The sequence below is a fragment of the Mus musculus genome, chromosome X (genome assembly GCF_000001635.26).
Source record: "Mus musculus strain C57BL/6J chromosome X, GRCm38.p6 C57BL/6J".
NCBI lineage: Eukaryota > Metazoa > Chordata > Mammalia > Rodentia > Muridae > Mus > Mus musculus.
The window spans coordinates 23,941,411-24,013,499 of NC_000086.7; the positions used below are offsets into that span (position 1 = coordinate 23,941,411).

Below are 72,089 nucleotides of genomic sequence, written 5' to 3' on the forward strand. Positions count from 1 at the left end.
TGGTCAAAATGAAGACATATGGGCCAAACAATAGTGTCATGGATTCATAATCAATGAAGAACACAAGTAACTGTTGTTGGTGTAAAATAATTCCTATTCATATGATTTTGTAAACATTCGATTGATGCTTATGTGAAAGTTTCCTTTTTTTTCCCTTGATCAAATACCATCTCTTCTTGATCAAATACCTACTACTGATCAAAGTAGCTTCTCTTGCCTTATGATGCCCTCCTCTGTATTATGATGCAGCATGAAGGCTCTCTTCGGATGCTGAGCAGATGTTTTGTGCTAGATTTTTCAAACATTCTGAACTATGAAAAATAAGTCTTTGTTCCTTTTAATTTATATAGTCTCAAATGGTCTGTTGGCAAACCAAAAAGTACTAAGGTAGCATGCATTAGCATGCACTTTAACAATTTAAATACAATTAAATACAAGTACTGTATATATACAGATGAGATGTTCATGCAGTATATGTGCTGATAAGAGAACAAGGGAAAGTAAAAATAACAGAAAATTTATAAAAATAAACATCAGATTTGTATAATATTTGCTGCCAATTCTGTTACTGATAGTTTGTGTTAAAATTTCAAAATAACAATTTAAAATAGAAAAATAATGACTTCATACTTTAGAGTATAATAAGCTTGTTACATTTTAAGCATTGTCTGAATACACATATTGAGAAATGCTCTGTTGTGTTTGGTTAATTGATATAAGTATCTAGACTCACATCTGTATGAGCTACCATGAGATCTGGGAACCTTTAAACAGAAAGTCAAGAAAACACGCTGAAGCACAGTCACAGTTTTTCACAGTAAAAAAAAAAAAATCTGTTTCTGTGAAAAAGACAGTACATTCTGAAATTCAATCTGTTTTCCAACTCAGTGTTATAACAGCCTCATTTGTTGGAAAAGGAGGTACACTGGGAAATAAGGTTGTATATATAATTTGAAAATAATAACCCAACCAAATAAAATATATGGTAATAGAAAATGTAAACTGGAAACTTTCAGGGCAAAGATAGACCACATATACACATGATTTTGCCCATACTTGACTTTAGATACTGATTAAAGGAACACAGGGAAGTCTATGATTGGTTGTAGAAGATTTTTTCTATGTTGACCAAAAAGATACATGTACTTATACACATATGCATATACATGTGTGTGCATGCATGTGATTAAATTTCATTGGATTGAATAGAAGTATACGGTATGAAAGGATGCTTGCAAAGTTTGTATTCTATAAATTAGAATACAACTTTTAAATGTTATCAGTAGCAATATGCTGGCTTTAAGATATTATGATTATTCAAAATGTTAATATTCAGGGAAATTTCTGTATGCCAGTTCATAACATTCTATGTAAGTACAATTATTAAAATATATATGAAGTTAAATTTCATGTTCTAGGAAAACAATAATTGAAGTAGAATTTATTAATTAACTGTAGCTTCCTGACCATTTAATATTTTTATATGTGCATCAAAAGATCCTATCAAAGCTGTGCAATGAAAATCAATCTATTGTTCTTCAGTGTATTAAATAATTCTCTTGTTGCTATAACAGAATTATTTACAAAAATATTTAAAGGAAGTATTTATTTTGACTCATAGATTAATGAGGGCTATAGTTAATAATGGCAGGGAAGCCGTGGCAGAAGAAGGTTAAGACAGTAACATTGGATCTGTAAAAAGGATGAAGAGAGAAATAAATATTGGTGTTTAGTTCCCTCATTTTGTTCACCACAGGACTCTGGTCCATGGAATATTACCACTATAATTAGAATGGCTCTTCTCTTCTCAATTAACCTTATCAAGATAATCCCTCACAGATATGCCCATAGATTTATTTACATGTTAATTTAAAATCTTACTAATTTAATAATAATGTTTAACATTTACAAGGGGTCTTTTGCTTCTATTGGATGCTCAAGAATTGAATAATTTAGCAGAAAAATAAAATAAAAATACATAAATCAACTTTTAAACTTAAACATCACTGGACTGGGAAACAATTGTTCATATGTTTATTTGCACAATCTATTTCCCCACTAAAGACTAGATAATAGCCATCTCAAACTCAAAAATAAAAGATTTAAAGATCATATGGAGATATAAATTTTAAAAAACCTAATATAATTCAACCAGCCAACTGATTATTGGTTTTACTGCTCCAGGAATATACAAAGGAAATTCTTTAGTGCTCTTTAGTATTTCTGGTACTGTCTCATTAAAAGCACATAGCAGTGAGGTCTACATGGGATTTTGTTCTTCTTTTTAATCTAATATTTTTAATTTCTTACCTTTCAAATAAATTGCATGGAATCAAGAATAGTTCTTTCAATTTAGAATAAAAGGGATTATATCTTTTTTTGTATGATTTATTTGTGTGCATGGGTATATTTGTGTGTCCTAGATAGCATCTGGAGGTGAGAATACAAACTATAGAAGTTGGTTCTTTATTTCCAACATGTGAGTTCTAGCAATCAATTCAGAATCTCAAACTTGGCAGCAGGCATCTCTACCCAATGAGCCACATTGTCACCTGTAAGAAAATAATAGAATATAGAATAGAAGTGTTCTTCATCAAAGGATGTCTTAAATGTGAGGACAAAGGGGTTTTCAGACCCCAAAATTTATATTTGTTAATTAGATCCAGAAAATAACTCACCAGATATTTACTAATTTCATTTACCAGGAAGAAACAAATATGGCACATTACAGATTATATTTTGAAAGTAAATTAATGTATTAAAAATATTTATTTATAAACTATGATGTAGCAGGCCTTATTTGAGAGCAATGACAAAAATTCAAACAACAAAAGAGACAATAACTACTCCTATTCTGCTTCTTTCATTTTCATGCATATGTGTCTAAAAAGATGATAGTTAATAAGCAAATAGGTAAAGTATAGGGCATATTAAGCCATGATAAATTTTTCTAAAACTTTTTGAATTTTGAAGGGATATCAGATTTATATAATGCATGGTTTTCATATCTAAATTATATACAGTTAAGTGATTGGATGAATCATAGAAGAGACTTTGAAAGTTGGACTTTAACATTGTTGAGACTACTATAGACTATGCAGACTTTGGAAGTTGGGCTAAATGTACTTTTTATTATGCTATGGCTAGGTATGGCCCCCATAGACTCATCTGTTTGAACAAGTCAATGGAGGTCAGGGAGTGGAATGTGATGGTTTGAATATGCTTGGCCCAGAGAGTGACACTACTAGGAGGTATGGCCTTGTTGGAATTGGTGTGGTCTTATTAGAGTAGATGTGTCACTGTGAGCATTAAGACTTTTGTCCTAGCTGCTTGGGAGCCAGCCCTCTCCTAGCTGCCTTGTGATGAAGAGGTAGAACTCTTAGTATCTCCTGTACCATGCCTGCATGGACACTGTCATTCTCCCACATTGATGATATCAGACTGAACCTCTGAACCTGTAACCCAGCCCCAACTAAATGTCCTTATAAGAGTTTCCTTGGTCATAGTGTATGTTCATAGCAGTAAAACCCTAAGATGGTTGGCCATCTGAGAGATATTCAAACTGTATGTTTTGATTGGAAGCAGAACTTTCAGTTAGCATATATTGTTCTGAAGGAAGGCAAGACAACAAAATATTGCTGGATTTCTATAAGTCTGTGTCTCAACATCAGAAAAGGGCATAGTAGCTTTCAGTTTGTGGAAGTTTTCTTGTCCCAAACAGTTCTCTGTTGTTGAACATATTTTAAGCAACCTCCAGCAACTGTTTTTACTAATATCCAAAGATGACCAAAAAACAAAGGGAATCTTTTTAGTAGCCATTTTTAATCCTTTAAAAAAAAAGTACCTAATAAAACTGTGCAAAGACTCCTTGTTCAGTGTTGGACAAAATGGAAAATACTGTCCAGGCTGTGTTGTCTGATACTGATTCCCCTACCAACCTAAGGATATTTTTTCTAATTCTTTTTCAGATATTGGTGGGTATTGAGTTTTTCAATTATATTGTTGATTGACTGAAGAGGACACATATATCAGGAATATCAGGAAAGAGAAGAGTGGAACTTTCTTTTTTCCTTCAGGCTGAGCCCAGGGAACTCTCCTCCCCTTTCCCACTTATATCAGGGTTGCTTAAATAGGGTGCAGAATAAAGGGAATGTTCACCTGGGAGAATTATTTCCCCTTACTCTGTGCATTCTGCTTAGATGACAGGGGGCTCTGAAAGAGACGCCCAGCCCTGCCCCATTTCCACATAGAGTTTCAATCCTGGCTGAAAGCAGGAGTCAAGCGATAAAATACACAAATGTTTTCCACTCCTGCAGTGGGACAGATAGGTGGAAATTTGGGGGTCTTCCAGTACAGCTTCCTGTACAGCTGGCACATATAGAATATACTAGACATACATATACACATGCAAACACACACATGCATGCATAAAATATATACAGACACACAAAAATGTACACAGGAACACACACAGAAACCCCATCCCCATGCCAATCATGACTATAGAGAAAGATTCTCAGAAACAAACTTACAGACTTGGATACCAGATCTTGAGTGCTGTCCACTCAGAGCCCAACCAGAATATTCTTATATGGGCCTGCCCAGAAGTCTAGGAGAGGTCTACTTGACTCTTTACACCAGGGTAAACAGTAGAGCTTCTAATGCTTTGATGGATGGGCAAATATTTGGAATTCAGATCACAAGAATGCTCTTAAATCGGGGAACAGCCTGAGACAAGATTCTTCCATTTTTTTTTCTGTGCCTGGAGCTGATCCTGTGCCACACTGCTGGGAGCTGATCCTGTACCATAGCGCTCCATACCCAAACACCATCTGGAGAAAGCAGGTCTCCGAGGAGTGCCTACAAGCCTGTGAGCACATGTAAGACCACCACTTATGCTCCAAGGGACGTGCCAGGAGACATCAGGACACAGAAAGAAAGGAACAGCCTGGTACAGGATTCTTCGAGATTCTGTCTGTACCCAGAGCTGATCCTGTGCCATAGTGCTCCATACCCAAATATTGTCAGGAGAGAGCAGGTCCCACAGGAGCGCCTACACACCAGTGAGAACAGGTAAGACCAACACTTCTACTCAAATTCCCAAGAGGAACCCACCCAGAGCCATCAGAACACAGGAACCAAGGAGTAGCCTGGGACAGGATCCTTTTGGTTTCTGTCTGTACCATGGAGCTGACCCTGTGCCACAGCTCTCCACATACAAATTCCTCCCAGAGAGAACTGGTCTCCCAGGAGTACTGACATGCAGGCTTGAAGAAGGAACAAACCACAGTCCGAGAAGGCAAAACCAGCTAATACCGAAGATAAACACAAGGGCAAGAACATAAGCAACAGAAACCAACTCTGCTTGGCATCAGCAGAACCAAGTTTTCCCACAACTGTGATCACTAGATACTCCAACAAATCTGGAAAACAAGACTCTGATTTAAAATAGCATCTTGTGATGATGCTAGGGGACTTTATGAAGGACATAAGTAACTCCCTTAAAGAAATACAGGAGAACACAGGAAAACAGCTAGAAGACTTTAAAGAGGAAACATAAAAATACTTTTAAAAAATATGGGAAAACACAACCAAACAGGTGAAGCAATTGAACAAAACCACCCAGGATCTATAAATGGATATAGAAATAATAAAGAAATCACAAAGGGGGACAACCTTGGAGATAGAAAAACTACGAAGGAGATCAGGAGTATCTGAGTATATGCAAGTATCACCAACAGAATCCAAGACATAGAAGAGAGAATCTCAGGTGCAGAAGATAACATAGAAAACAGTGACAGAAGAGTCAAAGAACAAGCAAAAAGCAAAAAAAAAAAAAAGAACTCCTAACCCAAAACATCCAGGAAATCCACGACACAATGAGAAGACCAAACCTACAGATAATAGGTATAGTAGAGAGAGAAGATTCACAATTAAAGGGCCAGAAAATATCTTCAACAAGATTATAGAAGAAAACGTCTCTAACTTAAAGACAGAGATGCCCACAAACATACAAGAGTCCTATAGAACTCTAAATAGATTGGAACAGAAAAGAAATTCCACCCATCACATAATAGTCAAAACATCAAATGCACAAAACAAAGAAAGAATATTAAAAGCAGTAAGGGAAAAAGGTCAAGTAACATATAAAGACAGACCTATTAGAATTACACCAGTTCTCACTAGAGCATATGAAAGACAGATGATCCAGGGCATATGTCATACAGACCCTAAGAGAACACAAAAGCCAGCCCAAGCTACTATACCCAGCAAAAGTCTCAATTATAACATAGATGGAGAAACCAAGATCTTCCACGACAAAAACAAATTTATACAATACCTTTCCATGAATCCAGCCCGTCAAAGGATAATAAATGGAAAACTCCAACACAAGGAGGGAAACTACACTCTGGAAAAAGCAAGAAAATAATCTTAATTTAACAAACCGAAAAGAAGATATCCACATAAACATAATTCCAATTCAAACAACAAAAATAACAGGAAGCAACAATTAGTTTTCCTTAATATCTCTTAATATCAATGGACTCAATTCCCCAATAAAAAGATAGACTAACAGACTGGATAGTTAAACAGGACCCAAAATTTTGCTGCATACAGGAAGCCTACCTCAGTGACAAAGACAGTAATTACCTCAGAGTAAAAGGCTAAAAAACAATTTTCGAAGTAAATGGTTCCAAGAAACAAGCCAGAGTCGACATTCTACTATCGAATTAAATCAAATCTCAACCTAAAGTTATCAAGAAACGATAAGAAAAGACTCTTCATACTCATCAAAGGAAAAAATCTACCATGAAGAATTCACAGTTCTGAACATCTATGCCCCAAATGCAAGAGCATCCACATTCATAAAAGAAATTTTATTAAACCTCAAAGTACACAATGCAACTCCCCCAATAATAGTGGGAGACTTCAACGCCCCACTCTCATCAGTGGACAGACTCTGGAAACAGAAACTAAGCAGAGATACAGTGAAACTAACAGAAGTTATGAAACAAATGGATTTAACAGATATCTATAGAATATTTTATCCTAAAACAAAAGAATATACCTTCTCTAAGAACCTCATGGTGCCTTCTCCAAAATTGACTATATAATCAGTCACAAAACAGGCCTCAACAGCTACAAGAAGATTGAAATAATCTCATGGATCCTATCAGATCATCAAGGACTAAGACTGATCCTCAATAGCAACAAAAACAATAGAAATTCCACATACACATGGAAGCTGAACAACAGTCTACTCGATGATAACTTGGTCAAGGAAGAAATATAGAAAAAAATTAAAGACTTTACAATTCAATGAAAATGAAGCCACAACATACCCAAATTTATAGGACACAATGAAAGCAGTGCTAAGAGGAAGATTCATAGCTCTGAGTGCCTCCAAAAATGAACTGGAGAGCGCATATACTAGCAGCTTGACAGCACACCCAAAAGATCTAGAAAAAAAAAAAAAAAGAAGCAAATTCACTCAAGAGGAGTAGACAGCAGGAAATAATCAAACTCAGGGCTGAAATCAATCAAATAGAAACAAAAAACTGTACAAAGAATCAACAAATCTAGGAGCAAGTTCTTTGAGAAAATCAAAAATGTAGATGAACCCTTAGCCAGACTAACCAGAGAACACAGGGACAGTATCCAAATTAACAAAATCAGAAATGAAAAGGGAGATATAACGACAGAAACTGAGGAGATTTTAAAAAATCATCACATTCTACTATGTTCAACAAACCTGAAAAATGTGGATGAAATGGACAATTTTCTCGACAGATACCAAATACCTAAATTAAATCAGGATCATATAAAACATCTAAACAGTATCATAACCCCTAAAGTAATAGATGTAGTCATTAAAAGTCTCCCAACCATAAAAAGTCCAGGACCAGATTATTTTAGCACAGAATTTTTTCAGACCTCAAAGAAGAACTAATGCCAATACTCTTCAAACTATTCCTCAAAATAGAAACAGAAGGAACACTACCCAATTCCTTATATGAAGCCAGAGTTACACTGCATATTCTGACTTGGAAATGGAACGGTTTCTGTCTAATCAGGAACCTGTCACAATTTCTTTCGTAGATGAATTCATAAGGTATTTTTCCCACTTCTATCATGTTCAATATTCCAAATAAACTTTTAAAACTGGTTGAGTGCCTATTACTTTTAGTTTCAGAAGATGCCGTGTATATTCAAGAGGCATTTGACTATTATAAATTATTTTGATGACTTAAAATTTCAAGACTGATTTTTACATTTTAAAATAAATTTTATTAGTTCAATAAAAATAATGATGTAGGAAAAATAATGCTGTCGATTTAGAGATTCTTGTCCTTAAAATCTTCTCAGGAGCACCCTGTGCTGGTAGGGCAGAGGGTTGAGGGTGGCTGAGAGGTCAAGGAATAAGGGAAGATGAGCAGATGTTATAAGGAAGACCAGAAACATTAGCTGGGCCCTTGGGAGTGTAGACAGTTTTTATGTACCAGAATATGGCTTTGGGGTGGACACAGGGTTTGCCCAGGCAGCTCTGTTTAATTTTTCAAGCCTGAGCTAGAAGTATGTTGGGAGATAAAAATATGTGTCAATTTGATTCTTCTGTTAATAGACCCAGGCCTGAGTATTCAGGTACCCAGTCATTTCTGTCCTGACTGATGCTGCCTTGTGTCTTTCAACCTGATGACTACCAGGGGCAGCAGTGTTCATTCACATCCTTTAATGAAAATTCAGGAAACTCTGGTACCTGATGGTGAGAAGAGAACTTATCAAAAGGAGAAACATTCCATCTCACCTGCCCCCATGCCTGCTATTCCTGGGATTGGGCCCCCATCTGAACCATCTTCTGAACATGGCCAGGCAATTATAATGAGCTATCTTGAGATCTGTGACAATCTCTCTCTTCTCCCCAGCCCAAAGCTCCATCACACCCTACTCTAATTACTAGGGACCACTCAGGATACTTCCCTGTCTTTCTTTTCTCCAAATAAACTAAGCCACTCTCAGACTTTCTGTGTCCTCTGTGAACAGCCACATGCTCATGTTTGGGGGATAGGTACACATGCTAAGATGGAGGGTCAGAGATGGTGGTGAGGGAGAGAAAAGTGAGGAAGGAACAATAGAGTTTTATGTGGTTGATCTGTGTGCCCCAAACACCATGAAAATATTCTAGGATATCCAGCATAAATTTTGGTCCAGAGAGGACCTAAGGGTAGAATGGATTGCTGCATGTTACTATTATGTGCAAAGAGGACAGGAAGCCATCCCAGAAAATTTCATCACATCCCTCAATGTCAGATGCGTTTTCCTGGGCAGAGAGCAACTGGTTCACCTGGTGATATGTCTGTCACATGACTTTGATATATATGTATCTCCTATGTCTTGAACTCTGGAGCACTCCCTGCCTCAGGAACACTGGTCCAAACTGCCATGGGTCAACCTGAATCTTGGTTCTCCCAAAGACTCCTAAGTCTGGGGGAACTCATCTTCCTATTCTTCTGAAACCCAAGTATCTCTCTTGGGAACAAAGTAAAAAAAAAAAGGGTGGGGGGCTGGGGCCCTGGGGAAGAACGGAAGGAAATATATGCCCACTGCCACCATTCAGGCGTGGGAGGGCTACTATTTACCCTATCCACTCATCCCAGGGTAGGCATTCCTCTATCCCACTCTTCACGGGGTGTTCAAGGGGCAGCCCTGCCTGAGGACCCTCCCCCAGAGCTACTTTGCTAAAGCCACCAGGGATGTGGGAGAGAGGGAAGAGGGAAGAAGTTCCTGGCACTGACCAGAGTGCGCAGCAGAACTTGAAGGAGCAGAGCAGAGACTATGGTTTTAGAGCTTTATTATAGAAATGCAGGGGAAAGAGCGAAGGTAGAAAGGAGGAAGAGAGAGAGAAAGAGAGGGAGAGAGAGAGAGGGAGAGAGAGAGAGAGAGAGGGAGAGAGGGAGAGAGAGAGAGAGAGAGAGAGAGAGAGAGAGAGAGAGAGAGAGAGAGAGAGAGAGAGAGAGAGGAAAGAAAGAAGACAACGAGAAAGGGAAGAGGAGAGACAAGTGAGAGAAGAGAAAGGTGAGAGGACAAAGGAATAAGAGACTGAGGTGCAGGCTGAGCACCCCTTTTTATGATCTTCACTGTTGCTAGGTAACTGGGGAGGACTTTAGCCTGAAGGTCAGAAGCTTGGGCCATTGCTTATGTGACTACTGATCATGCTTCTCTTGTGGGGGTTGTGGGAGGTGGTGCCTTAGGCAGGGGCTGGAGTTCCAGGAGCATGAGGGAATGCCTACTGTGTCATGTAGGTGAATTATGACCATCAGGGTTCAGACCTCAGCTCGACTGGAGACCAGCCTGAAATTGCCATGTACCTCATTTCCCAAACCCGGGCAAGAAAACCACATGGAAATTTTTGGCACATCTATGAGAATATTCTGCTTCAGGGAAGCATCACACTGAAAAGGCCAAGATACTCTTACCTCAAGTCCACTCCAATGATGATAAATTTTTAATAGAATTTTCTTTTACCTTGTAAGACTGGACTTTTTGCTTAATCTCACAGACAGAGTTAATTATACACTTTCAGGTCACTTCAAGTTTAAGACTGATGCCTACTGTATACATCTCCTTTTTATAACCCATCTTTAAGAGACCAATGTAACAAACAACCTTATTTGCCTTGAGTTTCTCAAGTAATCAATGATTATAATCTTACCTAAAGCATAACTGTTATTTTAAAATATGCTCTTTTCAATACTCTTGACCCAGAATGTAATGAATGTGTACTGGTGGATGTGTTATGATGATCATATTCAGAAAATGGTAAATAGAATAAAAGCTGCTTCTTAAAATGAATATTCTCCATAAATATTGAGAACAACATAGAGATAGTGCATAAAAAGCAATGGTACTTGTAATATTGTTTTTTTTTTAATCTAGATCAGTTGGAGACAGTGACATATTCACTTGTACAACTCACTTAAATTATTCTTTAAGTATCGCTAATTTTTTCCATATGACACTTTCTGTGTAGGTCAATGAGAGAGAGAAAGAGAGGCAGAGAGAGAGAGAGAGAGAGAGAGAGAGAGAGAGAGAGAGAGAGAGAGAGAGAGAGAGAGAAAGATAAACACACAGAGACAAACACACAGAGAGACAGAGAGCATTTCTTAGGTACAGAGACACAGATACATACAAACATAGACCCAGAGACAGATAAAGACACATTCTCAAGTGTGTATTCATGCTGTACAGACCCAGATTCATGCAACAAAGTGACAGAAACAATAGAAGATATGGAGGGAGAGAAATAAAGAATTCAAATCTGGGATCACTGTTGGTTAAATTACACCAAGGAAAAACATTTACATTTATTTTCCATAACGTGACACTGATGGGTTTTGATGCTCTGAAGTAATTATTACATTCAACAATTGCATTTTGGTGTCCTATGTGGGGATATTTTTGTCTTTTGTCTATTACCCAATGTTGTAATAAGGTAGAACTGTTGAGCATTCCCAGGATTAGCTATTTGAAAGCCAGATGTCAGTGCTTGATTATTGAGAAGAAGGCCTTGAAAAAGCACACCTTTATCACTAGGATGTAAAGGAATAGTAATGTGATCCTGTGAATCAGTAATGGTAATATGGCAGTTTTGAGTGACTGTGGCAGGAGATAAGCCTCCAGGCTAAAAGAGCATCAAAGTAATGGGTATGGGCATTGATAGAGGGGAGGAAATGTAAACTATTTATCAGAATCTCAGGAATACAGCATATAGGAATATTCAAGATGCCAAAGTGTGGCTCTATATGATCTTTCTTAAGTTGTTCTTGGCTTAGTTGATGAGAAACTTTAAGTCTGTCCCCTTAATTGGTCACTAATGTGCTAGTGTTCTATTCAAGAGCATTGGCTAGGTGTTTTTTTCCTTGAGAAGGAATATTCCAGGACAGAGATTCCACAACTCCACTGAGATAGGAGTTTCTACCCCAAAGAGCAAAAGGTAAGGGTGAAATATAGGGTTGAAAATGGCAACTGTACTTTCAAATCTTGGATACAAATTTTCTGTTCTTTTGTGGGGGAATAACCTTTGCCATGAACCCCTTGACTGTCTAAAGTTGGATACGGTATGCCAATTAGAAACAGTATCTACTATGTCTATAATGTCTTTTTTGAGAATATGTTTGATGGAAACTCTAATTTAAGGTTTATAAAGAAAAGTCAACTGAGCCCAGTATCTGTGGAATCAGGATTTTTATTTTGGCACTTAAATCAAGGATATGTGTGAAGGCGTCACCATATTTGTTGGGAGCCTGTATCCTTTCAATTTTGTGTAGTTTTATAACTGGGGTTACAGATAAGACAGATCATGAACTTCGTTTAGTAGTAGTTATCAAATTTCTTACAATTTTTAGGGCAAGGGATGAAGTTGGGTTCCATTGCACTTTTTATACAGGTTGCAAATTCTGTTCCTTTAGCAACATGCCCTTCTGCTGAGTCAACCCTAGGGGCATAGAACTGGGAAATAAGAGACATTTTCAGAATAATGCATTGCTGCAGACTAACCCCTTTTTGGGGCCTCCTATCTGTGGTTGCAGGTGGGCAAAGGAATAGGCAAATGAATGACAAACAGAGACTACATGAGAGAGCATGTTGAATCTGAGTGTGTTTGTCAAATTGAGCATCAAACTTTTTATGCAGAAGAATAACAAGAAACCAGGCAAGACACATCCACTGAGTTACATTGACACAAAACAAAAGGAATGTATACATCAAAAGATGGTGGGGACCAGGCTGCTGTTTACCACTAAGAAGGGATCCAGGTGTAATGCTGGTCTATTGTTAAGGCCACCACCAGGGGTTCTTAGTAAATGCCTGATTATGCTGTTCCTTTGGGCCCAGTGAATAAACCTGTCTCAGGGGGATTCCCTAACTCTTTCATGGTAAACCCATCTATTTGCTAGGCCATTGTGTATTCCCTTGATTGGGTGAGACTCGGCTACTGTCCTAAGTCCTAAGTAATCACTCTGCAGACTAGCCCTAAGCTATTCTAGCTCTGTTCTTTGTAATGCCTAATTAGTTTCACTGTCTCTGCTAGAAGTAAATTTGAATGTCACTGAAAACGTAACCTTCTCACTGAATTCCTACTGAATTCCAAGCTCGTTGGCTTCAAGGATTTTCTAGGACGTTGGAACACTGGTGGAGGCTCACCTATGTTAAAATTCAGTCTTTAAAGGCACTTATAATGAAACAATACTGAAAGAGAGCATACACCATACTAATACAGGGATAGGGTTTGAGTATATGGGCTATGAGGATGCCAAGGTTCCAGGAGGCTGAGTTTCCTTGAAACTCTTTGCCTTTTGAGTGCTTCCAGGGCTCTCGGCCTGTCAAGCAGACTTCACTGGAGTGGGCGTAACAATGTATTACAACACACTACATGATCCTTCTACTGAACAAAACACCCAAACACTTTACCTTCCAGACTCAATGTTTGCTATTCCAGTATCCTGACCACATCTGGCTAGATATGAGCCTCTGAGAATGAATCAGTTTGGGAAAAGAAAGATCCCTTTAGGTCTCCATTTCCACTGTACTTTTTACTTGTGGAAAATAATTTTTGCTCAGGGGACAGACACCATATTATATAATGGAGGATAGGGTAGTGGGGGAAGAAGTTGTAAGGGTGGGACTGGGAGGAGAGGAGGGAGGAGGCCTATGATTTGCATGTAAAGTGAATAAATGAAAAAGTAAGCTTTGAATTGGGTGGTGGTGGCATACATCTTTAATCCCATATGGAACCATATCCCTTTCTGGAAGAGAGATCAGATCCCTTGGATTCAAAAGCATGGACACTGTACCCAGGGGTAAACATAGGTCCTCTTACTATGCAGTGGAAATACTACCACTTGGGCAGTATTCTCAGTTGTCAACTTGATTCCTCAAATGCAGGGTGATGCCCAGGGTGGGCAGACCTTCCCAGGATGTACTAACACTCTGGATGCATACCATACCCTAACGGATAGAGGTGATAGATCATAAAAAGGTGGACTGCTGCCATGTGGGACACAAGTACCTATATCAACTGGTTACTAAGCTCCCAAATAGATTCAAACCTAGATAAGAGAGGACTTATTTCATATTTCCTAGGAAAGGAAAAATGGTGTGGTTACATTACAACCTCAACAAAGGAAAGAATAATAGTATTTGCTAAACAATGTGTGCTCTTCCTTACAGCAGATATTGCTTCTATTCTCAGCATTCCATAATTCCCTGTAGTTTTTTGTGTATGGCTGAGACCTCATGGAGTGTCTCTGTCTGCTTTGCCGTATATCCTGCCTTTGTTCACCACATGTTTAAACAGTTATATTGGTGAGAACTGATTAGTATAGAAAGAGAAAGGAGAAATATATGGGAGGGTCTGAAGGGAGAAAAGAGAAGGGAGAAACAATATAATTATATCATAATCTCAAAAATTGAAAGAAATCCCCTTCCTCTGGTTTGACTGCTTTGTTGGGCCTCAGTTGGAGAGGATGTGCTTAGTCCTGCTGGAACTAGCTGTTCCAGATCAGGGGGAGACCCAAGGGAGCCTGCCATACTCTGAAGAGTAGGGGATAGGGTAGTGGGGGAAGAAGTTGTAAGGGTGGGACTGGGAGGAGAGGAAAGAGGAGGCCTGTGATTTGCATGTAAAGTGAATAAATTAAAAAGTAAGCTTTGAATTGGGTGGTGGTGGCCTACATCTTTAATCCCAACACCCACGTGGCAAAAACAGTAGGATCTCTGAGTTGTAGGCTAGGCTTGAATACAGAGCAAATTCCAGGACAGCCAAGGCTATACAGTCCAATGCTGTCTCAAAAACAAAAAGAAAGAAAGAAAGAAAGAAAGAAAGAAAGAAAGGAAGGAAGGAAGGAAGGAAGAAAGAAAGAAAGGAAGGAAGGAAGAAAGAAAGAAAGAAAGAAAGGAAGGAAGAAAGAAAGAAAGGAAGGAAGGAAGGAAGATAGAAAGAAAGGAAGAAAGAAAGAAAGAAAGAAAGAAATGAAAAGAAAAACAAACAAATAAAAATTTCAGGGAACAGAGGTTCTCCCTATAGCTACAGCCTGATGGTGGTATGAAGTCCTCAACATGGTTGCCTTGTCTGGGTTCAATGTTAAAGTATCTGAATTTCCTAGATGGCTTCAGATAGACTGGGTATGCTGAACATATAAAGGGGCTTATCTTACCTCAAGCAAGGCCTGAAGCTGAGATGTAACAAGGTGGAGTGGGACCGCTGATTGTTTAATTACAGCAGAGAGGAAGAACTTTACATTGTTAACTGCATAGTGACTGTCATTGAATAAGTTAAGGGGGGATTGGTACCAACAAGCAGCATCAGTATGGCCAAGAGTTCACCCAGGTGGAAGTAACTCAGCAAGGTAGAAACTTTGGTGCTCCCAAGGCACCCAAGACCTTGGTGACATAGCCATATTTAGCATATAGAATTATATATGCTAAAATATATAGTATTTTATATAAAATTATATACCCTAATTCATAGGAGGGCCAATATATTCTAAATATAGTCAAAGAGGCAGTAATGCTGATGCACCCTGGATAAAGGGCTCAGATATAAAATGCCTGTAATGGCAGTTAGCCATCACTGCCTAGGATAGAAATTTGCTTATATGGGAGTACACAAGCCAAGAAGACAGCAAGCTCAGAGATAGCAAACAAACATCTCTATAAGGTAACACTGTAAACCATGCAACAGAATTGAGTCAAAGCATAGAAGACAGGTAACATTAGCAGAAGTTATAATTCCCTTTGTACAAAAACTATACATATTCTTTGGATTTTATAAACCTAAATTAATTGGCTTCTTTTATGTTTTGAACAAAAAGAAAATCTCTAAGAGCAAAGTGCACATGTTGTTCCAGCCACATAGGTATGAAATATCCAATGCAACAGATGGACGTCACTAGATTGCAAAAGAAAATAGCAGAGATAAAGTAAATAGAGAGAGATGCAGTGAGAGAATGACATCTGCTTCAATCAGGGGATACAAAGGCTTAAGCATTGGAATACCTATTAGGTGCAATGGTGTCTGCCATATGAGCTGACATCATTTTCTTTAAATCATGCAATTAAAGCAGTCTTTTAAATTTAAGACACACAAAATTCTTAAGGTTAAAAAAAGAAAAAATATTGGACAAAATCTTCTGATTTGCAATGTAGTTTGTTTTTTCTTTTATTCAAAATTGAAATTTATCATGAAATGCAGGCCACTGTGGAGAGCTATGGCTCCATCCTGCTTGATACACTCCTCTTAGGACATCATATTCTTACACTCCACAGAACAGAAAACCATCCCTTCTATAGGAATGAACTTCTGCCCCATAAGACACTTGCTGCAACAGGAGCATAAAAAGCACTCTGTAGACTCATGCCAGGTGAAGTTATTGTAGATCACTCTCTGTTCTTCTGGGTCGATGGGATTGTGGCATCCTTGACACACAACAGCATGGTTCTTCATGTAGCAGGGCTTGCACACAGGCATGTCACTGACCATAACATATATTTCTCCTGCCAAGATGTTGTTGCACTCAAAGCAGCAGAAGTGATTCAGATGCCAATTTTGGTTTTCTGCTTGGGTGTATTCATCGCGGAATATCAGCTCATCACAGTCAGCACAGCGGGGCTTCTCACTATCACAGTAATGTCTGCCACAGTATAGCTTCTCATTCTTCCAGAAGTAAATCATGTGGACCAGGATTTCACCACAGGTGCTGCAGATAAAACAAGCTGGGTGCCAGAGTTTATCATAGCCAGCCCTTTCAGCAAAGATGGCTGCATCTCCTTCCTTCATGGATTGTTTACAGCAGTAACAGGAATATTGGGTCTTCTTGAACTCCATAGACTTGTCATTAGAACCCACTGCTTCTGGGGTGTTTCTCTCTCCATCAGGGTTGTGCACCTTGTCACCTTGAGCATTCCTCTCAGAGAGAAGCTTCACATCACCCACTCCCAGAGCCTCACTCTTATATTGCTTCACAAACTGCTCCATCTCCTTCACCTCTTTGGGAGACAATGCATGGCACTTAGAAGGATCCTGATCATGTTCAGGGAGCTGCTTCACCAGCTGTTTCTTCAGGTACTTTGCCCCCTCTGAACCTGACACTGGCTGCTTTTCCTTAGGCAGCATCTCCATGTACTTCTTGACCAATTCCTGGCTCTGGACAGGAGGAGCCCACTCATAGGTAACAGTATCGATAGAGGGGTTCTTCTTGGCATCAGTTGGATTGCTCATTATAATAACATTGTGTTTGTCTGAGAAAGCTGCACCTAATTTCAGCTTGGCAATCAGGTTGATGTACTTGGTGTCTTCAAGTAGTCTCTCCATTTTCCGTTCTTCCTCATTTCTCAGAATTATGTCATGCTCTTCTTGCCCACATTTGCAGTTACAACATATTTTCTTCCAATAGTGTAGTTCAAACCCTGAACATTTTTCTTTGCATTTTAGACATGGGGCTCCAAGTCCTTGTTTGTGACCTAAATCCATCTCTTAAGAGGGGAAGGAAACAAAAGGAAATCTGTTATGAATTTCTAGCATTTTTTTTTCGTTTTTCTAGACAGGGTTTCTCTGTATAGCCCTGGCTGTCCTGGAACTCACTTTGTAGACCAGGCTGGGCTCGAACTCAGAAATCCGCCTGCCTCTGCCTCTCTAGTGCTGGGATTAAAGGCGTGCGCCACCACACCCGGCTAATTTCTAGCATTTTTAAAACCCTCGATAGATCACACTTCTAATTCCACTTAATGCTCGTTGATGTAACTCTCAAATAAATCTCATATTAGTTTCAAATTGTTTAGCCTATTATGACACCAAGTATATAAATGGAAGCTGCAAGTACATATATAGCACACTTTATATTCTCATTGCTTTTATCATGAAAGGAAAAGAAGCAAAATACAACTTTATAGAAGACTACAAATATTGTAAGTCCCAAAGCTCATGAAAATATGACTTGAGTAGGAAATAGCCTTGAATGCCTCGGCATGGGACACAGTAAACAGAATACCTATGCCACAGACACTAAGATTGACCGTTAATAAATGGGACCCCACGAAGCTTAAAAGCTTCTGTAAGGCAAAAGGCATTGTCAATAGAATAAAAATGGCAGCCTACAGAATGGGAAAAGATTTTCTTCAAGTCTACATTCAATAGAGGGCTAATATTCCAAGTCTACATTCAATAGAGGGCTAATATTCCAAAGATATGAGAACCCAAGAAATTAGAAACAATCTAATTAAAAATGGGGTATTGATATAAACAGAGAATTCTCATTAGAATAATCTCAGATATCTGAGAAACAAAGAAATGTGCAACATCCTTAGTCATCAGGTAAACACAAATCAAGACTACTTTAATATTCCATCTTATATATGTCATACTGACTAAGGTCAATCATACAAGTGACAGTTTATGCTGGTAAGAATGTAGAGCAAGGAGAACACTCCATCATTGCTGATGGAATTGCAAAATCATAAAGCCTCTATGGAAATTCATATGGAGGCTCCTCATAACTGTAATTCTGTCTATCTCAAAATCCAGCTATATAACTCTTGCATATATTTCCAAAGGAAGCCCTATCCTACCACAAGGACACTTGCTCAGTTTTGCTCATAGCAGCTTTATTAATCATGGGTAATAACTGGGATCAATCTAGACAGAAAATATGGTATAGCTACACAATGGAGTATTCCTCAGCTTTTATTGAAATGACACCATAAAATTGCATACAAATATATGGGACTATAAGAAAATAATTGGTAATGAGGCAACCTAGACCCAAAAATAATATATGATCACTTATAAGTGGATATTAGTTGTTAAGTAAAGGATAATCACCCTACAATTCAAAATCCCACTGAAGTTGAATGAAGAGGAGAGGTCTATGGTGGACCCATGTACCTCTCTGAGAAGAGAAAATAGAATAGATTTTATGGGTGGACTATAACCAGGCGTAGATGGGAACAGGAAGGATTAGGTTTGGGAGTGAATGTGGGAGAGAAAGAGTATTGGGAGAAACACTGGCATAAATGGGTATTTAGGGGACTGTTTGAACATCTAGAGTAGTGGAATCTTTCTGAAACATATGATGGTAATGCTAGCTTAGACTCTGAATAATGGAAGATATGGATCCTGAACCAGGTATCTTCAAGGATAGGCTGCCAATGGTGGGATTGATAAACCAACCCACAAAATCTATGACTCACATTGTGTGCTGCCTTCAAATTATTTGGGAACAATGGTAGCATAGAAAATGTGGGAGTGGCCACCCAATGACTAGTCTAAATTCAAGCACAAGATACAAGAGTGAGCCCATGTCCAACACTGCCTAGATGGGCAAGAACTGGATGCATAATGTGTCAGAGACCTAGGGTAGAACATAATATGATTTTGACAAAAACAAACAAACAAAAACAAACAAACAAACAAAAAGCCAAACCAAACCAAAGCCTGCCCAAGCTGGGACTTCCACAGAGCCCAGTGTATGTGAAGCCTATCTACTTTACCTGCCAGAACCCCATTTTCCTTCAGTCTGCAACTCTGCCCAGGGCAGATTAGTGCTCCTGACCCTCTTCCACACCCCACAACCTACCTGTCTCCCAGGAGACACAGGGTCCCTGCTCTAATCTGGGCTACAGGAGGGCTTCCTAACAAGATATATCAGTGCTTGCCTCTTAGGAGGCCTGCTTTAACACAGGTCACAGAGCTCTAACTGTTTCCAAAGCAGGAAAGGCTCCAGTCCATGATGCCTAGGCCAGTTAACACCAGAGATAATCAGATGGGGAGAGGCATGTACAAGAAGATAAGCAACAGAAGCCAACATAATTTGGTACCATTAGAAGAACCCAGTTCTCCCAACACTGCAACCCTACACACCCGAATTAGCTTACACACCTGAAAATCAAGATTCTGACCTAAAATCCCATCTCATTAATATGCCAAAGATCTTTAAAGAGGATATAAAGAATAACCATAAAGATATAAAAGAAAATACAGGCAAATAGGTAGAAACCCTTAAAGAGGAAAAAATGCCATAAAGAAATACAGGGAAACACAGTCAAACAAATGAAGGAAATGAACAAAACTGCCCATGGAGATAGAAAAAAAATAAAGAAATCACAAATATTTGTAGCCCTCAAAATGGAAAACCTAGGAAAGAGATCAGAAGCTACAGATGCAAGCATCACTAACAGAATACAAAAGATGAAAGAGCAAATCTCAGGCACAGAAGATATTGAAAGAAAGAAAATACAAAGTGCACAATGCTCTTAACTCAAGACATCCAGGATATTCAAGACACAATGTAAAGATCAAACCTAAGAATGATAAGAACAGCAGAGTGAAGATTCCCAGTTCAAAGGGCCAGAAAACATCTTTAATAAACTCATAGAAGAAAACTTCCCCATCCTAAAGAAATAGATGGCCATAAATGTACAAGAAGCTAACAGAACACCAAATAGATTGGATCAGAAAAGAAAAGCCTCCCATCACATAATAATCAAAAAACACTAAGTGTACAGAACAAAGAAAGAATATTAAAAGCTGTAAAGGAAAAGGACCATGTAATATATGAAGGCAGACCTATCAGAATTACAATGGACCTCTAAACACAGACACTAAAAGCCAGAAGATCCTGGACAGATGTCTTCCAGACCCTAAGAGAACACAAATGGCAGCCCAGGCTACTATCCTTGGCAAAACTCTCAATCACAATAGATAGAGAAGAGAATCCAAGATACTCCATGACAAAACCAAATTTAAACAATATCTTTCTACTAATCCAGACCTACAGAGGATACTGGAAGGAAAACTCCTACCCAATCAGGGTAAATGCACCCAAGAAATCAGGAGAAATTAGACATCTCATAACAAAACCAAAAGAAGAAACACACACACACACACACACACACACACACACACACACACACAACACACACAACACACACACATACACACACTGCCACATCCAGCAATGAAAATAACAGGAACTGTTAATCATCTGCCTTTAATATCAATTCCACAATAAAAAGACACAGACTAACAGACAGGATACATGAGCAGGATCCACCATTTTGCTGCATATAAGAAACACATGTCAGTGACAAAGACAGTCACTACCTCAGTATAAATGGCTGGAAAAAAAATTCCAACAAATGGTCCCAAGAAACAAGCTGGAGTAGCCACTTAATCATCCAATAAAATAAACTTTTAACCAAAAGTTATCAAAGGTTGGAAGTACATTTCACATTAATCAAAGGAAAAATACATCAAGAAGAAGTCTCAATTCTCAACATGTATGCCCCAAATGCAAGGGCACCCACATTCATAAAAAGAAATTTTACTAAAATTTAAAATAAACATTGAACCTCACACAGTAATAGTGGGTGACTTCAACAACCCAATCTCACCAATGGACAGGTCATTAAACCAAAAACTAAACAGAGACACTGTGAAACTAACAGAAGTTATGAACCAAATGGATTTAACAGATATCTAGAGAACATTTCATGACAAAACAAGAGAATATAACTTCTCAGAACCTCATGGAACCTTCTTGAAAATTGACCATATAATAAGACAGAAGATAAGCCTCAACTGATACAAGAAGTTTGAAATAATCCCATGCATAATTTGAAAAAAATCAACACGATAGATTAATCCTTAGCCAAACTAACGGGTACAGAGAGAGTATCCAAATTAACATGATCAGAAATGGAACTGGAGACAGAACAGCAAAAACTGAAAATTTTCAAAAAGTCTATAGCTTACTATAAAACCCTAAACTAAACAAAATAGGAAAATCTAGATGAAATGGATAATTTTCTAGACAGAAACCATTTACCAAAGTTAAATAAAGCCTTCCTGTCCCCGCCAGCACCAGGGTAGCTTGGGTGCCGAGTCTGTGGACACCCGCAAAGTACCCACAGGACCCTCCACAGGATCTTAACACCTCTGGTGAGTGGAACATGGCTGCTGCTCCAATCCAATTATGCAAGACCTGAGACTGCATTAATTAGGGAAGCAGAAAACACGGCCTTATCAGGGGCACAAGTAAGTTCCAGTCCACGCCAGCACCGGGGTACCTTGGGCACAGAATCTGTGGACACATGCAAGGTACCCACAGGACCCTCCACGGGATTATAAGACCTCGGTGAGTGGATCACAACTTCTACCAGGAGGCAAGTTCGAACACCAGATATCTGGGCACCTTCCCTGCAAGAGGAGAGCTTGCCTGCAGAGAGTACTCTGAACACTGAAACTCAGGAGAGAGCTAGTCTCCCAGGTCTGCTAATAGAGGCTAACATAAACACCTGAGGAACAAGATCTAAGCAAGACAACTACAACAACTAACACCAGAGATTACCAGATGGCAAAAGGCAAATGTAAGAATCTTACTAACAGAAACCAAGACCACTCACCATCATCAAAACACAGCACTCCCACCCGACCCAGTCCTGGGCACCCCAAAACACCCGAAAAGATAGTCCCTGATTTAAAAGCATATCTCAGGATGATGGTAGAGGATATCAGGAAGGACTTTAATAACACACTTAAAGAAATACAGGAGAACACTGCTAAACAGGTAGAAGACCTTAAAGAGGAAGCACAAAAATCCCTTAAAGAATTGCAGGAAAACACGACCAAACAGGTGATGGAATTGAATAAAACCATCCAAGACCTAAAAAGGGAAGTAGACACAATAAAGTAAACCCAAAGTAAGGCAACGCTGGAGATAGAAAACATAGGAAAGAAATCTGGAACAATAGATGCAAGCATCAGCAACAAAGAGATGGAAGAGAGAATCTCAGGTGCAGAAGATTCCATAGAGAACATTGGCACAACAATCAAAGAAAATACAAAATGCAAAAAGATCCTAACTCAAAACATCCAGGAATTCCAGGACACAATGAGAAGACCAAACCTACAGATAATAGGAGTGGATGAGAATGAAGATTTTCAACTTAAAGGACCAGCAAATATCTTCAACAAAATTATAGAAGAAAACTTCCCAAACCTAAAGAAAGAGATGCCCATGAACATAAAAGAAGCCTACAGAACTCCAAATAGACTGGGCCAGAAAAGAAATTCCTCCTGACACATAATAATCAGAACAACAAATGCTCTAAATAAAGATAGAATATTAAAAGCAGTAAGGGAAAAAGGTCAAGTAACATATAAGGGCAGTCCTATCAGAATTACAACAGACTTTTCACCAGAGACTATGAAAGCAGAAGATCCTGGACAAATGTTATACAGACCCTAAGAGAACACAAATGCCAGCTCAGGCTACTATACCCAGCCAAAATCTCAATTACCATAAATGGAGAAACCAAAGTACTCCACGACAAAACCAAATTCACACTTTATCTTTCCACAAATCCAGCCCTTCAAAGCATAATAACAGAAAAAAAAACCAATACAAGGATGGAAATCATGCCCAAGACAAAGGAAGAAAGTAATCCCTCAACAAACCAAAAAGAAGACAGCCACAAGAACAGAATGCCAATTCTAAAAACAAAAATAAAAGGAAGCAACAATTACTTTTCCTTAATACCTCTTAATATCAATGGACTCAATTCCCCAATAAAAAGACATAGACTAACAGACTGGCTACACAAACAGGACCCAACATTCTGCTGCCTACAGGAAACCCATCTCAGGGAAAAAGGCAGACACTACCTCAGAGTGAAAGGCTGGAAAAAAATTTTCCAAGCAAATGGTCTGAAGAAACAAGATGGACTAGCCATTCTAATATTGAATAAAACCGACTTCCAACCCAAAGTTATCAAAAAAGACAAGGAGGAACACTTCATACTCATCAAAGTTAAAATCCTCCAAGAGGAACTCTCAATTCTGAATATCTATGCTCCAAATACAAGGGCAGCCACATTCATTAAAGAAATTTTAGTAAAGCTCAAAGCACATATTGCACCTTACACAATAATAGCTGGAGACTTCAACACACCACTTTCATCAATGGACAGATCGTGGAAACAGAAACTAAACAGGGATACAGTGAAACTAACAGAAGTGATGAAACAAATGGACTTAATAGATATCTAGAGAACATTTTATCCTAACACAAAAGGGTATACCTTCTTCTCAGCACCTCATGGCATCTTTTCCAAAATTGACCATATAATTGGTCAAAAAACAGGCCTCAACAGATACAAAAATATTGATATCATCCCATGCATCCTATCAGACTACCATGGACAAAGGATGATCTTCAATAACAATATAAATATTGGAAAGCCAACATTAACATGGAAACTGAAAAACACTCTTCTCAATGATACCTTGGTCAAGGAAGGAATAAAGAAAGAAATTAAAGACTTTTTAGAGTTTAATGAAAATGAAGCCACAACATACACAAACTTATGGGACACTATGAAAGCATATCTAAGAGGGAAAATCATAGCTCTGAGTGCCTCCAAAAAGAAACTAGAGAGAGTACACACTAGCAGCTTGACCACACACCTAAAAGCTTGAGAAAAAAGGAACCAATTCACCCAAGAGGAGTAGACAGCAGGAAATAATCAAACTCAGGGAGGAAATCAACCAAGTGGAAACAAGAAGAACTATTCAAAGAATCAACCAAAGAAGGAGCTGGTCCTTTGAGAAAATCAACAAGATAGATAATCCCTTATCCAGACTCACTAGAGGGTACAGGGACAGCATCCTAATTAACAAAATCAGAATTGAAAAGGGAGACATAACAACAGATCCTGAAGAAATCCAAAACACTATCAGATCCTTCTACAAAGGGCTATACTCAACAAAACTCTAAAACCTGGATGAAATGTTCAAATTTCTAGACAGATACCAGGTACCAAAGTTAAACCAGGATAAAGTTAATGATCTAAACAGTCCCATATCCTCTAAAGAAATAGAAGCAGTCATTAGTAATCTCCCAACCAAAAAAAAGGCCAGGACTAGATGGGTTTAGTGCAGAGTTCTATCAGACCTTCAAAGAAGATTTAATTCCAGTTCTTCACAAACTATTCCACAAAATAGAAGTAGAAGGTCCTCTACCCAACTCATTCTATGAAGCCACAATTACTCTGATACCTAAAGCACAGAAAGATCCAACAAAGACAGAGAACATCAGACCAATTTCCATTAGGAATATCGATGCAAAAATACTCCATAATATCCTTGCTAACCGAATCCAAGAATACAAAACAATCATCCATGCTGACTAAATAGTATTTATTCCAGGGATGCAGTGATGGTTTAATATACAGAAATGCATCAACGTATTCCATTATATAAACAAACTCAAAGACAAAAACCACGTGATAATCTCGTTAGATGCAGAGAAAGCATTTGACAAAATCAAAAACCCATTCATGGTAAAAGTCTTGGAAAGATTAGGATTTCAAGGCCCATACCTAAACATGATAAAAACAATCTGCAGCAAACCAGTAGCCAACATCAAAGTAAATGGTGAGAAGCTTGAAGCAATCCCAGTAAAATCAGGGACTAGTCAAGGCTGCCTACTTTCTCCCTACCTATTCAACATTGTACTTGAATTTCTAGCCAGAGCAATTCGACAACAAAAGGAGATCAAGGGGATACAAATTGGAAAAGAAGAAGTCAAAATATCACTTTTTGCAGATGATAAGATTGTATATATAAGTGACCCTAAAAATTCCACCAGAGAACTCCTAAACGTGATTAAGAGCTTCATTGAAGTAGCTGGATATAGAATTAATTCAAACAAGTCAATGGCCTTTCCCTACACAAAGAATAAACAGGCTGAGAGAGAAATTAGGGAAACAACACCCTTCTCAATAGTCACAAATAATATAAAATATCTTGGCGTGACTCTAACTAAGGAGGTGAAAGACCTGTATGATAAGAACTTCAAGTCTCTGAAGAAAGAAATTAAAGAAGATCTCACAAGATGGAAAGATCTCCCATGCTCATGCTTTGGCAAGATGAACATTGTAAAAATGGCTATCTTGCCAAAAGCAATCTACAGATTCAGTGCAATCCCTATCAAAATTCCAACTCAATTCTTCAACGAATTAGAAAGAGCAATCTGCAAATTCATCTGGAATAACTAAAAAAAAAAAAAAAACCTAGGATAGCAAAAACTCTTCTCAAGGGTAAAAGAACCTCCGATGGAATCACCATGCCTGACCTAAAGATTCACTATAGAGCAATTTTGTAAAAACGGCATGGTACTCTTATAGCCACTGAAAAGTAGACCAATGGAATAGAATTGAAGACTCAGAAATGAACCCACACACCTATGGTCACTTGATCTTTGCCAAGGGACCTAAAACCGTCCAGGGGAAGAAAGACAGCATTTTCAACAAATGGTGCTGGCAAAACTGGTGGTTATCATGTAGAAGAATGCGAATTGATCCATTCCTATCTCCTTGTACTAAGGTCAAATCTAAGTGGATCAAGGAGCTCCACATAAAAGCAGAGACACTGAAACTTATAGAGGAGAAAGTGGGGAAACGTCTTGAAGATATTGGCACAGGGGAAAATTTCCTGAATAGAATATCAATGGCTCGTGCTATAAGATTGAGAATTGACAAATGGGACCTCATGAAACTGCAAAGCTTCTGTAAGGCAAAAGACACCATCAATAAGACAAAAAGGCCACCAACAGATTGGGAAAGGATCTTTACCTATTCTAAATCAGATAGGGGACTAATATCCAATATATATAAAGAACTCAAGAAGGTGGACTCCAAAAAATCAAATAAATCCATTAAAAAATGGGGCTCAGAGCTAAACAAAGAATTCTCACCTGAGGAATAACTAATGGCTGAGAAACACCTGAAAAAATGTTCAGCATCCTTAACCGTCAGGGAAAAGCAAATCAAAACAACCCTGAGATTTCATCTCACACCAGTCAGAATGGCTAATATCAAAAATTCAGGTGACAACAGATGCTGGCAAGGATGTGGAGAAAGAGGAATACTCGTCCATTGTTGGTGGGATTGCAAGCTTCTACAACCACTCTGGATTAGTCTGGCGGTTCCTCAGAATATTGGACATGTTACTACTGGAGGATCCTGCAATACCTCTCCTGGGCATATATCCAGAAGTTCTTCCAACTAGTAAGAAATAAACATGCTCCACTATGTTCATAGCAGCCTTATTTATAATAGCCAGCAGCTGGAAAGAACACAGATGCCCCTCAACAGAGGAATGGATACAAAAAAATGTGGTACATTTACATAATGGAGTACTACTCAGCTACTAAAAAGAATGAATTTATGAAATTCCTAGGCAAATGGTTGGACCTGGAGGGCATTATCCTGAATGAGGTAGCCCAATCCCAAAAGAACTCAAATGATATGTACTCACTGATAAGTGGATATTAGCCCCGAAACTTAGAATACACAAGATATAAGTTACAATTTGCAAAACACATGAAACTCAAGAAGAACGAAGACCAAAGTGTGGACACTTTGCCCCTTCTTAGAATTGGAAATAAAACACCCATGGAAGGAGTTATAGAGACAAAATTTGGAGCTGAGATGAAAGGATGGACCATCTAGAGACTGCCATATCCAGGGATCCATCCCATAATCAGCCTCCAAATGCTGATACCATTGCCGACACTAACAAGATTTTGCTAAAAGGACCCTGATATATCTGTCTCTTGCAAGACTATGCCGGGGCCTAGCAAACACATAAGTGGATGCTCAAAGTCAGCTATTGGATGGATCACAGGGCCCCCAATGGAGGAGCTAGAGAAAGTACCCAAGGAACTAAAGGGATCTGCATCCCTATAGGTGGAACAACATTATGAACTAACCAGTACCCAGGAGCTGTTGACTCTAGCTGCATATGTATCAAAAGATAGCCTATTCGGCCATCACTGGAAAGAGAGGCCCATTTGACCTGCAAACTTTATATGCCCCAGTACAGGGGAATGCCAGGGCCAAAAAGTGGGAGTGTGTGGGAAGCGGAGTGGGGGGGGGGGTATGAGGGATGTTTGGGATTGCATTGGAAATGTAAATGAGGAAAATACCTAATAAAAATATTAAAAAAAGAAACAAAATAAAAAAAACCAAAAAACAAAGTTAAATAAAGATTAGGCAAACTACCTAAATAGTCCCATAACTCCTTAAGAAATAGTAGTCGTCATTAAAACATTTTGACAAGAAGAACAATGGAAAGCCAGAGCCAAAATATTTTATTGCAGAATCTTATCAGACTTTTTTTTCTTTTTTTTTCCTTTTGGTTGTTTTTTTTTGTTTGTTTGTTTTTTTTTTTTTTGTTTCCTTTTGTTTTTTTTTTGGTGGGGGAGAGAGTTGTTTTTTTGAGACAGGTTTTCTCTGTGTGTCCCTGGCTGTCCTGGGACTCACTTTGTAGACCAGGCTGGCCTCGAACTCAGAAATTCGCCTGCCTCTGCCTCCCAAGTGCTGGGATTAAATGCTTGCACCACCACGCCAGGCCTTATCAGACTTTTAAAGAAGACCCAATTTCTCCTCAAACTATTCCACAAAAGTAGAAACTGAAGTCACAGTTGCCAACTCATTCTATGAAGCCACATTTATACTCTAATCCCTATACCACAGAAAGACCCACAAAAAATAAGTTAAGAGTTGATCCTTCTGTGGGCGGAGACTTCAGAACCTTCCCATCTGAGAGAGTTTCAACCTTTCCTCTTCTGTAAAACGTGGCATACATGGTCTCCTATCAAAGAAACATCAACAGCACCAGGGTTTCTGGATCTTTCACTATCTACCCAAGAGTCTCTAGAACATTTAGCACCTTCACTAGAGAATTTGAAACCTGGACAACCAGACAAGGAGAGACACAAAATTCTGACACCTTCACAAACTGTTCTGAGGGATTCCAGGAGCTTTGTCATTTGCTTGAGGGCATACAGGACTTTCCTCATTAGGAAATGAGACACCAGAACATTCACAATATGCTGAAGGGATGTGGAATCTTCTTCCTCTGTGACTTGAACTCAAGCATTTTTGACATTTGCCTAAAAGTATTTAGAAAATTCCTTATCTGCACAAGGAATTATGGATTCATTGTCATCTTCTCAAGGATCAGAAGAACATAAGCTTTCTATACAAGGGGCTGTGAAACTTCACAGGTCTATGAAAATGAGAGTACAAAATATATCATCTCCTGAAAGTCCAGTGAAAACCCTTATTGCTTTACTGTAGAATTTAAGACTATATTAATCTAAGGTTCTCACCAACATGCAATATCTGCCTCAGAGCCTCAGGGACCTTACCAACTTAACAGAGTCATTCAAAGACCTTGGCCATCCCCTGAGATTGCAGGAAACTCAACAAGTGTACCTGGTGTCTTGCAACCTGGCCCATATATCCTACACACTCTAGATCATTTGAAAACCATTGTATGATCTGGTGAACTGTACATAACAGAACAGGGAATAGTGGATCATTCCCCATCTACTCAAGAGACACTAGGACTTTTGATATCTTCTCCAGAGGTTTTGAATCCATCAAAATATGAACACAGAAAGTTTTTGCATTTGTCAAATGTGAGAGAAGATGGAGAAATTTCTCCATCTGACATTAGGAGCCGAAGGAACTTCCTCTTCTGTTCAACGTTCATCTTTTAATTCAGAGGATTTGGTATCTTCTTCAACCTGCCATGGATTTCAAGAGTCTTTGCTGTCTGCAAGAGAAGGTGTAAAATATTCACCTTCCACACCAGCTGTACTCCATCTACTTCACAGGCCTTAGGGCACTTGCAATTGTACATGCCTTCTAAACAGTATCTGTATCATTTGCCTTTAGCAAGGACTCTTCAAATGTCACCATTGGCACAAGGGACCAAAAAACTTTTGGTATCCGATCAAGGGAAAGGGACAAAATCTCAATTAGAATAAGACAGTTTGGAATAGTCTATATCATAACAGGGCATTGTAGGACCATCAACATGTAATACAGAGTCTCTACGACCATCTTCATATACTCAAAGGAATTCAGGAATATTGCCATCTAACAAAGGGGCTGAAAAATATTGTCTGTCTCTCAGGAGGGCTATGGAGACTACCCATAGATGAAACTAGGACTCTGGATATCTTCCCAAGTGAACAAGGACCTATGAAATGTTTCAGTTCTTTTCAGAAGGCCTCTAGACATTATCTATTCAAGATACTCTGAAACATTTAGCATCTCCTAAAGAGGCTATGAGATCTTCTTCTACTCATAGGATTAAAAAAATTGTTATTACTTGGGATGAATTGGAGAATCTCAGGATACTTCTCCATCTGTCCAAGGAAGTACAAGCCCTTTTCCATTTCCCTTGGGGTCTATAGATATTCACTATATGAAAGAGGATCTCTGGAAGGAATCTTCATTGTTAGTCTTAAGCCTCTAGAATATTTGCAATCTACCTAAATTTGCATATCTGCTCAGGGAACTCAGAGCCCTTCAGCATATTCTCAACAGCCTATACAACATGCATCATCTTCCAAAAATATTCTAGGTACATCCAAGCATGCCCAGGGCATAGACTGTTATTTGTTTTCTGTCTCAGATTGTTTAGGTATGTCTTCCTGTGTGCCAAAGACTACAGAAATGCTGCCACATGCCCCAAAGCATCTTGGACTTTCCTTACCAGCACAGCAAATTCAGTCCCTTCCCCATCTTTGTGAAAATCTGTGGAAACTTGCCTGTATTAATAAGCATTTCTGGAAATGAACCCATAGGAACAAGATCCTCTATTATACTCACATCTACTAGGGTGTCTGGATAATGCTATCTTTATTCAGAAGAGACTTTGGTACAGCCCATAACTTCACAGGAAACTGAAGAACATTTGACTTCTAACTCAGGTACTCTAAATTACAAGAAAATGACCAGTAGGATCTAGGAATTTTCCCATCTGTCTAAGTTCCTCTTGTAGTTTCCTTGTTGCACAAGGAATTTTAGGATTTTTGTCATTTGAACAAGGGCTTCTGGTAATTTTCCTTTATGCTAAAGGCTCTCTGAAACTGTCTGCATCCAAACAAATAACTGTATGAACTACACCATCTGTTCAAAAATCTTTGAAATACCCAATTCCTCAGTAAGCTCTGAAATTTTCTCAGTCTGTTCAACTTACTGTATAACATTAATCATCCTCCCCAAGGACTACTGGACTTTTTCTATCTAGGCATGATACTAAGGGATCTTTTTGGTCTTCACCAGAGTGTGCAAAACATTACCCAACTGCACTAGGTGCTCAAGTATTTCCTCTATCTACTCCAGCAGCTTTAACAGCTGCCTTCTCAAGGGCCCAAGGAACATTTCCAAATCTACAAAGGGAACATTGCCTGTGCAAAGGTCTTTGTCAACCATCCAACTTTATTAAGAATGTCCAGTACATAACACAGGGGTGTTAAGAAAAAACACCCAAATTGCCTTGGGACACTTGCCATGTGAATGGTGAGATGTTAAAACTTCTCAAATTCCTCCAGGAATTAAAGAATCTTTAATATTAACACCTCTAGGTGAATATCTGGGTCTTTCTGCATCTCAACATCTCATTCTGATGAAAGGGCCATTGGACATTGCCTATCAGAAAAAGGGACTCTGAAAGTGTCAAAATCTATACAAGGGAACTTAGAATCTTTCCCATATGCTCATGGCATTGTGGGGAGGAGCTTTTCTTATCAGTAAAAGTCATACTAGGACAGTCCATGTGTCCATGTATGTGAAATGGACAGTAGGACATTTGCTATAAACACCAGGACCCCCAGGGTCTACAAAAAATACCCAGATGCTCCCATGATCTGACCAAAGGTCTATCAGAATTTGCTTCTCTACAAGACACTTGAGGGTCTTAATCATCAGAAGGGGTTTTGGGATATTAACAACCTGCAAAAGGATCTCTAAAATTGTCCATATTGTAACAATGTACTGTAGCAATAGTTTCATCTGATCAAATGACTTTGAAACATCTGGCTTTTTGTCAAGCAGCTCTGAGATTTTATCCATCTGCCCAATGTACTGTATGACCTTCACTATCTTCCTCAAAAGATAATGGACCATTCCTATCTATGCAGGAAACTCAAGGGTCATTGAGGTTTATTTCAGGGTATGCAGAATATGCTGCAGCTACAGAAAGTGCCCAGTGACATTCTTTTTATATTTTAGGAGTTCTAGGACTTCTGATATTCTTGCAAGTGCCTAAAGAATTTGCCAGGTCTTATATTGAACACTGTCTGTTTAAAATTCTTTCTTATCTAAGCAAAGGGCTTTGGAAACTTCATCATATTCTACTGCATTTAAGGAACAATACAAATATACCTAGAGTACCTTGAGGCATTTTCAATCTCTGAGGAATATTGTGGAATGTTCTCAATCTCCTCCTGGGACTATAAAAGTTCTGCCATCATCTCCAGAATATGGAAGACATTTTTCTTCTCCCCAACGTGGTGCAGCAACTTTCCCATCTGTCCAAGTCTACCTAGTACCTTTGCAATCTTCCCCAGAGGCCTCTGAAACATTCTATCTCAGTCCAGGCAATGATGCATACACCAGAATCTGCTGAGGGGTCTCTGCTTCATACAGCACCTTCCCCAGAAGTTTCAGAATCAGGAAAATTCTCTATCTGCCTGAGGGAATTCAGGCCATTCTCAATCTCCTGCAGGGCATTTGGGTATTTCTGTTTCACAATTGACTCCATCATCTTCTCCCTCTGATCAATAAGTTCTGGGACCTTCCCTATCAGGAGAAGGGACCGTAAAAATGCCCAGATCTGAACAAGAGACTCTAGGATCTTCCCTATATGCTCAGAGCCATAGAGGGTTGCATTTCATATTTAAACAGGCCGTGTCGGTACACACTATGTCTGATAAACAGACTGTAGGAAGTTTGCCTCCAATGCAGGACATCAAGATCTTCCCCAGGGACTCGAGACTCGAGCCCCGGGCTACCTTGCCAGCAGAGTCTTGCCCAACACCCGCAAGGGTCCACACGGGACTCCCCACGGGACCCTAAGACCTCTGGTGAGTGGATCACAGTGCCTGCCCCAATCCAATCGCTCGGAACTTGAGACTGCGGTACATAGGGAAGCAGGCTACCCGGGCCTGATCTGGGGCACAAGTCCCTTCCGCTCGACTCGAGACTCGAGCCCCGGGCTACCTTGCCAGCAGAGTCTTGCCCAACACCCGCAAGGGTCCACACGGGACTCCCCACGGGACCCTAAGACCTCTGGTGAGTGGACCACAGTGCCTGCCCCAATCCAATCGCGCGGAACTTGAGACTGCGGTACATAGGGAAGCAGGCTACCCGGGCCTGATCTGGGGCACAAGTCCCTTCCGCTCGACTCGAGACTCGAGCCCCGGGCTACCTTGCCAGCAGAGTCTTGCCCAACACCCGCAAGGGTCCACACGGGACTCCCCACGGGACCCTAAGACCTCTGGTGAGTGGATCACAGTGCCTGCCCCAATCCAATCGCGCGGAACTTGAGACTGCGGTACATAGGGAAGCAGGCTACCCGGGCCTGATCTGGGGCACAAGTCCCTTCCGCTCGACTCGAGACTCGAGCCCCGGGCTACCTTGACAGCAGAGTCTTGCCCAACACCCGCAAGGGCCCACACGGGACTCCCCACGGGACCCTAAGACCTCTGGTGAGTGGATCACAGTGCCTGCCCCAATCCAATCGCGCGGAACTTGAGACTGCGGTACATAGGGAAGCAGGCTACCCGGGCCTGATCTGGGGCACAAGTCCCTTCCGCTCGACTCGAGACTCGAGCCCCGGGCTACCTTGACAGCAGAGTCTTGCCCAACACCCGCAAGGGCCCACACGGGACTCCCCACGGGACCCTAAGACCTCTGGTGAGTGGAACACAGCGCCTACCCCAATCCAATCGCGTGGAACTTGAGACTGCGGTACATAGGGAAGCAGGCTACCCGGGCTTGATCTGGGGCACAAACCCCTTCCACTCCACTCGAGCCCCGGCTACCTTGCCAGCTGAGTCGCCTGACACCCGCAAGGGCCCACACAGGATTCCACACGTGATCCTAAGACCTCTAGTGAGTGGAACACAACTTCTGCCAGGAGTCTGGTTCGAACACCAGATATCTGGGTACCTGCCTTGCAAGAAGAGAGTTTGCCTGCAGAGAATACTCTGCCCACTGAAACTAAGGAGAGTGCTACCCTCCAGGTCTGCTCATAGAGGCTAACAGAGTCACCTGAAGAACAAGCTCTTAACAGTGACAACTAAAACAGCTAGCTTCAGAGATTACCAGATGGCGAAAGGCAAACGTAAGAATCCTACTAACAGAAATCAAGACCACTCACCATCATCAGAACGCAGCACTCCCACCCCACCTAGTCCTGGGCACCCCAACACAACTGAAAATCTAGACCCAGATTTAAAAACATTTCTCATGATGATGATAGAGGACATCAAGAAGGACTTTCATAAGTCACTTAAAGATTTACAGGAGAGCACTGCTAAAGAGTTACAGGCTCTTAAAGAAAAGCAGGAAAACACAGCCAAACAGGTGATGGAAATGAACAAAACCATACTAGAACTAAAAGGGGAAGTAGACACAATAAAGAAAACCCAAAGCGAGGCAACGCTGGAGATAGAAACCCTAGGAAAGAGATCTGGAACCATAGATGCGAGCATCAGCAACAGAATACAAGAAATGGAAGAGAGAATCTCAGGTGCAGAAGATTCCATAGAGAACATCGACACAACAGTCAAAGAAAATACAAAATGCAAAAGGATCCTAACTCAAAACATCCAGGTAATCCAGGACACAATGAGAAGACCAAACCTACGGATAATAGGAATTGATGAGAATGAAGATTTTCAACTTAAAGGGCCAGCTAATATCTTCAACAAAATAATAGAAGAAAACTTCCCAAACATAAAAAAAGAGATGCCCATGATCATACAAGAAGCATACAGAACTCCAAATAGACTGGACCAGAAAAGAAATTCCTCCCGACACATAATAATCAGAACAACAAATGCACTAAATAAAGATAGAATATTAAAAGCAGTAAGGGAGAAAGGTCAAGTAACATATAAAGGAAGGCCTATCAGAATTACACCAGACTTTTCACCAGAGACTATGAAAGCCAGAAGAGCCTGGACAGATGTTATACAGACACTAAGAGAACACAAATGCCAGCCCAGGCTACTATACCCGGCCAAACTCTCAATTACCATAGATGGAGAAACCAAAGTATTCCAGGACAAAACCAAGTTCACACAATATCTTTCCACGAATCCAGCCCTTCAAAGGATAATAACAGAAAAGAAGCAATACAAGGACGGAAATCACGCCCTAGAACAACCAAGAAAGTAATCATTCAACAAACCAAAAAGAAGACAGCCACAAGAACAGAATGCCAACTCTAACAACAAAAATAAAAGGGAGCAACAATTACTTTTCCTTAATATCTCTTAATATCAATGGACTCAATTCCCCAATAAAAAGACATAGACTAACAGACTGGCTACACAAACAGGACCCAACATTCTGCTGCTTACAGGAAACCCATCTCAGGGAAAAAGACAGACACTACCTCAGAGTGAAAGGCTGGAAAACAATTTTCCAAGCAAATGGACTGAAGAAACAAGCGGGAGTAGCCATTTTAATATCGGATAAAATCGACTTCCAACCCAAAGTTATCAAAAAAGACAAGGAGGGACACTTCATACTCATCAAAGGTAAAATCCTCCAAGAGGAACTCTCAATTCTGAATATCTACGCACCAAATGCAAGGGCAGCCACATTCATTAGAGACACTTTAGTAAAGCTCAAAGCATACATTGCACCTCACACAATAATAGTGGGAGACTTCAACACACCACTTTCTTCAAAGGACAGATCGTGGAAACAGAAACTAAACAGGGACACAGTGAAACTAACAGAAGTTATGAAACAAATGGACCTGACAGATATCTACAGAACATTTTATCCTAAAACAAAAGGATATACCTTCTTCTCAGCACCTCACGGGACCTTCTCCAAAATTGACCATATAATTGGTCACAAAACAGGCCTCAATAGATACAAAAATATTGAAATTGTCCCATGTATCCTATCAGACCACCATGGCCTAAGACTGATCTTCAATAACAACATAAATAATGGAAAGCCAACATTCACGTGGAAACTGAATAACACTCTTCTCAATGATACCTTGGTCAAGGAAGGAATAAAGAAAGAAATTAAAGACTTTTTAGAGTTTAATGAAAATGAAGCCACAACGTACCCAAACCTATGGGACACAATGAAAGCATTTCTAAGAGGGAAACTCATAGCGCTGAGTGCCTCCAAGAAGAAACGGGAGACAGCACATACTAGCAGCTTGACAACACATCTAAAAGCCCTAGAAAAAAAGGAAGCAAATTCACCCAAGAGGAGTAGACGGCAGGAAATAATCAAACTCAGGGGTGAAATCAACCAAGTGGAAACAAGAAGAACTATTCAAAGAATTAACCAAACGAGGAGTTGGTTCTTTGAGAAAATCAACAAGATAGATAAACCCTTAGCTAGACTCACTAAAGGGCACAGGGACAAAATCCTAATTAACAAAATCAGAAATGAAAAGGGAGACATAACAACAGTTCCTGAAGAAATCCAAAACACCATCAGATCCTTCTACAAAAGGCTATACTCAACAAAACTGGAAAACCTGGACGAAATGGACAAATTTCTGGACAGATACCAGGTACCAAAGTTGAATCAGGATCAAGTTGACCATCTAAACAGTCCCATATCACCTAAAGAAATAGAAGCAGTTATTAATAGTCTCCCAACCAAAAAAAGCCCAGGACCAGATGGGTTTAGTGCAGAGTTCTATCAGACCTTCAAAGAAGATCTAATTCCAATTCTGCACAAACTATTTCACAAAATAGAAGTAGAAGGTACTCTACCCAACTCATTTTATGAAACCACTATTACTCTGATACCTAAACCACAGAAAGATCCAACAAAGATAGAGAACTTCAGACCAATTTCTCTTATGAATATCGATGCAAAAATCCTCAATAAAATTCTCGCTAACCGAATCCAAGAACACATTAAAGCAATCATCCATCCTGACCAAGTAGGTTTTATTCCAGGGATGCAGGGATGGTTTAATATACGAAAATCCATCAATGTAATCCATTATATAAACAAACTCAAAGACAAAAACCACATGATCATCTCGTTAGATGCAGAAAAAGCATTTGACAAGATCCAACACCCATTCATGATAAAAGTTTTGGAAAGATCAGGAATTCAAGGCCCATACCTAAACATGATAAAAGCAATCTACAGCAAACCAGTAGCCAACATCAAAGTAAATGGAGAGAAGCTGGAAGCAATCCCACTAAAATCAGGGACTAGACAAGGCTGCCCACTTTCTCCCTACCTTTTCAACATAGTACTTGAAGTATTAGCCAGAGCAATTCGACAACGAAAGGAGATCAAGGGGATACAAATTGGAAAAGAGGAAGTCAAAATATCACTTTTTGCAGATGATATGATAGTATATATAAGTGACCCTAAAAATTCTACCAGAGAACTCCTAAACCTGATAAACAGCTTCGGTGAAGTAGCTGGATATAAAATAAACTCAAACAAGTCAATGGCCTTTCTCTATACAAAGAATAAACAGGCTGAGAAAGAAATTAGGGAAACAACACCCTTCTCAATAGTCACAAATAATATAAAATATCTTGGCGTGACTCTAACTAAGGAGGTGAAAGATCTGTATGATAAAAACTTCAAATCTCTGAAGAAAGAAATTAAAGAAGATCTCAGAAGATGGAAAGATCTCCCATGCTCATGGATTGGCAGGATCAACATTGTAAAAATGGCTATCTTGCCAAAAGCAATCTACAGATTCAATGCAATCCCCATCAAAATTCCAACTCAATTCTTCAACGAATTGGAAGGAGCAATTTGCAAATTTGTCTGGAATAACAAAAAACCTAGGATAGCAAAAAGTCTTCTCAAGGATAAAAGAACTTCTGGCGGAATCACCATGCCAGACCTAAAGCTTTACTACAGAGCAATTGTGATAAAAACTGCATGGTACTGGTATAGAGACAGACAAGTAGACCAATGGAATAGAATTGAAGATCCAGAAATGAACCCACACACCTATGGTCACTTGATCTTCGACAAGGGAGCTAAAACCATCCAGTGGAAGAAAGACAGCATTTTCAACAATTGGTGCTGGCACAACTGGTTGTTATCGTGTAGAAGAATGCGAATCGATCCATACTTATCTCCTTGTACTAAGGTCAAATCTAAGTGGATCAAGGAACTTCACATAAAACCAGAGACACTGAAACTTATAGAGGAGAAAGTGGGGAAAAGCCTTGAAGATATGGGCACAGGGGAAAAATTCCTGAACAGAACAGCAATGGCTTGTGCTGTAAGATCGAGAATCGACAAATGGGACCTAATGAAACTCCAAAGTTTCTGCAAGGCAAAAGACACCGTCAATAAGACAAAAAGACCACCAACAGATTGGGAAAGGATATTTACCTATCCTAAATCAGAGAGGGGACTAATATCCAACATATATAAAGAACTCAAGAAGGTGGACTTCAGAAAATCAAATAACCCCATTAAAAAATGGGGCTCAGAACTGAACAAAGAATTCTCACCTGAGGAATACCGAATGGCAGAGAAGCACTTGAAAAAATGTTCAACATCCTTAATCATCAGGGAAATGCAAATCAAAACAACCCTGAGATTCCACCTCACACCAGTCAGAATGGCTAAGATCAAAAATTCAGGTGACAGCAGATGCTGGCGAGGATGTGGAGAAAGAGGAACACTCCTCCATTGTTGGTGGGAGTGCAGGCTTGTACAACCACTCTGGAAATCAGTCTGGCGGTTCCTCAGAAAACTGGACATAGTACTACCGGAGGATCCAGCAATACCTCTCCTGGGCATATATCCAGAAGATGCCCCAACAGGTAAGAAGGACACATGCTCCACTATGTTCATAGCAGCCTTATTTATAATAGCCAGAAGCTGGAAAGAACCTAGATGCCCCTCAACAGAGGAATGGATACAGAAAATGTGGTACATCTACACAATGGAGTACTACTCAGCTATTAAAAAGAATGAATTTATGAAATTCCTAGCCAAATGGATGGACCTGGAGGGCATCATCCTGAGTGAGGTAACACATTCACAAAGAAACTCACACAATATGTATTCACTGATAAGTGGATATTAGCCCCAAACCTAGGATACCCAAGATATAAGATATAATTTGCTAAACACATGAAACTCAAGGAGAATGAAGACTGAAGTGTGGACACTATGCCCCTCCTTAGATTTGGGAACAAAACACCCATGGAAGGAGTTACAGAGACGGAGTTTGGAGCTGAGATGAAAGGATGGACCATGTAGAGGCTGCCATAGCCAGGGATCCACCCCATAATCAGCATCCAAACGCTGACACCATTGCATACACTAGCAAGATTTTATTGAAAGGACGCAGATGTAGCTGTCTCTTGTGAGACTATGCCGGGGCCCAGCAAACACAGAAGTGGATGCTCACAGTCAGCTAATGGATGGATCATAGGGCTCCCAATGGAGGAGCTAGAGAAAGTAGCCAAGGAGCTAAAGGGATCTGCAACCCTATAGGTGGAACAACATTATGAGCTAACCAGTACCCCGGAGCTCTTGACTCTAGCTGCATATATATCAAAAGATGGCCTAGTCGGCCATCACTGGAAAGAGAGGCCCATTGGACTTGCAAACTTTATATGCCCCAGTACAGGGGAATACCAGGGCCAAAAAGGGGGAGTGGGTGGGCAGGGGAGTGGGGGTGGGTGGATATGGGGGACTTTTGGTATAGCATTGGAAATGTAAATGAGTTAAATACCTAATAAAAATACTTTTAGCAATTTTCTCATGTGACCAGGAGCCTCTGGGATTTTCCTTATCAACACAGGCATTCCAGGATCATGGTCATAATCCCAAGGAGATTTGGGACATTCTCCATCTGCCCAAGAGTCTCTAAAACTGCCCAGCTCTGAACAAGAGACTGGAGAAACTGAATCATCTGGTCAGCAGACTTAAAAATATCAAGCTTATTCCCAGGCAGCTATGAGATGTTTTTCATTTGTCCAACATGCTGTACAATGTTCAGTCTTCCCAAAGAGCTCCTAGATCTTTCTTATCTAGTCAGAAATATCAAGAATCCTTTTAGTCTTCAACAGGAGATGCAGGGCATTACACATCTGCACTAGGTGCGCAGTAGCATGTTCTACTAACACTCATGCCCTACATTTAAGGGTTCTAGGACCTTCATAATACTCTAAAAAGCCCAAGGAACTTTCCTGAGTTGCAGAGGAGACTGCCTGTGCATAATTCTTCATTCTCCAACCAAACAGTTCAACAGCTTTCAGCATATTCTATGTGGATTTTGGGCAACACAAGAATACCCAGAGTATCATGGGGCATTTGGGATATGTGAAGGATGATGTGGAATCTTCTCAATATGCTTCATCCATAATGGAAGCTATACCAATATCACATCCAGAATCTGGAAGAAACTCATCATTAATCCAAGGAGGTGAAGCAATTTTTCTATCTGGCCAAAGGTATCTAGCACCTTTGCCATCAGAACAAGGGTCTCTGAAATTTTCTATCAAAGGCCATTGGATGATGTATTAACTACAAACTTCTGAAGGTGCTCCTGGTTCTATGAGGCTATCCTCCTCAGAAGGTATTTGTACTGGCTAGTTTTGTGTCAACTTAACACAGCTGGAGTTATCACAGAAAAAGGAGGTTCAGTTATAGAAATGCCTCCATGAGATCCAACTGTAAGGCATTTTCTCAATTAGTGATCAAGGGGGAAAGGCCCCTTGTGGGTGGGACCATCTCTGGGCTGGTAGTCTTGATGCTCTAAGAGAGCAGGCTGACCAAGCCAAGGGAAGCAAGCCAGTAAACATCCCTCCATGGCCTCTGCATCAGCTCCTGCTTCCTGACCTGCTTGACTTCCTTTAGTGATGAACAGCAATTTGGAAATATAAGCTGAATAAATCCTTTCCTCCCCAACTTGCTTCTTGGTCATGATGTTTTTTGCAGGAATAGAAACCCTGACTAAGACAGTATTCAAACACCTCATTCTGCTCAAGGAGATATGGGTACCTGCCTGAACACAGTCCACTTCTACACAGTGCACAGTAGCATATTCACCATCTATCCCAGTGTTTCAAGGACATGCATATCTTGCTCAAAAACTGGCAGGAAAATTTGAAATATGCCCATGGGTCTCTGAGAAGTTAAATAACTGCATCAGGCTCGGTAGACCCCTTGCCACCTCCCCATGGGGCTCCAGGATATTCAGCATCTGCAACAGGTGCCCAAAAAACATAAACAGGTTCAACAGGATATGTGGTGTCCACTCATTCCACGTTAGAACTTTCAGTAATTGCCAAGTTGCTCTTTTACTTTCTTCCTAAACCCTTTCTATTCCTCCCTTTCAAAAGATACATCAGGACCTTCTGCTTCCTACAAAGGAACACTTTTAAACTCTGAAGTCTGTCCAAAGGGTCCAACAAAAAGATCCATGCTCTTCAGTCTTTTCAGGATCTATGTCTTCTTCCAAAATTCACATGGTATTTTCTTTATCTGGATAATGGACTCTAGGATCTGTATGATATAACCTGAGGCCATTTGCAATTCCTTTGTCTGATCAAGTGAGGACTGGGCCTTTGTTTTCTTTCTAAGACTCTGGAGTACATTGCCTGCCTTTACTGGAAAATCTGGATGATTTCACCTATGTACATGACAAGATAGGGAATTCTAATGCTTCAACTGCAGATTTACATACTTTACCATCTACAACAGTGAGGCTAAGATCTTCTCCATATGTCTAAATTAATTTAGGAGTGTTTCAACCTGTCTCATTGCTTCTGAGACCTGCTCTGTCTGCACAAAGTGTTCTAGGAACATCTATATCTGCCCAAGATGTGAGAATATACCCAGAGAGAACCACATGCCCAGGATAATATAGGACTCAGGACTTATTGCCTGGGATCTCAGAGACCTTCTCAATTTTCCAAGAGCAAATTAAAATATTACTATCTGCCTAGGGGGATTTTCAAATCTTTTCTGTCTACCTCAGTGTCTGTAGCACAATTGCTATCTGCCTCAGGCACTCCAGATCTTTTTAGTTTTTCCCTCAAAGACACTGGAGAGCTTTCCCTATCCCCAAAATAATTTGGGACTCTTCACCTATTCACAGAATTCTCTAGTATCTTCACCCACTCTGAAAATTTCCCAGAAATAGTCTCCAACATCCCACCATTCTCTGGGGCCTATGTTATCTGCATCAGGTTCTCTGGAATATTCCCTAGAACATCAAGTTGGACAAAAAAAATGACTTGATATGAAGTGACTCTAGAATAGTCACCACCTCAGGAAAAGTATAAAGAAAAGTCTTCCTCTATGGTCTTCCTCTATGCAATGACACATTGGACAGTCACCATCAACACAAGTGTAATTAGAACTTTCTCCATTCACTTTTGGGGCTCTAGAAACTTTTCACATCTTCCCAAGAAGAGACAGGCCCTTCTTATAATCAAGTTGGGTCCATAATATAGTTCCCATCTGTCCCAAAAGTTGTAAGTTGCCACCCATCTCTATCCAAGCTATACTTAAAACTTTGCCATCTTCGAAAATTACTCTACAAATATTATCAACTGCCCAGTGAACTTTTGAAAATTTGTCAGCTGTGTGAGGTTGTCTACAACTTCAGCCTCACTCTCCTGGGTATCTGGGAGATCATTTCCAGTGAACCCCAGAGACCAGAAATTTTGCTTTCTCCCCAAGAAATATTCAGAATATTCATCATGGACTCTGGGAACATTTCCATTTCTCTCAGAAACTCTGGATATTTCAGTATCTACCAATGGTGTGCATCCTTGTGATTCTGACTCCAAGATTCCAAGATCATTAACATCTTGCCAGATAACCCTCCAATCTTCTTCTTTCAAATTCATTGAGACACATTTAATCCTTTCTAGGGACTTGGACTAATTATCATCAGGCCAGTTGTTTCCAAAATTGTCTATATCTGACCAAGTGTCTCTAGGATCTTCCCCACCTCAGAGAGGTCATGTAGGAAATTCATTATCTACACAAGGGATCATAGGAATTTCCATACCATCACAAGAATATCTAGGATATCCAAAACATGATCAAGGGTGTCCAAAAATATCCATATCTTCTTGATTGTATCTAGAAGCCTAGGAGGCTTTCCCATAGACATCATCTGCTTCAGAAAATCTTGGAATTTTTTTTATTTTCAGAAGGAATTATAGGAACATCAGTTACTATCCAAGGTACTCTAGAAACACCGTCATCTGAGAAGGAACTTGAAAATCACCATCTGTTGTGTATATTCTACGAACTCAGGCTTTTATGAAGGGGAATCTCTAATTCCTTCCCAATTTACCCTAGAGACATCAGAAACATTGTCCAAGGTGTTTACAAAACTTCTGAATCTGTTACAAGTACTCTAGAAATTTTGGCATGTGTCACAGAAATACTCAGGATTTTAACATTTGACCAAGTTGCTGTGGGCCCTTCCACATCTGAACAATGATACTGGAACAACTAACATTATTCCAGGAGACTTTGAAATATTTTACATCTGTCCAATAGTCTGTGAAATTTGCATCATCTAAAGTAAGCCCATTAAAATCATCCCTCACACATAAAGTGTTTCTGAATTTTCTTCAGATGAAAAGGTGATGACTACTTTCACAGATTCAGGAAATTCGTTAAGAAATAAAGAGATTCATTTAAATAGATTTAAATATATATGAATCTATTTATTGTCCCCAAAAGAACCTGCCCATATAATCACAAGAATCACTTGGACATTCTCCATTTGGTCAAAGGTCTCAAGACACTCCCCTTTTATCCAAGAGACTCCAGATCTTGTTTGTAAAAAGAGGCTTTAGGACATTCACCATCTGATTCAGAATTGCCAGGACTTTCTGCATCTGCCCAGGTGCAACTAGGAACAATGCTATGGACCCAAACCAATCTAGAACTATCATCTGTCTCTCAAGAAATTACAGAACTTTCATCACCTGCACAAGAATGTCTTGGATTTCTATGCCCTTCACCAGTTAATCTAGAGGTAGGAGAAACTACCACATGCCCAGAACCTGTGTCAGGGACTCTAGAATTTTTGATACCTGTGCCAGGGTCTCTGGGAGTTTTGAACCCTAATGAAAGTATTCTGGGCGGGGGGGGGGGGGTTCTGGAGAGATGGCTCAGAGGTTAAGAGCACTGACTGTTCTTCCAAAGGTCCTGAGTTCAAATCCCAGCAACCACATGATGGCTCACAACCATCTGTAATGACATCTGACACCCTCTACTGGTGTGTCTGAAGACAGCTACAGTGTACTTACATATACATAATAAATAAATATTAAAAAAAAAGAAAGTATTCTGGGTCTTTCAGGACCTGAAAAAAGGGATTCAGGAACACCATCATCTCTCCAGGAAACTGGAACTTTCTTAACCAGCCCAAGCGTTGCTAGAATCTATGCCATCTACTTAAGAGACTATGAGAGCTTCCTTTTCAACAATTTCTGGGAATCTCCATTTGTTCACATGGCAAATTTATTCCTATCCCTTCTCATGAACAATGTCTAAGACATTCCCACTTATCCCAAGCAGAGCCCTAGACTTTTCAATTCTTCAAAAGGATAGTGAGACATATCCCATTTCCTGAAGTGGATATCAGATATTCTCTTTCAGAATTTCATTGCTTAGAAGTTGTCCCTTCTGCCCAAAGTAAGCTCATATCTTCCATGTATGCAAGAAAAAAAAAAGAACTCAAATCTTATTCTCTTGATCCAAGGAGCATCTCACCCCTAAATCATCAAAATTGGGCTTCTGGTCTAGTACCACTGTAAATAAGTTCTCAGATGTTCTTTATCTCCACCATGTGGCACCAAATGTTCTAAATTGAAGAAAACAAAATCAAGACATGCCTTTTCAGACCAAGAAAGTGTCAATACTCTGCCATAAGAAGATGAGTTCACAAAACTTTGCCATTATTACAAAAGGGAGTGGGGAGAGATTCCAAATCTGACAAAAGTAGTACATGGCTTAAATCAGAGACCAAGAGAAGCCATAAAACACCATCTGCCAAAGGAGACAACTGATCCTCATGATCTCATAAGGAGGGGCACATATTTCTCCCATGCCCCAAGATGTCACTACATGGTCCAAGTCTAATAAAATCAAATAAGAAAAGACTATTCTGACCAAGCAGACACTCAAGATTCCCATTCAGAACATGGAGGTTACAAAGGATCCTCTTTCTTAAAAAGAGAACAGAGAAATTCTTCATCTTTCAAAAATAAGATCACAATGCAACTCCCTGAGAGGACATAGCATCTTCCATCTCTGCAAAAGAGAACAGTGGAGGTATTTCCTCTCATGAAGAGAGCCTCAGGCATTCCACCTCTCCTCATGGGAAGCCCAGATAAAAGACTTCTATCAGGAAAAAACTGAGGAGTGCACTGAAACCGAGAAGCCATAAAAACTTCTGCTAACAAGAAGGCATTGAGACATCTCCAGATGGAAACAGTACCCATTGGAGTATCAAACCTTCATCATCAGGCTAAAAGGATGTCTGCCTCCATGTTTGTATGGAGGAGCACTTAAAATACCCTCTTTCTGTCCAAGAGGAAGAAAACCCTTCCTTTAATGCTACAGGGGGCCAGGGCTTTGTTTCCTATCACCTGTGAAGTCTAATGTGTTCCAATTCACAAAGAGTGTATCAAATCATTCCCTGTTGACTACGGAAAATTAAGAAATATGATATACCACCTAGGAGATCTGAGATCTCCCCTCTTTTACCAAGGGAGAGTCACAGACTTCCAATAGGAATAAGGGTCCACTATTGTAACCCTCCTGTCATAGCAAGCCACAAATATTCAAATTAAATCCAATAAAGTCTCCAAAGGATCTCACTGACAAAGGGGGGGGTGCTTCTACCCTCTTCCCTAAAGGAGTTATCAGACATTCTCAGTCTGACCAATGGACCTCAGGCTCTGCTAGTCTCACCATATGGACATGAGCTTTTCCTCCTTGTTTCATACTACTTCAGAATATTTCAGGATAAAAGAGAGGTCCTCTTAAATATCCATCTTACAAACTTGGCTTCAGAGATGCTCCTCGTGATAAAGGATAGTCCAGAAATTTTCCCTCATCAAGCCTCTTACTTAAAATTTCTTCTCAGTGAGGCACAAGAGTTTCCCAGCCTGCCAAATGGAACTGATAAAGCAGCCTATCTCAGTAGAGGACCCTGGGTCATATATTTTCTTACCATGGTATCTTCAGTTCTTCTTTATATGCAAGCCAATGACATGTCTCCCATCTAGTGCACCATATGAACAATGGGAGTTTAGAACATTTTCTTTTCATCAATCATCTGTCAATGATATGACTTCCATTCCTAGTTGCCTCAGATGCACATCTGAGGCAACAGATAGGCCCTTCTGACTAAAAGCAGGGCTGGTATTCCCTTTCTCTTTAAGAATAGCTCACAATTTATAGCTAGATGGACATGCTGTACAATATCTTCCATGGAGGAGAATGTGTTCATCTTCTGACTAGTGTGGACCTAGAACTACTACATCTGACCTAGTGGATAAAAAATCATCTTCTTCTTATCTAAGGTGTACTGAGTTCTTCTTATTCTTATCTACTAATCTCACAATCTCTGTCCAAAGAACAGGAACCTAGCACCTGAGTCCCTAGGGAGTAAGAGTAGCCATCAAATCCCTAAACCCAGGAAATATGCCTTAAATTGATCAGTAGAAATGAAGAAGCCATGTCCTTCATGTTTAGTAGTAGGCAGCTGATTTATCAGGAGTCCTAGCTGTGAAACTCCTCCTAGCATATTGGAGTTTGATTACTCTGATGGCTGGCTGGCATGATACAGATGTTCTAGGTTCCCATGAAGAAGAGATAAGGAAAGGCTCAGGCCTAGTGTGTTCCTCATATTGACTCTTGATTTTTCCCTGCTATGCATGAGATGCTTTGATCTTTCTGCTTTCTCCAACATAATATTAATTAGTCTTTATGACTATAAGGAAGGGTTCTTAATAATTTCTGCTTGTGGATAACTTAAACATTCTCACTTTATAAAAGGATCCTCTAAATTGTGTTTCTGACAATCTTGTCTCAGATTTATTCCTTCACAACCAGGAAGACTCGTACTTTCCCAATACCTGAAATTGAGCTCAAACCATTCTCAACTGCTCAACTGATCCTCCCCCAGGCATACTCTGTCTAAAGTATGAAGCCAAATGCATTCTAGTCATTCCCCATTTGGGTTCAGACCTACTGCTTGAGATCAATGAATTTTCAAAACTACTTTATGGAACAAGGGGGCTTCTGCTCTGTCTATTCAGAAACAGGAATCCTCAGGTTTTCTTTAGTGGCCTAACTGGCTGCAATATTATCTGTCTAGAAGCAGTGTGCTTCTTTTCTCCAAGAACTAAAGAGGCTTTCATTTCAGATGTACCCCCTCAAAATCAAATATATCATATACTCCCCAGGTTTCAATGAAGCATAGGCACACCATTCCTTTGACCACCAGGAAACATCAGACATTCACTAATTGCCCAAATGGACTTCACACTTACCACTTCAGAACACACATACCCTCAATGTCTGAAAGATCCTGAGATATATGATTGATAAGCCAAGTAATTCAGGCCTCCTCTGGATCCAAAGAAGGCCACAAATTCAGTTCTTTAAAAATCAATGTGCAATAGAATTTCTGAAGTCACAGTAGGGATGCAGACATATCCTTCTAGAACCAGAACAGTTGCTGCTGCCTCCAGCTAATACCTCCATCAAGTCTTACTTATGCCTCCGTAAAAATAAACTAACCCACAACTGCAAGGGGCCTGACAACCTGGTTGAATATATTCTGAAGAGATCCATAGAATTATTTCTTCTAACCATAGTAGCCTATTACTTAATGGTATGCAAAAGAGAGTGTGTTACTCTAATGTAATGACTTTGAATAAAAATAATTTAGTCTTATTATGTTTGCTGGAGGACTAAGAATCATGCCTTTCTGATGAGGCAAGATGTAGAAGTGACCCTGTGTTCCAAGTTTGTATTTCTAACACTCATGCTCTGCTAATGCATACTCATGACTGAAACCCTGTGACCAGGAACACATAGGGGATTCTCTATCTCTTCATGGCTGACTCAGATCTTCCATCCCACTATGAAACACATGAGCTTACCCCTCAGACTGTATTGATTAGAAATACATTTTAATAACCCCCTCATAATGAAAGAAAGAGAGAGAGAGAAATAGGGACAGAAGGAGGAAGATAGGAAAGGAGGACAGAAGGAAGGAAGGAAGAAAGAAAGAAAGAAAGAAAGAAAGAAAGAAAGAAAGAAAGAAAGGAAGGAAGGAAGGAAGAAAGAAAGAAAGAAAGAAAGAAAGAAAGGAAGGAAGGAAGGAAGGAAGGAAGGAAGAAAGAAAGGAAGGAAGAAAGAAAGAGAGGGAGGGAGAGAGAGAGAAAAAAGAAAGAAAATAATGAATGAAGAAACAAAGGAAGATGGAGTAAGAATGAGAAGAGAACTCTGAATTCAAATTCATGGTCAATTAAAATGCCTCAGCCTGGACCTAAGATCCAAGGCCATCTACCTTTAAGATTCTCACAGGAAAGTGACCTGGCCTCAATTTGCATATCCATGTGGATACCTATATGTTTTAGTAGGGAACAGATCCAAGGACTTTGAACAACCTGTCAGAAGAAATCAGACTGCTGTTAAGTCCCAGTGGAGTACTCAAACTTAAAACTTTTATAGAGTTCTATGACGAAGTAGAGGTGTGAATTGCCTGGACCATCCTCCTTTACAGAAAGTAAACAGGAATATTCTCCTTAAGTCCAACAGGGTCTAGGATATTTCTTCTTTTCAAAACTTGGTAGTTTTCATCCTCTTATTACTGAGGCCTAAAGAGTTACCTATTTGATCCAATTGGCTCTCAGAACAACCCATTCTGGGTATGGACCCATGGGATATTTCACCTTTGACCAAAGAGTATTGCTCCCTTTGGTTAGGGTTCACAGAAATCAAGAAGATCAAGAAAAATCATGGAAGATCACTTTTCTTGAGTAAAGTTACCTGACATATTGTGATATCATCAATTCCAGTTCTGGTGGTTGTTTGAACATGATTATTTTGAGGAAATCACTCTGGGGAAACCCACTCTATCAGTTCAAATATCCTGCAATTGACAATTGGTCTCTTGCAGATTCAGCTAAAGATATGTGTCCACCAGACAGTGAACAATAATTTGAAGATGAAGCAATTTTAGGATCTTGTAAGCTATGGTAGTCAGCATAATTTTTGCTCTGAGTATTATGGGATTTTTCAGACTCTGATTATCTCTCCTGTCCCTTGCACATCAGAAGCTCCTCCTTTTCCTAGAGTACTCACTCTTTCCATGTTTGATTAAGGAGGCATCAGAATTTCCCACTGAAGCCCAGGGAGATGCAGATTATTCCAGTTTGTCCAAAGGTGGTTAGACATTAATTTAATATGGTGAGACCCACAAAACTTCCTGTCATTGTAGAGTGCACCTCAAACAATTATTGTAAATAAGGTCACTGATATTTTTTATTCTAATGTAAATTGTAGGTCAAAAGAATGAAGAACTCCTGACATAAATACTCTGGCAAGGAAGATGGATAAATTCTCATTTCTTTGAACAAAGCAGCTTTAGACATACACTTTCATTTCAAGGGTGTTTCAGAAAAATTCTGATTAAGGAGGTTGTAGACCAAGCTACTGACATGAAAACTCATTCAGCTTTAAAATATTTTTCTCAAGGGAATTTTAAATCCATATACTCTGAAAACAGTTTCACAGGGAATTAATTTCTAACTACATAGTTCTCAGGTCTACTACTCTAAGATGTTTTAATAGTTCCCTTATGGCCTGAGAGGCCAGGCATGCTCAGATGACCAAAGTGATTGCAGACCAATCTAGCCCAATGTCCTGGGACATGACAGTAAAAATATGAGTGATGATCTAACAATGTCAATTTTTTTGGGACTGTCACCAGAAATGGAGAAGTCCCATCTTCATTGCCCATATCCATGTGCTTCTGCTGAAATGCTTATGGAAATCACAAGGCCATGGATTACCAAATAACCTATATGAAAAAAAATACTCTAAATATTGGAATGGACATTTCAGCATCCCAAAACACCTGCGTGTTCTGGACTTAGAGGACATTTGTACCTGATAAGATATTTCCTGCACCATCTTCCAATTACCAATGTAACTTTTTGTCAAAGGGATTATTTCTATGCTTCCCTACACTGCCAACACATTCTGCCTCTCAAAGCCAATCCCACTATTTATGCATGCATTGTCAAATAAGTCTATCACCTAACTGATCAAATATTGATCCACAAGCGATTCTCTCCAAAAACCAAGGACCTTTAAATAAGATGATGTTCTTTATCTCCACGATGTGGCACGAGATGTTCTAAATAAAAGAAAACAAAGTCAAGATGTGTCTTTTCAGATGAAGCAGGCATCAATATTCTGCCATAAAAAGATGAGTTCTCGAAACATTGCCATTCTTACAAAGGGGGTGGGGTGGGGAGAGTTTACAAATCTTACAAAAGTGATACATGGCTTAAGAGACCAAGAGAGGCCTTATTACTTCTGCTTCTGCCAATGGAGACCACTGATCCTTAGGATCTCATAAGGAGTACAGATTTCTCCTATACCCCTAAGATATTAATAGATGGTCCAAATCTATGACAATTAAGTCAAAAAAAGATTGTTCCCTATAAAGCAGAAACTCAGGATTTCCATTCAGAACATGGGGGTTACAAAGGATCCTCTTTCTTAAAAAGAAAACGGAGAAAATTTTCATCTTTCAAAAAAGAAAAAAGAAAAAGTGTCTTCCATTTCTACATAAGAGGACAGTGGAATGATTTCCTCACATGAAGAGAGGCTCAGGCATTCCACCTTTCCTCAAAGGAAGCCCAAAGACACGACTTGTATCAGGAGGAGACTAAGGAATGCCCCTGAAATCAAGGAGCCATCAAAGATTTTCTGCAAGTGAGACAGCATTGAGACATCTTTAGATGGAATCAGTAGCAAATGGAGTATCAAACTTTCATTAGCAGGTTAAAAGTATGTCTGCCTCCCTGTTTGTAGTGAGGAGCACTTAAAACATGTTCTTTCTATCCAAGAGTAAGAAAAGCCTTCCTTTAGTGCTACAGGGGCCCAAGGCTCTGCTCCTGAACACCAGAGAAATCAAATTTGTCCAATTTCAAAAGGGAGTATTAAGTCCTTCCCTGAGAGCTAAGGAAAATTGAGACATGTCATATCCCAAATAGGAGAGCTGAGTTCTTCCCTCTTTTACAAAGGGAGAGAAACATCCCATTGTATCTCTTCTGTCATATGATGCCACAGATATTCACAATAATTCCCATGCAGTATCCATAGGACCCCACTGCCAAAGGGGTCTATCTATTGTCTTCCATAAAAGAGATATCAGACATTCCCAGTCTGAACAAAGTGGCCTCAGGCTCTGCTAGTCTCACCATAAAGATATTAGAAATGCCCCCTCATTTCACACAACCTCAGAATGTGTTAGGCTTAAAGAGAGGTCGTCTTAAATATCACATCTAACAAACTGGTCTTCAGAGATGTTCCTTTTGAGAAAAGATAGTCCAGGTATTTTTCCTCTAATCAAGGCTCTTAATTACCCTTTCTTCCAATGGAGGTGCAAGATCTTCACAGCCTGCCAAATGGAACCAATGAAGCAGGTTATTTCTGTAGAGGAGCCTGGGCCATAAACTCTCTTACCATGGTATTTTCAGTTCTTCTTATATTCAAGAAACCCTCACATTTCCCATCTTGTGCCCATATGAAAAAGGGAGTCAAGACTTTTTTTTCTAATCAATCTTCTGTCAAAGGTATGATTTGCATTCCTAGTTGCTTCAAATGCACATCTGAGGTATCATATAGGCCCCTCTGAATTAAAGCATGGCAGGTATTCCATTCCTCATGAAGAAGAGATCACAATTTATTGCTAGGAGGATATGCTATACAATATTCCCCATGAAGGAGAATATGTTTTTCTGATTAGTGTGGACCTAGACCTACTTCCTCTGACCTAATATGTATTATCTTCTTCTATTTAAGGTGCACTGAGTTCTTCTTATTCTGATCTACTAAACTCAGAAAACCTTTTCAACAAACAGGATCATGGCACCTGAATTCCTAGAGCCTAAGGGTAGTCAGCAAAGCTCTAAACCCAGGAAATCTGCCTTAAATTGGTCAACAGAAATAAAGAAACCATGTCCTTCATATTTAGTAGGCACCTGATTTATCAGGCAACCTAGCTGTGAACCACCTCCTACCATGTTAGAGATTTATTACTCTGTTGGCTCTCCTGCATGATATAGATCATCTACATTCTAAGGAAGATGGGATAAGGAAATGTTTACGCCTTTTGTATTTATCATATTGACTTTTGATCTTCCCCTGCTATGTTTGAAATGTTTTGATATTTCTCCATTCTCCAACATAACATTGGACTGTCTACCTATAAGGCATTGTTATTAAAATGTTCTGGTTGTCAATTCCTCAAAAATTATCATTTTATCCAAGGATTATGTATATTATATTTATGACAATCTTTTCTTAGATTTATTCCTTCAGAACAGGGAAGATTCTTACTTTAGCAGTATTTGAAGTAGAGTTCAAATCATTCTCAAGGGCTCAAGTTTTCCTCCCTCAGACATACCCTGTCAAAACCAAGAAGCCAAATGCATTCTAGTCATTCTCAAATTAAGTTCACTCCTACTGCTTCAGAACCATGTATTTTTCCAATCTACTGAATGGAACAAGGGCCTTCTGAAGTTTCTATGCAGAACCAGGAATATTCAGATATTCCTTTTTCATTAGCTATTTTCTTTAGCTACATTTCAATTGTTAGCTACTTTCCTCATTTCACCTGTTAAAACATCCCTATCCCATCCCCCATCCTCCTGCTCAAACCTACAAACGGTAGCTTCCCTGTTAAGGCATTCACCTAAATTGGGGCCTCGAGCCTTCACAGGACCAATGGCCTCTCCTCTCATTGATGTCCCACAAGGCAATACTCCTCTACATATGCTGTTGGAGCCATGAGTCTCTCCATGTGTACTCTGTGGTTGTTGGTTTAGTCCCTGGGATATCTAGGGATACTGATTGGTGTATATTGTTTTTCCTTCTATGGAGCTGCAAAGCCCTTTATCTTCTTGCATGTTTTCTCTAGCTCCTCTTTTGGGGACCATGTGCTCTGTCCAATGGATGGCTCTGAACACCCACTTATCTATCTGTGAGGCATTGGAGGAGCTTCTCAGGAGACACCAATATCAGACCCTTGTCAGCAAAAACTTGTTGGCATCAACAATAGAGTAACTAAACATGGGAATGACCTTCACGTGGGACAGTCACTGGATGGCCTTTCCTTCAGTTTCTGCTCTACATTTTGCCTCTGTATCTCCTTCCTAGGGTATTATGATGCCCCTTCTGAGAAGGACCTAAGTATGCAGACCTTCCTTAATGGCCTAACTGGCCTCCCTCTTATCTGTCTAGAAACAATGTACCTTATAAATTTCCCCAAGAACTAAAGAGGGTTTCATTTCAGATATACCTGCTGTACTGGCTAGTTTTGTGTCAACTTGACACAGCTGGAGTTATCGCAGAGAAAGGAGCTTCAGTTGAGGAAATGCCTCCATGAGATCCAACTGTAAGGCATTTTCTCAATTAGTGATCAAGGGGGAAAGGCCCCTTGTGGGTGGGACCATCTCTGGGCTGGTAGTCTTGGTTCTATAAGAAAGCAGGCTGAGCAAGCCAGGAGAGGCAAGCCAGTAAAGAACATCCCTCCATGGCCTCTGCATCAGCTCCTGCTTCCTGACCTGCTTGAGTTCCAGTCCTGGCTTCCGTGGTGATGAACAGCAGTATGGAAGTGTAAGCCGAATAAACCCTTTCCTCCCCAACTTGTTTCTTGGTCATGATGTTTGTGCAGGAATAGAAACCCTGACTAAGACACCTGCTCAATATCTAACATGTGAGTTACTCACCAGTGTTCAATGAATCTTAGGCACACCATTTCATTGAGAACCAGGAAACCTCAGATATTCAAAAATTGCCCAAATGGACTTCACACTTACCACTTTAGAACAAGGGTGTCACACACACCCACAATGACTGAAAGGATCCTGAGATATATGATTGATAAGCAAAGGAATTAAGACCTCCTCAAAGAGCCAAGAGGCCACAAATATAGTACTTTCAGAATCAATGTGCAGTAGAATTTCTGAAGTCACAATGTGTACACAGACCTATCCTTCTAGAACCAGAACAGTTGCTGCTGCCTCCAGCTAATAACTCCATCAAGTCTTCCATATTCCCCTCTTAGAAGTAAACTAACCCACACCTGCAAGGGGCCTGACACCCTGATTGAATACATTCTGAAGAGATCCTTAGACATATTTTCTCTAACCATAGTAGCCTCTGATTTAATGGAAAGCCAAAGGCATAGGGATTCTCTAACATACTGGTCTTTAATAAAAATACCTTAGTCTTATATCTGCAGGAGTAGTATCAGATGTGCCTTTCTGATGAAGCAAGCTGTAGAAGTGACACTGTGCCCTATGAGTGTACCTGTAAAACTTATGCTCTGTTGAAACATGCTTGAGACTGAATCCCTGTGACCAAGATACACACTAGATATTCTCTTTCTATTCATGGCTGACTCAGATCTACCATCCAACTAAGAAACACAAGAGCTTATTTCTGAGATTGTATTCGTTAGAAATACACTTTAATGATCCTTCCCAGAAAGAAACAACAAAAGAAACAAAGAAACAAAGAACCAAAGAAACAACAAAGAAAGAAGAACACAAAGAAAGAAAGAGAAAGAAAGAAAGAAAGAAAGAAAGAAAGAAAGAAAGAAAGAAGAAAGAAAGAAGTAAAAGGAAGGAAGGAAGGAAGGAAGGAAGGGAGGGAGGGAGGGAGGGAGGGAGGGAGGGAGGGAGGGAGAGAGAGAGAGAGAGAGAGAGAGAGAGAGAGAGAGAGAGAGGGAGGGAGGAAGGGAGGGAGGGAGGAAGGAAGGAAGGGGAAGGAAGGAAGGAAGGAAGGAAGGAAGGAAGGAAGGAAGGAAGGAAGGGAGGGGGAGAGAGGGGAAAGGAGAGAATGAGGTAGAACAGAAGTAAGAAATGAATGAATTATGCAAGGATATATGGGAAGAATCGAGAACAAGGAATTCTTGACTCAAATTCAGGGTCAGTTAAAATCTTCAGCCTGGATGCAAGGTCCAAGGCCATCTATCTTCATGATTCTCACAGGAAAGCAACTTGTCCTCCAATTCCATATTTGTGTGGATCTCTACAAATTTTATTTGGGGACAGATCCAGGGACTTTGACCAACCAGTCAGAAAAAAATTCAGATTGCTTTTAAATCCCAGTGGAGAACTCAAAAGTAAAAATTTTATAGTGTTCTATGAAGAAGTAGAGGTGTAGAGTACCTGGACCATAATCCTCTACAGAAAGTACACAGGGATACTCTACTGACCAACTGTCTAAGATATATCTCCTTTCCAAAGCTTTGGTAGTTTTGCTCCTCTTATTACTGAGGCCTTAAGACTTACCTATTTGATCCAAATGGCTCTCAGAACACCCCTTCTGGGCATGGACCGATGGGATATTTCACCTTTGACCAAAGAGTATTGTTCCCTTTCTTTATGGTTCATAGAAATCAAGAAGATCATGAAAATCTTGGAAGATCACTTTTCTTGAGTACATACGGACATATTGTGATATCATCAATCCCAGTTCTGGTTGTTTGAACATGATTATTTGGAGGAAATTCCTCTGGAGAAACCCACTCTATCAGTTCAAATATCCTGCAATTGACAATTGGTCTCTTGCAGATTCAGCTAAAGATATGTGTCCACCAGACAGTGAACAATAATTTGAAGATGAAGCAATTTTAGGATCTTGTGAGCTATGGTAGTCAGCATAATTTTTGCTCTGAGTATTATGGGATTTTTCACACTCTGATTATCTCTCCTGTCCCTCACATATCAGAAGCTTCTCCTTTTCCTAGAGTACTCACTCTTTCCATGTTTGATTAAGGAGGCATCAGAATTTCCCACTGAAGCCCAGGGAGATGCAGATTATTCCAGTTTGTACAAAGGAGGCTTCGACATTCATTTAATGTAAGAAGGCATACAAAACTTTCTGATATTTTAGAGTGAGCCTCAGGCAATTATTTTAAATCAATGATCAGTTTTTTTGTATTCTAAGGTAAAGTGTATGTTCAAAAGCAATGCAATGAAGAATTCCTTTACATACATACTCTGCAAATGAATATGGTTGCATTCCTTTTTCTTTGAACAAAGAAACTTTAGACACACACTTGCATTTGAAAGAGGCTTCATGCCAATTCTTCTGATAAAGAACACTGCAGACTAAGCCACTGCCATGAAAGCTCATTCAGATTTTAATATTTTTCTCAAGGAAACTTTAAATCCACAAACCCTAAAAATGGTTTCACTGAGATTCCATTTTTATTCATAAATAGCTCAGTTATAACTCTCTAGTATGTTTTAATATTTCTGTTATGATCTGCCAGACCAGGCATAAACAAATGACCAAAGGGATTGCAGACCACTCTATTCTGATGTCCTGGGACCTGACTACAAAAATCTGATCCATAATTTAATTCCTTCAACATTTAGGACTCTTACCAGAAATGGAGAAGTTCCATCTTCATTGCCCATACACATGTACTCCTGCTAAAATGCTTATGGAAAACACAGAGTCATGGATTACCAACCAAACTGTAAGAAAAAATACTCTGATTCCTGGCATTCACACCTCAGAGTCCCAGAATATATGGGTATTCTGGACAGTGAGGACATATGTACCTGATACAATATTCTTTGCACCATTTTCCAATTCCCAAGGTAATGTTTTTGTCATAGGGTTTATTCCTATTCTTCCATATGTACCTAATATATTATCTTTCTCAAAATGGAGCCCAGCATCTTTCCACTTATGGTCAAAGTAGTCTAACACCCAACAGATGAAGAATAGATCCACAATAAATTCCCTCTATAAACAAAGGACTACAGTACTCTATGGATTGAGATACACTAGTCCAAGTTTATCAATCAGAGAATAGGACTTGTGCCATCAGCCTTCATGCAAGTCAATAGAAATGGAATGACTTCCACAAGTCTGCTCAGATTCAGACAGCTAAACACAAACTCGGGGAACTAACCTAGTTAGCAAAAGTTATCCAGGCCTTTGGAAGATGGAATAAGTTGCTGCCTTATCTTTCCCAGAATGAACACAAACTGAGAAAATACAAAATTCTTAATAGACTTCTGGTCTGCCATCTACAGCTGCAAGCTGAGGTTGCCCACAGCATGCTGTGCATGGGTCCTGCCAGGAAAGACCTGTTCTCCCAGGAGTGTTTTCACTCCCAGGCTCAAAGGTGTGATAGCTGGAGCTGGAGAGTAAAGAGCACATTGGGTTCAAAAACAGTGGAGCAGCTGGAACAGGATACTTCCAGTCAGCATCTGCACCTAGAACTTGGGGTATTCAAGAGCCTTCTGTACACAAGTACTGCTAGGCCAGAGCTTGTCTCCAAGAAGTGCTGAAACAGACTGACAGTCCCACAGGAGGAACAAGCTCCAGCCAAAGATAAGAACTTCAAATATCAGAGAAAACAATATGGTGAAAGGCAATTGCAAGAATCTTACTTAAAGAAACCAAGACTACTTGGCATAATCAGAACCTAGTTCTCCCACCAGCATAAGTCCTGGATTCTCCACCACACTGGAAAAGCAGTCTCATGATGCTGTTAGAGGACGTTAAGAAGGACATAAATACCTCCCTTAAAGAAATACAGGAGAATACAGGAAAACAGGTAGAGGCCCTTAAAGATGAAAAACAAAAACCCCTTAAAGAAATACAGGAAAAGGCTAACAAACAGGAGAAGGAATTGAATGAAACCATCCAGGATCTAAAAACGGAAGAGGAAACAACAAAAAAGTAGAAAACAAAAACAGCTCTGGAGATAGAAAACCTAAGAAAGGAATCAGGAGTCATAGATGCAAGCATCACCAACAGAATATAAGAAATAGAAAAGAGAACTTCAGGTGCAGAAAATACCATATAAAACATTGAAACAACAAAAAAGAAAATGCAAAATGCAAGAAGATCCTATCTCAAAACATCCAGGAAATCCAGGATGCAATGAGAAGGCCAAACCTAAGAATAGTTGGTATAGAAGAGAGTGAAGATTCTAAAATTAAAGGGCCAGTAAATATCTTCAACAAAATTGAAGAAGAAAACTTCCCTAACCTAAAGAAAGAGATGCCCATAAACATACAAGAAGCTTACACAACACCAAATAGATTGAATCAGAAAACATATGCTTCCTGTCACATAATAATCAAAGCAGGAAAAGCAAAAAACAAGAAAGAATATTAAACGCAGTAAGGGATAATGGTCAAGTCACATATAAAGGCAGACCTATTAGAACTACACCAGACTTCTCACAAAAACTATTAAAGCCAAAAGCTCCTGGGTTGACATCATACAGACCCTACGAGAACACAAATGCCAGCCCAGGCTACTATACCAAGCAAAACTCTCAATTACCATAGATGTAATAACCAAGATATTCCATGATGAAAACAAATTTATACAATATCGCTCCACCAATCAATTCAACGGACATTAAATGGAAAACTCCAACACAAAGAGGGAAACTACACCCTAGAAAAACAAGGAAATTCTCTTCTTTTTACAATATAAAAAGAAAATAAGCACAAAAAACATAATTCAGCCTCTAGCAACATAAATAACAGGAAGCAAAAATCTTTTTTTTTCCTTAATATCTCTTAATATCAATGGACTCAATTACCCAATAAAAAGAGAGACTAACAGACTGAATAAATAAATAGGACCCAACATTTTGCTGCATACAGGAAACCTACCTCAAAGGGACAAAGACAGACACTACCTCAGAATAAAAGGCTGGAAAAAATTCTCTTATCAAATGGTCTCAAGAAACAGGCTGAAGTAACCATTCCAATATAGAAGAAAATTGACTTTCAACCTAAAGTTATCAAAAAAGATAAGGAAGGACACTTCATACTCAACAAATTGAAAATTTACCAAGAAGAACTCTCTATTCTGAGTATCTATGCTCTTAATGCAAGGACAACCACATTCATAAAAGAAACTTTAGTAAAGCGCAAAGCACAAATTGCACTGCACAAAATAATTGTGGGAGACTTCAACACCCTATTCTCAGCAATAGACAGATCATAGAAACAAAAAGTAAATAGAGATACAGTGAAACAAACAGAAATTATGAGCCAAATGGATTTAACAGATATATATATATATATATATATATATATATATATATATATATATATATATAGAGAGAGAGAGAGAGAGAGAGAGAGAGAGAGAAAATTTTATCCTAACAAAAATAATATACCTTCTTCAAAGCACCTCATGGTACCTTCTCCAGAATTGACCACATAATTGGTCATAAAACAGGCCTCAACAGATACAAGAAGATTGAAATAATTCCATGCATCCTATCAGATCATCACAGGCTAACACTGGTCTTCAATAAGAACATAAGCAATAGAAAACCCACATATACATGGAAGCTGAACAACACTCAATGACAACTTTGTCAAGGAAGAAATAAAGAATGAAATTAAATCCTTTTTAGAGTTTAATGAAAATGAAGCCGAAACATACCCAAATTTATGGGACACAATGCAAGCAGGCCTAAGAGGAAAACTCATAGTTCTGAATGCATCCAAAAAGAAACTGGAGAGAACATATACTAGCAGTTTGACAGCACATTTGAATGCTCTAAAATAAAAAGAAGCAAATTCTACCAAGAGGAGTAGATGGCAGGAAATATTCAAACTCAAGGGTGAAATCAACTAAGTGGAAACAAAAAGAACTATAGAAAGAATTAAGCAAACCAGGAGCTGGTTCTTTGAGAAAATCAACAAAAGATATAAAACCTAAGCCAGACTAACTAGTGGGCACAGAGACAATATCCTAACTAACAAAATCAGAAATGAAAAGGGAAACAAATACAGAAACCGAGGGGGGGGGGGGAAATCAGATTCTACTACAGTGCTTCTGGATTGACAGAATTAATATAGCAAAAATGGCGATCTTGCTGAAAGCAATCTACAGATTCAATGCAATCCCTAATAAATTTCCAACTCAATTCTTCACAGAGTTTGAAAGAGCATTTTGCAAATTCATGTGGAATAACAAAAAACCTAAGATAGCATAAAACTGTTCTCAACAATAAAAGAACTTTTGGTGGAAACACCATCCCTGAACTCAAGCTGTATTACATAGCAAATGTGATTTAAAAAAACAAAAAACAAAAATAAAACAACAACAAAAAACACAACTTCATGGTATTGGTACAATGACAGTAGGTAGATCAGTGGAATAGAATTGAAGACCCACACATGAACCTACACACCTATGGTCACTTGATCTTTGACAACAAGGCTAAAACCATCCAGTGGAAAAAAATAGCATTTTCAACAAATGATGCTGGCTCAACTGGCAGTTAGCATGTAGAAGAATGCAAATCGATTCATTTTTATCTTCTTGTACAAAGCTCAAGTCCAAGTTGGTCATGGACCTTCATATAAAACCAGATACACTGAATCTAGTAGAATTGAAAGTGGGGAAAAAGCTTCGAAGACATGGGCAAAGGGAGAAATTTCCTGTACAGAACACCAATAGTTTATTTTCTAAGATCAAAAATTGACAGATGGGACCTCATAAAATTGCAAAAAAATTGCAAGGCAAAGGACACTATCAATAGAACAAAAAGGCATCCAACAGATTGGGAAAAGATCTTTACCAATCTTACATCCAATAGAGGGGTAAAATCCAATATATGTAAAGAACAAAAGAAATTAGACTCCAGAGAAACAAATAACACTATTAAAAATGGTTTACAGAGCTAAACAAAGAATTCTAAACTGAGGAATACTGAATGGCCGAGAAGCACCTAAAGAGATGTTCATCATCCTTATTCATCAGGGTAATGAAAATCAAAACAATCCTGAGATTCCATCTCACACCAGTCAGAATGGCCAAATTCAAAACTCAGGTGGCAGCAGATGCTGGCGAGGTTGTAGAGAAAGAGGAACATTCTGCCACTGCTGGTGGGATTGCAAGCTAGTACAACCATTCTGGAAATCAGTTTGGCAGTTCCTCGGAAAACTGATAAGTGTATATTAGCCCAGAAGCTTGGAATACCCAAGATACAATTCACAAACCACATGAAACTCATGAAAAACAAAGACCAAAGTGTGGATAATTCTATCCTTCTTAGAAGGGGGAACAAAATACTCATGGAAGGAGTTACAGAGAAGAAGTGTGGAGCAGCGGAAGCTAAAGGAATGTCCTAACAAACACTGCCCAATCTGGGGATCCATCCCTTATACAATCATCAAACTCTAGACAATTTTGTGGATGCCATCAATTGCTTGCTGACAGAAGACTGTAATATCTGTCTCCTGAGAGGATCCACCAATGCCTGAAAAATACAGAAGTGGATGCTCACAGCCTACCATTGAACTGAGCACAGGATCCCCAATGTCCCAATGTGTCACCAGATGTTCTAAATAAAAGAAAACAATATCAAGATATGCCTTTTCAGACCAAGCAGGCCTCAATATTCAGCCATCAGATGAGTTCTCAAAACAATGCAATTCTTACAAAAGGTGCAAGGGAGTTTTCAGCTCTAACAAATGGTGTCAAGACTTAAATCAGAGGCCAAAAAGAGCCTTTCTACTTCTGCCTCTGCCAAAGGAGACCACCAATCCTCATGATCTCATAAGGAGGGGCACAGATTTTTCCCATGCCCCCAAGACATCAATAGATGGTCCAAATCTACTAAAACTAAATAAAAATGCCACTTCTGACCAAGCTGACACTCAAGATTCCCATTCAGAACATGGGGGTAACAAATGATGCTCTTTCCTAAAAAGAGGACAGAGAAATTCTTGATTTTTCAAAAAATAAGAAACCAAAAACTACTCCCCAGGAGCACATAACATCTTCCATATATGCAAAACAGGACAGTGGAATGACTTCCACTCAAGAATAGTCTCAGGCATTCCACCTCTCCTCATGAGAAGCCCAGGCACATGACCTCTATCAGGAGAAGACAGTGGAATGCTGTGAAACCAAGGATCCATCAAAACTTCTCCTACAAACAAGAAGGCATTGAGAAATCTCCGGATGGAAACAGTTCCAATGGAAGTGTCAAATCTTCATCATCAGGCTAAGAGGATATCTGCTTCCCTGTTTGTACTGAGGAGCACTTAAAACATGCTCTTTCTGTCCAAGGGGAAGAAAAGACTTCCTTTAGTACCACAGGCGGCCAGGATTTTGCAATCACATGGGAAATAAAATATGTTCCAATTCCAAAAATGAGTATCAAGTTCTTCCCTGTTAATCACAACTAGGAGACCTGAGATCTCCCTCTTTTGCCAAGGGAGAGACACAGCCTTCCATTATGAATATGGGTACACAATTGTAACCCTTCTGTCATAAGAAGCCACAAATATTCACAATAATTCCCATACAGTCTCCAAAGTACCCCACTGCCAAGGGGAGCTTTAATTCTATCCTCTTCCCTAAAGGAGATATCAGACATTATCAGTCTGACCAATGTGGCTTCAGGCTCTGCTAGTCTCACCATAAGGACATTAGATATGCCCCCTTGTTTCAGACATCCTAAGAATGTTTCAGACTAAAGGAGAGGTCCTCTTAAATTTCCCATCAAAGAAAATGGGCTTCAGAGATGCTCCTTGTGACAATACAGAATCTAAATTTTTTCCTCTAATCAAGGTTAGAACTTATCCTTTCTTCCCAAGTTGGCTCAAGAGCATCCCAACCTGCCAAATAAAACCAATAAAGCAGCCTATGTCAGTAGATGAGCCTGGGCCATATATTCACTTACTATGGTTTCTTCACTTCTTTATATAAAAGCCACACTCATGTTTCCCATCTTGTGCCCCATATGAAAAACAGGAGTTTAGAACTTTTTCTTCTCATCAACCATCTGTCAAAGGTATGACTTCCATTCCTAGTTGCCTCAGATAAACATCTGAGGTATCATAAAGGCCCCTCTGACTTAAAGGATGGCAGGCATTCCCTTTCTCATGAGGAAGAGATCACAATTCATAGCTAGAAAGACATTATATACAATATTTTCCATGGAGAAGAATATGTTCTGACTAATGTGGACCTAGACATACATCCTCTGGCATAATTGGTAACAAATCAACTTCCGCTATCTAAGGTGCACAGAATTCTTATTCTGTTCCACTAAACTCAGAAGCTGTGTCCAAAGAACAGAAATCTGACACCTAAGTTCTTATAGCCTAAGAATAGCCAGAAAAGCCCTAAACACAGGAAATATGTCTTAAGCTGGTCAACAGAAATGAAGAAGCCATGTATTTCATGTTCAGAAGTAGGCAGCTGATTTATCAGGAGACCTAGCTGTGAACCTCCTTCTAGCATGTTGGGGATGGATTACCCTGATGCCTGGCCTACATGATATAGGTATTCTAGGTTCCCATATAGATGAGATAAGGAAATGTTCAGTCCTTTTGTACTCCTCATATTGACTCTTGATCTTCCCCTACTATGCATGATATGTTTGATCATTCTGCTTTCTTCAACATAATATAAGTCTTTCTGACTGTAGGTAATGTTTCTCAATAATTTCTTGTTATGAATACTTCAAACATTCTCATTTTATCCAAGGAGCCTCTAAACTGTGTTTCTAAAAATCTGTCCTCAGATTTATGCCATCAGAATCAGGAAGACTCATATTTTCCCAAAACCAGAAATATAGCTCAAATCACACTCAAGAGCTCATCTGGTCATATTTTTTAGGCCTACTCTGTCTAAAGCAGGAAGCCAATTGAATTCCAGTAATTCTCAAGTTGGCTTCTGACCTACTGCTTCAGAACTGGAAATTTTCAAATTGCTGCATGGAACAATGGGGCTTCTGATCTGTCTATTCAGAAACAGGAATCCTCATATCTTTCTTAATAGCCTAACAATCTTATCTGTCTAGAAACAGTTTGCCTCACAAATTTCTCCAAGAATAAGAGAGATTTGTTTCAGATGTACTCAATATCAAAGGTGTAAGATACTCCTCAGTGTTCAATGAAATGCAGGCACACAATTTCTTTGAGAACCAGGAAACCTCAGACATTCATTAATTGCCCAAATGATCTTCATGCTTATCACTTCAGAACAGGGGTGTCATGCACACCCTAAATGTCTGAAAGGATCATGAGATTTGTGATTGATAAGCACAGGAAGTAAGACCACCAAATGGCCTCAAGAAGGCCGAAAATGCAGTCCTTTAAGAATCAATGTGTAACAGAATTTCTGAAGTCACAATTGTAACCTCCTTCCAGCCTAGCGAGGCTGGTTCAGACCATCCACCATTGAGGTGAAGCCTTCTGTGCTGCTTCTCATCACTCTCCTTCGATGTTACACTGCCTGCTACCTGCCTGAGGCCAAACTGGTTCTCCAAGGTCTTCCGGAGTTAACACTGAACTGTGATGTTTGCGAGTTCCTGCTAAAAGCCAGTTCTGACAATTTCACAAGGAACTCAGCGTGACTAGGGATGTGCTTCCCTCTTTATAAAGTACAGATTATTATTAAACATTTGAGTCTTGATCAGAATACTGTCTTGGCTCCATTTCTCTCTCTACCCGCCTAGATTCCCTCTTTTCTTTCAGTTCCAAGATGCCCCCCAGGCTCAAACCCGGACATGAGAGCCACAGGTCGGCCCCCAAAAATTGCCGCCCAATGTGGGGCCTGGGAAAGGCAGAGGACACTGCTGGTTTGGAGCTCCATGGAAGAAGAAAAGAATTAAAGAAAATTCGTACCAGAACACGAGAAGCAACAGGCATAAGGTTGCCAGGTGTGGTACAGGCTAAGCTAGAACAGTGCTAAACCCGAGTGCAGGGTTAACTTAGGTTCAGCAGTGAGATATCAGAATCTAGGAACATAACAGACAGTTGGCCACAGCTTCCAGAAGCTGCTTCATAGGTCAGAGAGATAAAAGGGTTTGGATTTAATAATCAGGCAGATCGGGTGCAGTCAGAAACTGCATCAGATGGGAAGAAAATGTCCAGAAGCAGAGAGAAATTTTAGGTGATGCCCTGCTCTGTTCTCTCTGGGCCCTACAGAAGAAGTTCTCTGCCTTCTTTGTGTTTTTGTCTAAAGTCTTGTCTAATGTCTGGTGCACTGGTCTGTTCACGTGTTCAATTCATGTATGACCATGTCTAGTTGTCTGAATGAATGAATGTTCTGTGCTTTCATGTTGGAAAATAAAAGATGACTAAAACTTTCTCTTTTGGTATAGCAAAGCTGAGAGTAGCCATATGCTTTAGCCAGGATCAGGTACAGCAGGAGGGCCCCTGATAGAAAAAACTGTTTTTGTTTTGGTTTGGTTTGGTTTTGTTTTGTTTTTCTTTGCTGTTGTTGTTGTTTTTGGTTTTGTTTTTAAAGCAAGTCTGCAGCCTCATGGTTTGGGGGCAAAATAGCTGATAGATGGTTTTGTCCTGAGAAAATTCTCTGCATTCATGATTATTGTGTTTAGCTAATGACAAAGTGCTTTTTATTTTATAATTATAGCTAGAAAAATTAATATTCTCTGATTGGTCTAAGTGTAGCTGATTCATTTGTTTTTTTTACTGGTAATGTGCTCTGCGTGTCTTCACAATTAGCTCATAGTTATTGGTTAGGATTAAATAATTGTTACATTGGTAACAGAAGGTTAGCCTTAAATTGGCAATTCAGGAGTCTTTTCTAACACATGGCATAAGCGGGCCAAAAAAACTGGGCCTCCTAAGATACTTCGAGCTGAGATAATATTTATTGTGATTCTTATCCTAAAAGTTAAATTTAATGATAAGACTTAAAGCAATGTCTCTTTAATGAATCATTAAAGCTTGCACTGTCATGTATTCATAGGTATAAATTGGCAGCCAAACTTCGTAATATGATAGTAATGCTTTTAATATTGATTCTAAAGATGATAAATTGTTTTGAAATTGGGTTTTGCTTTCCCAAGGTTGTAGTTATGGTCTAATATTGCAAAAGACACTTAGTAGTTCTAAAATCTGTCCTCATGGCAGAAGGAACTAAGCTCTGAGCAGCCTCTGCAAGGTTTGTGTGACTTTCTTTTGTTTTGCAAATGGTGTGCCTAAAGAAGTTCTTTAAACTTGTCTCCCTTTGCCTCCAGGGGAATTTTCTTTTAGCTAAAGAGCACCTTTGCAGATCTAGCCAGATGCTGTTTTAATAAAGTATCATATTCAAATTTTATAAAGGGTCAATCAGACTGTAGAATTTATAAAGGCATTACAATCTGGCTTGCCTACTTCATATAAAGTTATTATAGATTTAAAGGTTTGTTTTTTCCTTTGCATTCTGATAATTGTAAAGAGTTTTGCTTCTTGTGTGAGCTATAATCAAGAAGCCAAGAGTTTGAATCTTTCAGTATATATTGTTTTCTAAGTGAAAAGTATTTTATTAGCTAATGCCTCTCAAGGGAAGTTTAATTAAAACCTTAACTCTCATCAAGCTGACCCTAAGCAGAGCCACTTTATCCTTACTGTAAACATTTATCTGGTTCCTGTTAATCCTTTTGAAGTCATTACTTTGTTTCACATCAGGTAACTTCTAAGTATTTTGCCTGCTGTGACTTCCTATCCCCTTTATTTTCTGTATTCTTTGGCAAGAAAAAAAAAAACATTATTCTTATCCTCCAGGCCAGCAGCTGCTGACTACTATGGGGCAGGGCCTTTGGGCACACAGTTTCTTTTTTGAGGCCCTGTAATTGGAATGAGTCCACTTTAAATCCTTTAACGAGGATCCATTAGAGGGCAAGTCTGGTGCCAGCAGCTGCGGTAATCCAGCTCCAATAGCGTATATTAAAGTTGCTGCAGTTAAAAAGCTTGTATTTGGATCTTAGGAGCAGTTTGCTTCTCGGCGCCCCCTTGATGCTCTTAGCTGAGTGTCCTGCGGGGCCCGAAGTGTTTACTTTGAAAAAATTAGAGTATTCAAAGCAGGCCCAAGCCGCCTGGATACCACAGCTAAGAATAATGGAATAGGACCGCGGTTCTATTTTATTGGTTTTCGGAACTGAGGCCATAATTAAGAGGAAGGCCAAGGTGGTGGTGTGGTGGCAGCTGAAGGCGGCACGGAGATGCGGGTCTCAGCAGCAGATTGAAATCCAGAGTCCTTTTCAGAGTGGCTCCGCACACCATGGTGGCGGGCAGCCGAGGTTCGGCTCGGGTGGGGCCAAAAAGAACGAGAGCAAATGAGCCTTCTGAGGTGCCTGGTGGGTGTTAGGCCCAAGATGGCGGGGGCTGCTACAAGACAGGTTGGCGGGGCCGAGGTAGCGCTCACCTCAAGCACAGTTTCAAAAACCTATTAAAACTACTGTGGTGCTAATAAAGAATTGTAAGATATATTCATGTATTTTGGAAAACCTATAACAAAAATTGTGTCTTAGGAACCTGACAAAGTGTCTGTTCCTTGTTCCAAACAGCAATTAATTTAGTTATTACAGAATATTAATAATTGATCTATTGCATACCATCATTTTAAATAAAATTGACAATCAATATTCCAAAGATAAGTTAAAATTTGTGTTTTTTTCATGCTTCTGTATCTTCTATAAATTCATACATGCATGCATCCCAATTATTGTGTTAAAAAGCAACCCTTCTATGGGAAATAAGTAGATGTGAATTAGATTACATGCTTATTCTTTTGAGCCTTCCCCTGCTTTAGCACAGATAATTAAGTTGTGTGCTGTGGATGGTGTTTTAAAATGCTGAAAAATCAAACCTTAATTTGTATATTAATAGTCAATATTATATCTCAGAGCTCACAATTGCTTAAGATTTTTTGTCCCTCAGATGCTATTAATTCTCAAATTTGCGATTGCTTATGCATATACAACTCATAAGATAAAATGCTGTCCTTTTAAGAAGGCTGTTTTTGGACACTTAATATATTGTTCTAGATTGCATAGACATCTTAAAGCAATGCCATGCTAGATTTATATCTCAGGCAGTCTATAGGTCCTACATATAAGACAGATTGGATATATAATCTCGTTCTTTATATATTCAAAACAGTTTTGGTTTAAGATAATATTTTAGTATTCTTATGAACTAACCAGTACCCTGGAGCTCTTGACTCTAGCTGCATATGTATCAAAAGATGGCCTAGTCGGCCATCACTGGAAAGAGAGGCCCATTGGACTTGCAAACTTTATATGCCCCAGTACAGAGGAATACCAGTGCCAAAAAGTGGGAGTGGGTGGGTAGGGGAGTGGGGGGGAGGGTATGGGGGGTTTTTGGGATAACATTGGAAATGTAAATGAGGAAAATACCTAATAAAAATATTTAAAACAAGAAATTGTGCATGTCAATTTCTTTACTATTAGTGTCCTCAGTTAATACTTGTTTCCACATAATAGTCTTAATTCTTGAGGTCTTATACTTAATAAATTGCTGCGAATAAATGCTCCTATTTCTGATTAATAAATAAATAAATTATACTCATGTGACTATTAATAACTTTTCAAGCTTTTTAGTTACAACCGCTCTTCAAGAGAAACAATTGAAAGTGCTATTAGTCACTGCCCATGTTACACTAAAACTGACTATAACAGTCAAGTATTTGAGATGTTTTGTCAACAAATTATCAATTCTCAAGGACAAGGTATTGTGGAACTTTAAAACTTTAACTTCTTAAAAGACAGAGAAGGGGGAAATGATATCCCCATGCATATTATTTAGTGCATTCCTGTGCACATTATTTAAATCATAATTTTATTTTATAATTTTGAAATTTGGATGTCAAAGAATTTAATAAATGCCTTATAGAATCTTAAAAGGATCTACTTATTGGCATATGGTTTGATCCTGAACAGCTACCTTATTAGAGAAGGGAAAAACATAGATTCTCTCCACAGAACGCTGCAGAAGCATGATGGCTAATTCGTGTGACAAGCTGGCAGGTGAGCTGGCTTAGTGCCCTGACTTTAGTGACAAGGAAGCTAAATTGGGTACATGTTTTCGACCCATCCTTGCTTGCCATTTTTCCAGTTTAGACAAGCGAAGCTGCCTTGCTTCAAGCTTTTTAACTTTATGGTAAAAAGAACATCAGAGACTTTGTAATCTGACTTAGAAAGATTAGTCATATAATAGAGTCATAATGATTCTTCTCTTTACTTCAATGTGACCAGTTATTCTAACTCAATCTTAGACTAGTCTAGTAATAATTCCAATATTAGAGATTCCTATTAAAGATAGCTAAAATTCTAAATTACCTAGCAAAGTTAATTTGGAGCTCTGCCTCCACTTCCAGAGAATCTCTGACCTTTCTGCAAATTCTCAAAGCCAGCTCCCCCACACTGGGAGCTCAAAGACTGATCTTGTTCATTGCTAATTTGCAACTGAATGGAGTACATGGATTTCTTCAAAGAAGCCTTTATACTGTTGCTTTTCACTGTCCCACCTTTGTTTTTCAAGGAGGTCAGTTAACTCCATTCAGCCTGACTGCAGCAAGAGTAAAACCTTGCTTCCAATAACTCAAGTGGCAGTTGTTATTATTATTCTCCATCAGGAAGCATTCTAATACATATTGTGGCTTTGGTCTGAATTGGGATTATGGTGTGCTATGAGAGCCTGACAGTCAATGACGGGCAACCAGATCATGGAATCATACCAATCTAAGACAGAAGTACATGCCAAAAGGCTGTGGCTGTTGATAATACACGACAGAGCCATGTTTGTGTGAAATATAACACAAACTAGCTGCACGTAGCCTCCATGACCGAATTAGATGGTTCAGGAGGATCTGAGATCCTAAGACAGGCAGGGCTGCAAGCCACCATAACTCCCAGGCAGGACTACTGAGCATAAATACATTTTATGCCTCAGTCCAGTTTTGTTTAATATTATTTAAAGGGGGAAAAATGTAACCTCCTTCCAGCCTAGCCAGGCTGGTTCAGACCATCCACCACTGAAGCAGAGCCACCTGCTGTGCTGCTTCTCATCACTCTCCTTTGATGTTACACTGCCTGCTACCTGCCTGAGGCTGAACTGGTTCTCCAAGATCTCCTGGAGTTAAGACTGAACTGTGATGTTGGAGAGTTCCTGCTAAAAGCCAATTCTGACAACTTCATAAGAACTCGGCTGGGGATGGACTTCCCTCTTTATAAAGTACAGATTATTATTAAACATTTGAGTCTTGATCAGAATACTGTCTTGGCTCCATTTCTCTCTCTACCCGCCTAAATTCCCTCTTTTCTTTCAGTTCCAAGATGCCTCCAGGCTCAAACCCAGACATGAGAGCCGCAGATCAGCCCCAACAACAATGGGGATACAGACCTCTCCTTCTAGAACCAGAACAGTTTTTGCATACAGGAAATAACTCCATCAAGATGTACATATGCTCTGTTAGAAATTAACAAGGTCACAACTGCAAAGGGAATGACACCATGATTGAATATATTCTAAAGAGATCCTTATACTTACATCATCTCTCAAAAGCAGCATTTGATTCAGTGGTATGCCAAAGGCAAGAGTGGAGATGCTCTAACAGTGAATTTTAATAAAAGTTCTTTAATCTTGTTATATCTGCAAGAGGAGGATGAGATGTGCCTCTCTAATGAAGCAAGCTGTAGAACTGAACCTGTGCTCTATGAGTTTATCTCTAACAACACATGCTCTGCTGAAGCATTAACGAGACTGACTATCTGTGATGAAGAACACATGGGGGACTCAGATATACCAGCCCATTACAAAACAACAAAGCTTCTCCTTCAGACTGTATTGGTTAGAAATCCACTTGAATAACACCCTCTCGTAGTAAAATAAATAAAGAAGGCAAGAAGAGAGAGAGAGAGAGAGAGAGAGAGAGAGAGAGAGAGAGAGAGAGAGTGATGGAGGGAGAGAAAGGGAGGGAGGGAGGAAGAGGGGAGAGGAAGAAAGGAGAAAAGAAATGAAGGAAGGAAGGAAGGAAGAAGGAAGAAAGGAAGGAAAGAATGAAGAACATGAAAAGATCACTGAATTAAATTCATAGTCAAAAGACTTCAGCCTGGATCCAAGATCCAAGGCCATCTAACTTTATGGTTCTAACAGGAAAACAACTTGTACTCTACTTCCATATATGTGTGGCTTACTATATACTAAAATTTAAGTAGGGAACAGATAGAGGGACTTTGACCAACCTGTCAGAAGAAACTTCAAAATCCTGTTAAATCCCAGTGGAGTATTCCAAGATAAAAAATTTTACAGAGTTATATGAAGAAGTAGAGGTGTGCAGTACATGGACCACCCTCCTCTACAGAAAGTAAACAGGGATATTCTCCTTCTGTCCAACAGGGTCTAGGATATTTCTCCTTTCTAAAACTTTGGTAGTTTTCTTCCTCTTACTAATGAGGCCTTAAGAGTTACCTGTATGATCCAATTGGCTATCAGAACACCATCTTATGGGCATGGTCCCATGCAATATTTCACTTTTGACCAAAGAGTATTGCTCCATTTGGTTAGGGTTCACAGAAATCAAGAAGATCAAGGAAAATCCTGGAAGATAACTTTTCTTGAGTAAAGTCAACTGACATGCTGTGGTATCAACATTCTCTTTTCTGTTTGTTTGAACATGATTATTTGGAGGAAATCACTCTGGGGAAACCCAATCATATATCCTGCAGTTGCTAATTGGTCACTTACATATTCAGCTAAACATATGGGTACACTTGACTGTGAAGAATAGTTCAAAGATGTAGAATTATTAGGATATTATGAGCTATGGTAGTCAGGATAATTTTTTCTCTGAGTATTATGGAATTTTTTTTTTTTACACTCTGATTATTTCTCCTGTTT

General features: G+C 39.5%; 1 pseudogene; it reads right to left on the reverse strand.

The window, feature by feature from the left end:
• Nucleotides 16,117-17,529, reverse strand: Gm4985 (predicted gene 4985; annotated as a pseudogene).